This window comes from Bidens hawaiensis, unplaced genomic scaffold (genome assembly GCF_021521415.1).
Source record: "Bidens hawaiensis isolate Kalapana, Puna unplaced genomic scaffold, B.hawaiensis_p1.1 tig00004283_1, whole genome shotgun sequence".
Taxonomy (NCBI): Eukaryota; Viridiplantae; Streptophyta; class Magnoliopsida; order Asterales; family Asteraceae; genus Bidens; species Bidens hawaiensis.
The window spans coordinates 1,902,247-1,954,837 of NW_027491258.1; the positions used below are offsets into that span (position 1 = coordinate 1,902,247).

General features: G+C 33.0%; 3 protein-coding genes, 1 long non-coding RNA gene and 1 pseudogene across 6 annotated transcripts; 3 read left to right on the forward strand and 2 right to left on the reverse strand.

Annotated features, from left to right (window-relative positions):
- The first annotated feature begins 1,640 nt into the window (after window positions 1–1,640).
- On the forward strand, window positions 1,641–3,673 carry LOC143626158 (uncharacterized). Its single transcript, XM_077096318.1, has 4 exons — window positions 1,641–2,589; window positions 2,670–2,877; window positions 3,125–3,254; window positions 3,340–3,673. The coding sequence occupies exons 1-4, from the start codon at window positions 1,919–1,921 to the stop codon at window positions 3,588–3,590; spliced, it is 1,260 nt and encodes a 419-aa protein (XP_076952433.1). The 5' UTR covers window positions 1,641–1,918; the 3' UTR covers window positions 3,591–3,673.
- Window positions 3,674–4,762: 1,089 nt separating this feature from the next.
- LOC143626190 (putative prolyl 4-hydroxylase 4) lies at window positions 4,763–8,413 on the reverse strand. Its single transcript, XM_077096337.1, has 6 exons — window positions 8,225–8,413; window positions 7,977–8,081; window positions 7,036–7,093; window positions 6,792–6,967; window positions 6,650–6,716; window positions 4,763–5,242 (listed from the first exon to the last, which is right to left on the reverse strand). The coding sequence occupies exons 1-6, from the start codon at window positions 8,411–8,413 to the stop codon at window positions 4,947–4,949; spliced, it is 891 nt and encodes a 296-aa protein (XP_076952452.1). The 3' UTR covers window positions 4,763–4,946.
- An 11,399-nt stretch (window positions 8,414–19,812) lies between these two features.
- LOC143626159 (uncharacterized) lies at window positions 19,813–22,865 on the reverse strand. 2 transcript variants are annotated; one of them, XR_013152387.1, is made up of 4 exons: window positions 22,816–22,865; window positions 21,674–21,782; window positions 19,988–20,038; window positions 19,813–19,913 (listed from the first exon to the last, which is right to left on the reverse strand). It is a non-coding gene; the product is annotated as an uncharacterized LOC143626159 (long non-coding RNA). The 2 variants fall into 2 exon arrangements; XR_013152386.1 differs by lacking the exon at window positions 22,816–22,865 and having other exon boundaries at window positions 21,674–21,838.
- A 1,880-nt stretch (window positions 22,866–24,745) lies between these two features.
- LOC143626191 (uncharacterized) lies at window positions 24,746–36,163 on the forward strand. The gene is made up of 7 exons (XM_077096338.1): window positions 24,746–25,029; window positions 29,897–30,138; window positions 30,232–30,301; window positions 30,405–31,188; window positions 33,497–35,614; window positions 35,854–35,899; window positions 35,991–36,163. The coding sequence occupies exons 1-7, from the start codon at window positions 24,746–24,748 to the stop codon at window positions 36,161–36,163; spliced, it is 3,717 nt and encodes a 1,238-aa protein (XP_076952453.1).
- Window positions 36,164–42,520: 6,357 nt separating this feature from the next.
- Window positions 42,521–48,709, forward strand: LOC143626239 (sodium/hydrogen exchanger 1-like; annotated as a pseudogene). Its single transcript, XR_013152400.1, has 14 exons — window positions 42,521–42,580; window positions 43,499–43,767; window positions 44,374–44,492; window positions 45,435–45,533; window positions 45,941–46,000; window positions 46,092–46,138; window positions 46,227–46,421; window positions 46,498–46,544; window positions 46,662–46,728; window positions 46,845–46,945; window positions 47,040–47,141; window positions 47,240–47,378; window positions 47,722–47,784; window positions 48,013–48,709. The product of XR_013152400.1 is annotated as a sodium/hydrogen exchanger 1-like (transcript).
- Window positions 48,710–52,591: the final 3,882 nt, after the last annotated feature.

Here is a 52,591-nt window from a genome sequence, read left to right on the forward strand (position 1 = left end):
ATTATAGCTCGTAAGTCGCCTCGCGCGCAAGCTTAATTATTTTTATAACTCGTAAGTCGCCTCGCGCGCAAGCTTAATTATTTTTATAGCTCGTAAGTCGCCTCGCGCGCAAGCTTTATTATTTTTACAGCTCGTAAGCCGCAACTCGCGCATGCTTCATTATTTTACAGCTCGTAAGCCGCAACTCGCGCATGCTTCATTATTTTTGTAGCTTGTAAGCCGCAACTCGCGCATGCTTCATTATTTTTATAGCTCGTAAGTCACCTCGCGTGCATAGCTCGTAAGCTGCCTCGCGCGCAAGTTACATTACATTATTATCGAGATGCGCACTTTATCTTTTATCAGGCCCCGCGCCACTATTGTTATGATGCGTGCTATATCTTATTCATGCCAGTGCACCATCATTATCATAAGGATCACAACATGTCACCATCATGGAGAAAACCTCTCAAAACTCAAAGACAATAAAGACAAGGCCGAAGAAAAGGGAAAAAACCGCCTCATGTCCTAACACACCTTATAAAGTCCAACGCTCCACCTAAACGCTTGCACGCCTAGGAGCAACACTGGACTTGGGGGGCTTGTAGGGGTATGGTACTAAACCCGGTTTTACGACCCTAAATTTATTATGTTTGGCTTATTTTATTATATGGACTAATACAATGTTATTGGACTGAGGGGGTTTTGTGGAGGTAACCGTAACTGGGCTAGGCCCATTAGGGTATCATGATGGTGGCCATGAGGCTCCCTATATAAGGAGGTCTCCACCTCCTTATCAAGGGTGGGTTGTTCTCAATAAGAGCCACCACCATAACCATTTTTGTGTCTGTAAACAAAAGATCCTTGAGATTTCTTAGCAGTCACCTCCACATCCCCAAAAACCATTGCAGATCTTAAGCTACCGGAGAAGAAGATCGAGTCGTGGTTCGTTCATCTCGAAGACCGGGGAACATCGTCATGGATCAGGTCAGATTCATTTCATGTTTCTACACTAACATTACAATAAAACTAAACAACATTAAATTTACACCATAGTACCCAATTTTAAAGATTGCACATTTGAACGACTTTACACCCACAAGAAGCCCGTTGCTATTATGTCTTTTATCACTTTATGATTGGAGATTTCTTTGTTGTTGAGAATTTTCTTGTTCCGGCCCTTTTGAATGCACCAACATGTGACATTGATTTCAGTTTCAGTCGTATCTTATTTTCAAAATATCGTTTTATGATTCTTAAATCGTTATTACTATAATTAATATTTCATATATTCAAACCTTGTAACACATGTGTTTCTAAGTTAGTAAAAAAAAATTTGAAACCATTAAAATCGCCGAGCCATTTAGCAGCTAAACCGGTCGAACTAGCCGCTCCGACCGACCCACCAACCAATCGATTTAGTTTATCGTTCTTTGAAACTCTAATCAACTACTGGGTCCAAATTATTCATCAAATCTAACCTATCTAGAACCACCACACCCTACTAAAAATCCACCAAATGTGTAATATGACAACAATCCATGTGCTTTTACCAATAACCAAAAAAAAAATTCTAGTAAAAGGTACATTCTGTGTGTCGTGTAACCTGTGTTTGTGTTCTGTCTCTAACTAGGCCAGTCATAACATGTATCATCCACAGTACTAGATTGATGTCACTCTAGGTCTTATTATAGTGAACATACTTTGACTTTTACAAAAAGTCTAAATTAATGGGTGAAAGTTAGTTGTATTATGTTGTCATGATAACACAATTTCAACAATTTGTGACAATTTGTCAAATAACACATTCCAAATTCATGGAGCAGGTGGCCATTTCAACCACTCCTTCACTACTTCTCTTTATCTACCAAGATTTATATATATATAACTTGTTTTTATACTATACTATAGTTTCATAACCTCATTTTCCAAAGTCATAATGTTGCGGAAAATAGGAAGAAAAGTGCGTCGAATTTGGTCAAGGATAAGACTCCGAGTGCTCGCATGGAGAATCCGGGCACGTAAAGTTATGATCAAAAGATTCAAAAGGCAAAACTCGATCACGGCACGTGGTCAAAAGATTGTCCAAACTGCCCCGGCTCATATTCGGGTTGCCTCGTTTAATGTTGCAATGTTTTCTCTTGCGCCTGCGGTTGCTCCATCGAATGGAACATGGGTCGACGGGGTTCGTGAACATGACGAAGGTGGGCTAAAGAGTATATTAAAAAACTCTCCTTTGCATTCTAGCACAATTGTGAATGAGAATCTTGTTAAGAAAGTGTCAATAAATCTACCGGAAAACGAGATTTCCATGGCCCAAGACCGGGTCCTTAGAAGCCCGATTTGCTTCTCGTTGATCGGGTCGATGGAGTATGCTAGTAGAAGCATTCTTGATGTGCTTAAAGAAGTTGATGCTGATGTTTTGGCTTTGCAAGATGTGAAGGCTGAGGAAGAGAAAGCAATGAGACCATTGTCAGATTTGGCTTTTGGGCTTGGGATGAATTATGTGTTTGCTGAAAGTTGGGCTCCTGAATATGGGAATGCCATTTTGTCCAAATGGCCCATTAAGAAGTCCAAGGTTCAAAAAATATATGATGAACAAGATTTTAGGTAAGAATATTTAATTTTTAAATATTTTTTTCGTTAAATATGATTACAAAAACTATATTATTAAGCGTTGGTATGTATAGGAATGTGCTTAAGGCGACAATCGATGTCCCACTGACAGGCGAACTCAACTTTTATTGCACGCAACTTGATCACCTAGATGAGGATTGGAGGATGAAACAAGTAAACGCGATCATTAGATCAAGTGATCATCCACATGTCTTGGCCGGTGGCATCAATTCGTTATGTGGATCAGACTACTCGTTTGATAGATGGACGAATATCGTTAGGGTAATAAAACATCCAAAAATACTTTATGTTGCATATATACATCTCCGTTTTCAATAAAATTATTATCACAATGAAAAAAAAAGAACGTGTATTTAGAATTATATCTTAATAAAATTTGAGAAAAGGGAAAGAAAAATGGTGTTCTGAGGTCGGGCTTAAAATAATGTCGTTGGCATTTGAGGCCGGGCTTGAAGTTGAAACGATGTAGGATTTGCCTAACATGTTACAGTATAAATGTTGTTTGCAGTATTATGAAGAGATGGGAAAACCTACACCAAGAACACACGTGATGAGATTTCTACATGAAAACAAGTACACCGATGCAAAAAAATTTGCAGGCGACTGTGAGCCGGCGGTGATCATCAGTAAAGGCCAAAGTACGACTTACACGCTTTAATTTTGCCTAGTTAAGTTTAAGTTACACTACATTTTTTACTTATCTTGTGACTCATTTATAATCAGGTGTACAAGGAACATGCAAGTATGGTACGCGAGTGGATTACATCCTGTCGTCGAAGGGATTGCCATATCAATTTGTGCCCGGATCTTACTCGGTAGTATCCTCGAAAGGCACATCCGATCACCACATCGTTAAGGCCGATCTAGTGAAACTCAAGGAGGACGGTCCTCTTGATCAAGTGAGACAATCAAAGAAACTTAAACAAAATATTGTCAAATTAACATGCAAATGCGTTGAATGCATGTATCCATAAACATCTAACGTGTGATATTCGGTCCAAAACTGGTTATAAATTGTAACCGGATTTTAGAAATCTGTTTGTAGCTTGAAATTGGTTGATTATATAGTTTATGTATGTATTCATCTATGGTTATTGTTTCATGTTATGAACAAACTCTTAATCTATATAATTAAAAATATTTCACAAAACATGCATACATGATACAAAGCTACACACCACCTTTCACCAATCTATGGCACCCATAACCATCATTCACCTGAGCCGAAGCAAGCGACATAGATGCTCGGTGGCTTCACGATCCGCGACCATTGCCATTGAGTTTTGGTTATTGAAGAATGAAGGGAAAGGTAGAGAGTTTGGTGACGGGGAATGAAAGAAGGCCGATCCAGCATACGAATCCTCATCGCTTTCACAATTCATTTGTTGTGTGTTCGACTCAGGTTTTGTAACGATGGTCGGAGAAAGAATAATGAAGCAGTTTTGTGGGTGCAACACCTCCATACCCATCAGCTTCAGGAGGTGGTGGGTATTACAACCAAGAAATATTATTGAACCATAAGTTGATTGGTTATAGAAATTTAAAACATGAGAATGGAGTGGGTGGTGAAGAGAAATTGGTGGATTGGGTTACACCAACTTTGATTTTGAGTAGATGACATGACTTTTGGCCCATTTAGTAAAGGTGTTATAATGAGTCGGGTTTGACCCGTTTAGTAAAGGTGGGTCAGTTCTCGGGTTCTTGTCATGTATGAGTTAGTATAAAATTTTCGGGTTTATGTCAGGTTCAGCATGTCAATCTTTCAACACGGCTCGTTTAACGCCCATATCATGAATATTTGTTATTGAAGCTGAAAGGGTAGTTAAGATAAAAACTAAAAAAAAATTAAGAAAATAGTTATTGATTCAAATGTATAAATCGGTTATAACAATTTTTTATGGTATTTAACATATTAATGCGAGTTATTTATAAGTTAAGAAATTAAACAAAAAAAGGTTTAAAAACTTTTAATCGTATTTAACATATTGTTACTAGTTATTTATAACTTATAAGTTAAGAAATTAACCAAAAAAATGTTGCCCAGCTAGACCTAACCGTTTACTCGGAAATAACAAATTCGGTTTATCAAACTTTGATAAAATGACCGATATACCCTCTACAGTCATAAAATCATCATAATTTATAAAAGAGAGGGTTAAAACATAACAAACATACTGTAAAGTATAGCATCCAGATAGCATAAAATGTAGCTCAAAAAATCAAAACAACAAAAGTTAAAAGAGTACTAAATATAGTATATTATCAGTAAATCAAAATTAAAGAATAGATTAAAAGACTTACATATAGTGGTAAAAAAAACAAACTTAAACTTAACACAGCTTGCAGCTGTGGCGGCAATAACCCTGATATTCATTAGTTCCAACCATATACTCTTTGTTGTTGGTGCATTCTCCCAATGCCGCCCATCTCTCACAGTTTTCGTTCATGTCTCTGCAGTTTCCACCGTGATCAACAATCTTGTCAAACGAGTCCACGTGAATCCACTTGGTTGCTGACCATTTCTCCCCTTGGAGTACAGGGCAACCACCATGGAGGCTCATTACATCCGTGTTGGCGTTTGGGTACAGGCTGAAGAAGAGTAGCGCGTCTCCTTTTTTTGGTTTTACTGTTTTTGGTTTTTGCACAAGAGTATTAATGTATTAGATCAAAGTGGTGAATTCGACCCGTTTACTAACCAACGGGTAGATTTAGCCATTTAGGTTTTGCTTAATCTTTGGCGGACAAGCCTTGCTAAATTAAAAGGATCAGCCAAATAATACTAGTAAAACTGGTTAAAAGTTGACGAAAGTGTACTTTTAATGGATACAACTATACAAGTAAAACCTCTAAAATCGCTTTATTATTGGAATTATGCTTAATACTGTAACTTTTTTGTAATCGTATTTTTACACTAATTATTTAACATTTATTACCTCTTCTGTCCCAAAGAAGTTGTGCACAAAAGAAAATAATAATAATAAATAAAAAAATCTAAGATGCATATATTTAATGCAGCTTTGATTAACAAAATGTCAATTTAACCATCCATGCAATTAAAAAACAAATTGACTTTGAAATTTTGCAAGAAATAGTTATGAGGACAATTAAGGTAAAATAGGAAAAGTAGTAAACTGTAACAATTCATTTTTGTAAGTGCACAATTAATTTTGGACAAATGAAATAGAAATTTAGAAGGAAAAAAGATTAGGACAGGGTGAAAAATAATTAAGCGGATCTAAGGTCGCCTACTCATCTAACTTGTATTTTTAATGTATATAACCTCCTAAACTGTCTAATTCAAAAAATTAAATCGTTACTAAATTTATATAGTTAATTAAAGTTTAACATTAGTTACTTATTACAAAGGTAAAAAAAATATGAAAAATTTGTTTTTCAGTCAAACCAACCCAGTCTATTCAAAAAATATTAACCCTTTTTGACTTTTGACTTTTGACCCGAACCCATTTTGACTAGTAATCTATGCAGTCAATCTCGGTGGTATATCGGTGGTATCTCGGTTATCGGTCCTCATCTGAAATATCGGTCAGAATCTCGGTACAGATAAATATCGGCGATATTGATCGATATTTGGCCGATATTGACCGATATTTCACCGATATATCAGCGATATTCCCGAAATTAGTGTTTTAAGTCTTAATTTTCAACTTTTAGTGTTTTATGTTGGTGGTTTGAGTCTTAATCAGTTCCTACTTGCTACAATTGTAAGTGTTTTGCAACTTGCAAAAGGATAATTAGCAAATAGTAGGAGTGTATATTGAATTGTTAGTGTTAAAATGCTATATATATAAATTTTGCATAATGTTAAAATTACCGATATCCCACCGATATCTCACCGCGATAACCGATATCTCAAATATCGGTCCTTGACCGATATCCGATATTTTTCCGCATTAACTGCCTAGCTAGTAATCCGACCTAAGTGACATTTGGCCATGTCTAGTATTTTAATTATGTAAAGTAACTCAACAAACAATAATAAGGAAGCAAGTATTTTTATGTATCATTAGCGCACCTGCAATTCCTTTCTGTGCACATTCAGACAAATCATCCGGTTTTGGTGTTTTATGGCGGGAAGTCTCCTATAGACATTTTAAACTTCATCAGATAAAAACTTTATAGAATCTTCCACCATGAGAAGTGTATTTTCAACTAACCTCTGCTGATGGAAAAACCGTCTCGCCACCCTTTTCAACATCACTGAGATACATCAAAACAGTTGCTATACGATGTCCACCACGTGCAATATTAGCAGGGTCGCTGAAGTAATCAAAGTGCGGTTCATATTTTTGCCCATGCTCATATCTCAGTACTTGCATGTCCTCTCCATTTTCTTTTAAAAAAAGTAAAATAAATTAGTTTTTTTATTAAATTGCACCCATAATGATTAATGAAACATACCTTTTGGTAAGAAGGTCCAAGTTGAAATTTTCTCTTCTATGCCAGCAACAATTGGATCCTGTTGCAAGTGCAAATGTATATAAATGTGCAGAATACAATAAAAAGATAAAAACAGAGTTTGGCTTCAACTAGATATGATAATCTTCTATTAGTGAGTGACAAAAGATATAGTACTAGTTCCGGCTATAAACGAACCGAACATTCATGAAGCGTACGGCGGGAAGTTCGTTTACCTATGTCCGTTAATAAACAAACAAACATGAACAAGGAATTCCATTTAATTTCTTAAATGAACGGAAATGAACAAAGGTCGTGTTCGTTCATTTATGTTAGTGAACGTTCGGTAACGTGCTTGTTTATGTTCGATCATCTGCGTTCGTCAATGCTAGTTCTTTTACGTTCATTCATGCTCATGTGTTTACATTAGTTTATTTATTAAACGGGGTCTTATATTATATATTTTATAGATTATTATCCAAAAATTCAAACTTTTTAAACTTTTTAATTATTATTATTTTACTAATGTAGCTCGTTTTTAATGATATATCTTTTGGGTGGTTATTTGTAATGCTTGGGATGAACAATGTTCTTTTTTTATTTTCAAATTAATGCATTTTGATTGTGTTCGTTTATGTTCATTGTGCTTGTTTACGCTCGTTAATGTTTGTTTACATTCACTTAAGTCTCTTTGCGTTCGCCTAAAAAATTTAACGAAAAAAACATTAACAAACGAACACAAACACGAAACTTTGTTAGGTTATGTGTTCTTGAACCATCTGTTTGTTCGTCAAAAGCTTCACGAACGAACACTAAAAAAAAAAACCTCGTCTGGTTTTATTCGGTTCGTTTACAGCCCTAGTCCTAGTCCTACTCCTAGTGCCAGATCACCAACAATCACTCAATGGCTGGTGTATAAACATATAAAACAATAGCAGAATTACCTTATTCTTGGGGATAAACATCCCGGAACTCGTCCGAACCTCGCTAAGCTTACTCTCACCGGACACATTATCCGCAACGGCAGATCTTTTCAGCTCCGATTTCGCCTATTACATATCACCACCAAAAAAAAATCCCAATTCAAATCAAACACAACTAACATAAAAAAAATGATTTTTTTTTCCTAATTATCAATTTAAACACAAACCCAGTAATAATAATAATAATAATAATCAAAGCAATTACTTACAAGGGAAATGATGTGATCACATTCTTGTTCGGTGAGAAAGCCTTCGTAGACGAAAGCCCTTGGTTTCCATGAAATCTGTTTGACTTTAGATGGGTTGACGATCGATGAGCTGAAGGATGGTGACACGAAGAATATTAAGAGTGAGATCAGAAGAAGATGAAGATGAGGATGAAGATGAAGAGTGGGCATTGAGTTGGGTAGTAATGGATCTGTAATTGATTGAATGGTAATGAATTGGATCTGTAATTGTGAGTGATTCAGGAAGTCAAATGAACAATTGATGACATAATAATAGTAATAATAATAATGTGGAGAAAGATTCAACTCCTTGGAATTTAAAATTAGGGTTCGTTGGTTCTGATCGTGTAATGAAATTAGAAAAGAAACTAGAGTTGAGATGTGTTTGTGGAACCAAGCACATGTGATGTAAAAAAAACATGTAATATGGAATGTCGGGGTTAATGTTTTAAAAAACGCTAGTAGTTAGTCGAACACTTGGTTAGCGATTAATCAGGATTATTTTTGTCGAAATCTCGGCAGAAACTACTTATTTTGGCCAGAATCTCACGGAAACAGCCTATTAAATCCAATTAATCCTGATTTTGGACGGATTTGATCATTGACTGATTAATTTGCCGATTAGCCCAAAATTAATCAGTGAAGTGGGAATTAGCGATTAATCGAAACCCTAGTTGGGATTTTTGCAACACTTGTCGGGGCTGAAATAATTTGAGACTCAAAACACAGTGATACGAGGTTTGGGTTCCTTGACGGAGACTCAAGTTTGTTCTCCGTTTACATTATTTTTAGTGAATTATAGAAATAAAACTGTAGCTGCTGGAGGTTCAGAAACAGATTCAGAAGTAGGAATAATGGCACCCGAAATATTATTGTTTCCATAAAGTAGAGATTCAGAAACAGGTTCACAAATACCATGGAGGAGCAGCAGTGAAGACAATAACAAATACATAAGTTAGGGTCAATAAGATAGAGAACGTCAAAACACCAACTCATCCAATGTAAAGACGGTTTTCGGTGTTGGTTATCCAATTACAAAAGCGGCCCCATAAGCTTTCGCTTTCGCGTTTCTCTAAAACTGTAATCATGGTAAAATATTGGTTTGTTTAATTACCAGGGGCTTCCAAGCACACGAATTTTTCAAATGGAACTCACTGGCTTGTTATTCAACAGTACAACATGATTATATGCGTGTGTCAACTAATGGATATGTTTCATCTTTTTTATATAAAAAAGGTTCTCAAAAATTTCTATACACTGTACATATATTTGAATTAGGCATTGTGCAAGGTTGTCAGTTCGAATCATGAGCTCACTCTGGTTTTCGTCCCACGTATGTTACACCAGCGATTTCTGCTCTTATGGCAACACAACGACTGTCAAGTGTCAAGTGGCTGTCGGCGTATAGTTTCTCGGGAGAACGCCTAAGGCAAACTCTAAAGCCAACGTAAGCGTGGTTAAGACAATACATTATGGCCGTAGTGGGACAACAAGACTTTGAGGAGGAGTGCGGTAGCTTCAACACAAGAAAGTCATCGTTTTAAAAAAGTAAATTAATTGAGACTCGTCTATTGCACATATTGGGGAAAAAATGAGACTTGTGTAATATTTAGATATCATACAACATCGTATAACACCAATGCACACCGTGTTTCCGTTAATAGTTTAATTATTGTTTTTACTTTTTTCTTAGAGATTTCGTAGGATCTGTTAGAAATTACTAACGGATTTTATCACCCTTGTGTTATAGTAGTGTAAATTGTAATCATACCCCTTATTAAAAAAATGAAAAGAAAACTAAAACAGTGTTGGTAAATTAAATTTGGCAATTTGCTTGAAAGTGAATGTTTCTAGTAGGGTAAGTGGGTAACATGTAACATCAACTTGCATACAATAGTGTTGGTGAGTCAAGTTTAATAATTTGCATGAAAGTGAATGTTGATGTTTTAAAAATAGATGCATTAAAAGTCGAAATAGAAGGTTGGAAGCTTGTTGAACGAACAAGCCCCACAAAACAGATACTATAGAAGAAGATAGATATCAAAATTTGGATAAGGTTTAAATCTTTCACATAAAACTGACACCTGATGATTTGTATAATAAAAAATTTATCAAGCATGAAAAATGATGGAAGATGATTTGGCAGGATATATGCGAATTTTCATCCATCTATAGCTTGTTATTTTTTATTTCCGTGATTGTTATATATATATTAGAAATCGTATGCTGGTTAACTCACAAATTTATTATTCATGAAATAAGCCAATTAATTTATTACAAATCACTTTAAGATAGTTTTTTTGAAGTTTGATTTTTAATAATATATGTTACATTTTTCATATTCAATGCATTTGCAAAAATAGACTTTTATAATTAACACTTAACGTGTTTTATTTTTGAAAATATTATGGTTCTTAAAATTTTGTATACACAATTGTAACATGACTATTTATATTTACGTTTCAGTATAAGTTTCATTCTAAACCAATCTGGATCAAAGATAATATATTTTTAATTTTTTTCCGTGATTTTTTTTATTAAAAACAATATTTTATGGCGTGATTGGGCTTGCGACCATTCGGCCCAAAACTGAACAGTTGAAGATCGCATGATAAATGATGATTACTTAGGAGTTAGGAATAGAGATTAGAAGGCCATTAAACAAATTTTTGATATAATATTAAGTTGGATTATGATGTTTTGCTTTGTATGAACCAATTTGTTATGATTAACTGAAGTTCCTATATTTAGGGTGTGATTGGAATTCCTTATTTTACCTCTTTATAATTTTTTAATAAGTTAATAAGTTATAAAATTGTAACTTATTAAACTTTTTCTCTCACGGTATGAACAATCTCAAACACCTTATTACTTTTTTTTCAAAAAGTTAATAAGTCATAAGTTAATGAAAATAAGTAATTCTAAACACCCCTTAATACATTAAGTATGATTTTTATCTTAACACGCCTAGTGTTTTCGTTATCGGGCGGTGGGTGTGACAAGATAGAACTTGTAGAGTTTAAAGTTTGATAACCATGATGATGTTAGAGAGTTTTGAGTATACACTTAACCCACTTCAAAGATTATTTTTTTTATTTTATTATTTCCTTTTTAAATAATATTTTTTTAACTAAAATAGTTTTTTATAACTGAACAAAAAAGATCCAATTACAATAGGTGGGTAAGCGGGCAACAAGTTATGTCACCACTCTTTTTTGAATAACAAGCTCGATCCTACTAAAAACAAAATTATGGGTATTTGGTGTCGATAAGTTGTGCACGATTCGTTGAACTTTTTTCAGAAACGTAATAGCTTTGGGATTTTTTCAGAAACGTAATAACTTTGGGAGGAAGAGACCTAAATGTATAAAAAGCAAGATTAATTTTAAAATAATGGAGATACTTGGGCGGTAGGTTATGGGATTCATGATACTACATCAGGGCCGGCTTTGAGAAGACGAAAATTTTTTTGGGCCAAAGGCGAAATTTTTTTTGGACCTTAAGTAAAAGAAACAATTTGTTGAATTTAAACAATTTAATTTTAAGTGATCTTACTTGGTTATGATTTGAGTTGTGTAAAAAACTGTTGTATAAAAATAAACTTAAAAATGCCTCAAATAAGACTAGAACCCACAACCTCTTTGCCACTAGACCAAGCTAGTACTTATGTAAATGTGTTGAAACATTGATTATATATATATATATATTTTCATAAAAATACATATACTTTAAAATAAAAAATAAAATTCAGGCCTAGCAGGGTGCCAAGCCTGTGGCCGTCTACTATCCTGCCACACCCTTGAGCCGGCCCTGCACTACATTGCCCTCTAGTTTGGATACATATATTAGGTCCCTTGGAGGTCATGAAACATTTACAATTAGTTATGTTCATAAGTTTTAAAAAAAAAATTACTTGTAAGTTCATTGATCACTTCATTCTTTCGGCCAGTGAAATTTGCACGAGATGAAATAAAATAATTTGTTCCTATGAAAATGAATATTCTAGTTTAGCAGGTGTTTAAAGATCGGATTCCTACACAAATCAAATTGTGTTCTAAAGGTATTGACATTTGTACGGTTGTATGTCTGTTGTGCGCTAAGGAGGTCGTATTGGTATTCATGACTCTCTGATGGGAGAGTGTATTATTGCTGCAAGACTTGGAATGCAATTGGCATGTGGTTGGATTTGAGTTTGCCGGTTTCAGAATCATCAAATCATCTTGCTTCAACTATTAACTCAAACATTGACATATGCTAAAAAAGTGTTTGGTCGAGGCTATTGTAATGGCGTCTTAATGAGTGTTGTGGCGTTTCAGAAATGATTTGTGTCTTCAAGTCTTTAACATTTTAAAGGATACAAATTTTTATTCTATTGTTATTATACGTTTTGTGGTTTAGTAATAGGAACAATAAGTCTAACTTTAGTTAAACAGAGTTTTCCAAACCCTCTATTGTTCTTAGTGGTGTTCATCGAATCGAATAACGAAATTTCAAGTTAATCGAATCGAATAATTCGAATACTTATTTTTTTGCTGGTATTCGTATTCAATTCGTATTCGTTTAAAAGTTGGATTATTCGATTCTTATTTGTATTCGTATTATCTCCCATATTTGAAATTCTATTCTATTCGTATATGAAACTCGAATTCGAATCAAATTCGAATAAAGTCGAACTGATTCAAGTTCTTCTATGTCAAAAAAAATTCAAAAACCATAATCATCAATGTATAACACATAAATATAAGTTTAAAGTAGCTACAATACCACATGATAATAAGTTCAAAATAAAGTATTGGCAAAATTAAAAAATATCAGTATGGGTTATTGGGATTAATTATTATGTTTTCGACATTTATTATTTACGGGTTGGACCAAAATTAATAAACAAAATATATATTAATATATTATATAATTTGAATTCGAATTTCGAATCGAATCGAATAAAAAATCATGAATTCGATTCGTATTCGATTACTATACTCGAATACGAATCGAATCGGATTCAAATATTTTGAAATCGAATTCAAATCGAGTCAAATTTCAAATGTTTCGAATTCGAAACAAATTTTGAACACCCCTAATTGTTCTTATAGTTTCCTGCTACCTTCTTGCTATACATTGTTTTTATATATTCATCATATTGTAATACAATCCATTTTTTTTTTAAATATAACACTATCATGCTAAAGTAAAAAAAAAAAACATTTATTTTATGTTATATGTGCTTTCTAAAGTTAGAAATAAAACATATAAAGTTGTCAACTGTTAGAAATAAAAAAAAAGCATTTATTTTATGTTATGTGTTTTTTAAAGTTAGAAATAAAATATATAAAGGTGTCTCACTTTTAAAGTATTAAATCAGAGGATCATAATCAATCTTCACCAGCTTTTAGTGATATTCTATTTTGGGATGAAATAAAATATATGAAAATTAATTATTCATTAATGGAAAGATTGAAGTTTAGCACAAGTCACAAGTCACAAGTCTAGAAGTCGTTTTCTTGTTTTGTACTTTTGTTGGGAAGGAGCTGTCATATTGGACACCCACCAACTTCTGAAAGGTGGCCCAAAACCGTGATAACCGATCATGGTGGCACTCCATCACTCGATTATCTGTCATCTTATTTGCTTTATATTTTTATTATGTTGCATTTATGTAATTAATTATTAAATATGTTAGTGATTTACCTTTAGGCTGTTCGCTAGAATGTTACGTCATCGTCACGTGAGTACTGAAGACTTTAAACTTTATAAAAAAAATATATAACAAAAACTTTTAAAAGTTACAGTTATTTTAATCGTCGTCACTATTTTGCTTGTTTCTTCAAAGATGTTCTCATGTCCAATCAAATCCGCCGAAGACTATAATTTGTATCCCTTTTTCATGTGCTCAACAAAACATCTAGTTTTTTATCATTGTTTAGTGTTGATGGATATATAAAGGAAAAAAGATTAATTATTTTTAATATAAACGGTCATATGACCATTAGAATTGAATAGACCCCGCCATTCACACCCTTTATCGCCAGCCGTTCCAACACCACCACCACCCCTTGTCGCCCGCCGTTTACCGTCCCCCAGCTGTGTTTCCCCAACACCACCCCTTTACCATCTATAACAAACATCCTTATAGAATTGGAAGAATTTCATTTCTATTTTCAAACTTATTAGATATTATATAATCTAAAATGATATTCGAACATCGTAGGATTTTCATAACGCATATATTCATTTTAATATGTTATCATTGTTTTTCATAATTATATAATTTTCATATTCATTCACATATTATAGTGTGTTTTTATAAAGATTACTACGCTTTTCAACAGAAGAAATTACTGTTCTTTCAATTAACATTTCACTATGATTTCAATAACTTACAATAGTACTGTTTCTGATATTTTTTAAAGCTTTTTTAAAGGTTAAACAAGCAAGTAGTATAAAGTTATGTAGGAAAATAATCTAATGACTTTTTTGTTAATAAACAAGTAATTTCATCGTGAAATAAGCAAATTAAATGAACGTTTTATTCGATCGAACATTTCGAAATACATATTTACCTTTATAAGTCAATAAATTAAACAAATGAATTATATAAATAATAAAACAAAACTTAAACACCACATAAAAGCTAAATGTTCCATTAACTTTGAAAGGTATAAAATTATAAACAATTATACTAATCATGCTAATGAAGACTTTCTTTAAATTATAAAAAGTAATCTTCTACTTTTATTTCCTTTTTAAGTTTTATTTATTGTGTCATTGTTAATTAGCACATAATTATTTTCATAGGTTGCGTACGAAAAATAAAACTAAGCATTTAAAAATAAAAAATAGATAATCATGCATGATATTTTTAAGAAAACTAAAAGTAAAATGGTTATTATAAACTGTTTCAAAATATGTTAAAATGGATACATCTGATATTTTATTTATTATATAAGAAGTTTTTTGGAGATATATGTGATATTTATACATCAATTTTGATATACACGTCACTATATATGTGGCCTGGAATATGCCTTGTCTGATGAATGTTGGGTCGACAATAGCCATGGTGTCCTACAATTGTATCATGAGTTATATTCAATAACCAAGCCTACTTATGATGTTTTTGTCTGGTAGTTTCGTTATATGCATTCAATATGGTGATTGAAATTCAAAAGGCATATGTTTTGAAAAAGTATATATACATACAATACTAGTTTGGTTAGTGTAGAGAATGCATTAATTCCTTTTTAGATAAAGATACTGAGTTTATTTTAAAAAAAAGGATTTTCTAACATGTGCCCTTAGCCCTAAGGGCACATGTAAGAAACATTAATTAAGGAAATATTTATATCTATACTATATATAAAGCACCAGTCAAGGACCTCTTAAATTTTATTTAAGAGGTACCTGACTTGGTGCTACAAGTACAACTCTCATTGCATGAAATTTTGATATATTTACAATAAATACCCTTTATCTTTGTTCTTTTTTTGTATATTCAACATATATTTACGTTTCAAGCCCATCATTTTTATCCACAAATTCCTCAAACCCATTTTTTTTACTATTTTGTTTAAATAGTATATTAAGTTTTCTAAAAACTTCAAACATATCATTGCAATGTTCTTATATTTATCTACGTTTTGATATAAATTTTATTCAAAACCGAGGTGCGGATAATAAAGTACAAGTTATAGTTGCATCTATTTACAAGTCTCTAAAGCATAAAAATTGAAACTTTTCATATATAATTTTACCATTACCAATTTTTTCTCTTAAATTCAACTACCTTCAATCCGCTTCATTTATAATAAGTTTTAGATAAATAGAATAAATTAAACATGTAAATCATTTGTTACATATTTATTCTATTTATATATAATATTTACAATAAATACCCTTTATTTTTGTTTCTTTTTTGTAAATTTAACATATATTTACATTTCAATCCCATCTCTTTATCCACAAATTCCTCAAACCTATTTATCATACTATTTTGTTTATATCTTCCAAGTATATTATTTTTTCTAAAAACTTCAAACATATCATTGCAATATTCTTATTTTTATCTACGTTTTGATATAAATTTTATCCAAAACCGAGGTGCGGATTATAAAGTACAAGTTATAGTTGCATCTATTTACAACTCTCTAAAGCATAAAAGTTGAAACTTTTCATATATAATTTTACCATTACCAATTTTTTCTCTTAAATTCAACTACCTTAATCATTTCCATTTATAAAAAGTTTTAGATAAATAGAATAAATTAAATATGTAAATCATTTGTTACATATTTACTCTATTTATCTAAATTAAACATTACACACCACAATAAGAATTAAATAAACTTACAATCACTTTTATTCATTTGTCCACCTGATGATTTATCCACCTTGATAGCAGCCTTTATGCACTTTTGGAAAGCTGCACAATAAAATAAATCAAAATGTTATGGTCTCGAAGAACTACATGCATAGCCGTCTAGCTGTGGTCAACATGACTAATCCAGTCACACTCGCATCTAGACAAACTTACCAAGCCATCAACGCCAAAATAATTATAACAATTAAAATAATGTTTTAGCTCACCTTTCTTGACTTAGCTTCTGTTTTACCATTTTGATTCTCCCCATTCTGCACCCCACGAGTTCTTAACTAACCAGTAGTCTTTTCCGTTTTCAGTACCGTATCCGGCTGCTAGAACACCGTGGTCTAAAGCGGTTCCACATGAACCGGTGAAGATACCTTGTGCAAAATGAAAATAAGTTAAAATTTTACAAAGATTCTCAGAATGTTTTACAAGAGTTAAAGTTGTGTAAAGATTTTATTATTACTGAAGTGTAGAACTGGAAATCCCGGCCACCAGCTTCAATAGCGACTGCCACGGGTTGGTTTGCTACGGCCTTTTGGAGCGATTTCACGTCGTTGACCGGAACATCTTCGTAATTATCAATAGTAACAACCTTCGTGTTTTTCTGCATATAATGAATAAATGTCATAAAAAGATTCAAAGAACTTAAAAAAATTAGTTGATAATTTTAATTATAATAATCAAACGTTAATGGTAATCCTAATATTGAGTGAAATAAATCAAGGCTTTGATGGTCCCTTTTCTTAGGTCCACAAATCCTAAAAAAATTGTAGACTAAATTGTGCAAAACCAACACTATTTAGTTATACAATTTGTTTTCAACCTTCAAATAATATATTATAAAAAACACAATCTCAAGAAAAGTAACAAATTATTAACCGTTGCAAATTACAATCACATTTTGCATGTGTGACAATAGAGTATTATTATCACAATGTGTATCATTTACCTAAATTAAAGGAGCCCATATTATTTATAAAGTTTGAAAATTTTGATTCCCACTTAACAAATTTGGCGCAAATTAACCGTTCAATCATGTTTCAAATATTAATAAGTGGGTTAGTGGGCTGCCACATGGCATTATTGTATTTGTTAGGCAAGTGCAAATTAAAACTATTTAAAGAAGTAATCGTTTGTTAGAAAAACATTCCTGCAAGGCTGCAATATCTCAACCTGCTTCTACAATAATGAAGATAACCATCATCATAACACACAAAGATCACAAGGTAATATTTAATACAAATTATTTATGCTTACATAAGTTATATACGTTTGCACATGTTGCTAACTATTAATTTTTGTTTATCTTATATGTTAGGGAAAAACAAATCACATGGAGACAAAGCATGATGCAAAGGAAAAAATTCAAAGAACAAACACCAAAGGAAAAGCTAAATCATTCACCTTCCGTAAGTATAAAGTCTTTTCTTTTTTAATGTTTTTTTGGCTAATATAACTTTTGTATGTCCATTTTTTTGCAGCCTACTTCTGATGGTGTTGAGATCATTTTATGTGATCTTAATTTGGACCCCTACAAATCTCCTATGAAGCGTGGAATGAGTGAAATGGTAGCTATATTTTCTTTATTTTTAATTTTTCTCATTTGCTGATTTAAAAAAATGTTGTCTACGTAGGCTCAAGGGTTTGAAAAGAATGCCAAAAGACTTAAAAACCTTTCAGAATGGTGTTGGAGTGAAGTTATTAATGTTGATGACCCTGACGACAATCAAGATGATGATGGCCTAGCTGATAAAACTGACTCGGGTTTTAATCCTAAGATGATAATCAAAAAACCACGTGTCTCTGTCCAGAAGCGTAATCGAGTTACTGTTGTTAATTCTTAGATAATCTAAGTTTAGTTTTGTTTAGTTTTAAATTATGTTTTGTCATGTCTGTTTGTTTTTATTTACTTAGGTATGTTATCTTTATCTTTGTTTTAATGAATGTTGAGTTCGATTAATCCCATGTTTTTAGTTACATGAATGATCTATGCCAAACAAAAAATAACTATTTATTTCTTTTAAAAAACTCGACAAAAAATTAAATTAAAAAATTGGTTATATATCTCCTATTTTCAAGCAAAATGCTAGGAAGTTATGAGATCATGGGTTCGTTTGAATGTATAATTACTTTATCCAGACAATTTCAAAAAAATAAGTTTCATTTATGTTTTATTTAAAACTTATGTTTGTCACCACACATAATCAATTAAGGCTGTAAATATGTATCACATTACTAAATTGATCTAACATTAATTAATGTTTTAAAATACTTTGGAAATAATATAATTAAAAAAAAATACAAATACTCGAAATAAATAAATAAATAGATTATTTTAACATAACGTATACATTTAGTTAAAGAACACTTGGAGATTTATTAAAAATCTTTTAATATATAACATGTGTTTGTTACTTGAAATTTAATAATAAGAATTATTACATGTTACATATATTTTTACATATAAGTTAATAACTCAATACATTTATGAAATTCCGTAAATATAAATAACTTGTATTTCATAGTTGAAGTTTTAATAATATAAATAAACAGTTACATGTTAACAAAAACAGTTACTTGAAACGTGGTTTCCTTTTTTTTTTGTGGGTGTGGTGCTTCAATATAAGGAAGGTAACTCTAACCTCCCTTTTTGATCTGCTTCAACTATCAGAATTTGGATCATCACTCTAAATTCACAGTTTTCAACAAGTTCTTACATTGATAGGTATGCAATGTATTTACTATTTTACTAATCAGCTATAAAATTTTCTTATATGTTTTTTATTGTGATTGCATTCTTTGGTTTAATCCCCTACAAATCATTTTAAACTACATACATGTCTTACATTCTCAGATTACTTCAAATTCTCTCCGTGAAAGCTTGAAGAATTTTGCATCTACTCTCAAAAGTACTTTCAAAGGTATGTACTTTATTTGTTTTATAATTGCTCCTACTTTATACAAATTTTATGAAATAACCTACATTATTGTGTTTTATATGTTTTAGTTTGATATGTGTTAATATGTTTAATATTTAGCTATATCAGTTTATGTGTTTCATTTGTTTGATAGATTGTTTTGTATTAAATGTTTTTATTATAGCGTAGTTATTTGATAACAGAACATTTTTGCAAAATAAATGTAATTTAACAATATAAATAGACACACATATACAACAAAAGTAGTTTCTTTTAAACAAACTTACCAGCATTGTTTTCAATATTTGACGCCCCTGCTGCTCTTATAATGTGCTTGTCCTCTGGTCAAGTTGAAATGGATAGAAAGCGCGTGTAGTTCTCATAAATTCTGCCCATAAAAGTAACTATATATTAATATTCGTGTAAACTGCACAATAGAAATGATTAGTTAAGAAACCGTACCTTAGATTCCAGCTAATACAGAGAGTGAAAGAAATTTATAATACCCAGCAACTGAAACACAAGGGGAAAAAACACAGTGAGCTCATATCATGTAGATTAAATAGCCTTGAAACAATGAAGCACTTGAAACAAATATTAATGGCTAAAACACAACACATATACTATAATCCCAATTTTAAAGTCAATGTATAAGCAAAATGGCATCCTCAAACCATATCCACATCATTCCGAGAATCAAAATCACTGACTTTTTTTATATTCTTGACAATTCACATTCACTTTAAATGTGATGGTAACTACATCAGCAAAATCACATCCAACATCATTATCAAAGTACGAAGCAATGATGATGAACATCATACCCTAACAAACCAAAACAAACGAAAGAGAAAAAAAAATAAAAAAATAAAAAAATAATAAAACATTTCCAACACACAACGCATAATCTCAAAACCCCACTAAATCAAATCATTAAAACTTAATAGCAACTGATCTTAACAACATATTTCTTAAGAACCCCAAACCTAAAACACATCACCAAACCAAACAATCCTTCACTCATGCTTTATATGTAGTATATATAGATAGAATGTTAATTTTATTTAAATTGTACCTCACCAACAATCCTTCTAAATACTGCAAAAAAACACCATTCAAACCCCTGGAAAAGAAATAAAAACTAAATATCTTGAAGAACCAAAAAATGATAATTTTGCGAGTTCACCAAAAATGGTAATTTGGACCCGTTAACTCAAAAATGATACTTTTCACCCATTTACTAAACAATATAATTTTTGGCACGTTAACTAAAATTGACAACTTTGGCCCGTTTACTGAAAATGCTATTTTTGACCGTTTACTAAAAATGACGAGTCATCTAAACTATTAAAGTATTAGCCATTGAAGAGGATTTGGAAGTTTCGATTCGTTTATGATGGAACGGGTCGAGTTTGTGTTATGAGTCATCTCTAACGATCAGAAAAAAAAAAGAACTTGGCTATGTTCAACACAAACAAATCTTAGCAGTCAAGTGCTAAACTTGACTTTTGTTCATGCAATCATACTTGTCATATTTACTAAAAAGCTTAAAAATGCATAAAATCATCTTGATAACAAGTGCTAAAACATGTTGCAAAATATAAAGTTTGTAACTTTTAACAGAACATATTATTTATTATAGTTATTATTTTTTGATTATTTTTAAGTTTATCTTTTTGTTCTTATTCCATCTCTTATCTCCTTTGAATACTAGATAGTTATAAACGTTTTATCACCATCACTGATTAGTTAACTTTACTATGATCATATTCCTTGAAATATCTCTGTATAAAGAGAGATGTTTTTTTTTGTTATTCAATACACGGAAAATATTATTCCCCAATAACAATCAATATAGTTTTTTTTGGTTTCTAATTTTAACTAGCGTATGAAAACGATGAACACGGTTAATGAAGAAAAGCAAAATATACTGCGAAGCCAAATCTTCCATAACAAAGTTAACTAGCAGTCGAATTGTTGTACATACGAATACTACAAAACAACGAATACTATCAAAGCCTAATTATTGAATCTAATCACACTTATTTATTCATAGGCAGAAGATACAATCTAACCCAGTTATCATAAAACCAACAGAAGCCGATTTGTACAATCAAAACAATCTGGACAATTAAAAATAAACCATACCTATAAAAGAATCAAACTGGGGATTTCATCATGGCTGAAGGTGTTTGAGCGGCGGCAATTGAATGGTGGCCAAGACGTCGGGCGGCGTCTAATTTATTTGGAACGTGTTCTGATAACTGGGTGGCGGATATTTGTCAAGGGTTTTTAGTTAGAGGAGTTTGTCTTACGTCTAAGACCATCCGCAACGGCAACGTTGCCACTACGTTATGTGACGAAAACGCGGGGTACCCCCGCGTTATGTGAAGCTTGTTTTTGGCTGCGTTGTATACAAAGCGCGGGGTTGGCACAAAAATAAAAAAAACAGCCGTTGGAGCCGTTGGGAATTTAAAAAAATAAATAAATTATATTAATTATATTTATACTATATAAACAAACCAAACTCATTTTTTTAACAAACTCCTTCCACTTCTATACCAATTTATATCTTTTACACTAATATTTCTACCATCATGTTTCCAAACAACAACCAAAATATTCTCGGTTTCGGCCAATATGCCCGTCAAGGCAACCAAAATCCACAACCGGTTCGTCGTTGGCAACGGGTTCGAATCCCGAATTGGAAAGCCAATTCCAATTAATGAACTCTCGACTCCAAGATTTACACCAACTTGGAACTCAACGACTTCAAGTAAATTTGGACGCCGTTGACCTACTTCGAAGGAATGAGATGGACAAAGACATCAAGATTTTATCAAACGAGCTATCCGAAGACGACCCGATAGTCCAATCTCTAAAAGCCAATCGACGAGCGAAAATTTTAGAAAAATATAAATGAGTTTTAGTTTTATTAGTATTATTTATTTTAATTTGATGTATTTTTTTAATTTAGTTTAATGTATATTTTATTTGGAAGTTTAATGTAATTTTTAATTTTATGTTAATTTATTTAAATGATTTAGTATTTTAAAAAACAAATAAAACTAATGATTACTGGGCGCCACGTGGCACATAACCCCTGGTAGTAGAGAGTTATGACTACAGCATGCTTTTATACAAAACCATAACTTTGACTGGGCGCCACGTGACGCATAACCCCCGGTAGTGGAGCTTTATGACTACACATGGTCTAAATCTACGGAGAGAATTAAAGTGGGTTGGGGAAAGGAAAAGGAAAAGTGTTACGTATGACACTTGATTTTAACCTTTATAATAAAATAACTAATTTATCTTTTTTGTTTGATTTGAATTTCATAAAGCCTAGAAGTTAAACATATATATTAGTGTTAATTAACTAAATAAAATAGATAATTTATATTTCTTATTATTGAGATTAATCAAACTTATAACATATTTTTACTTAATGGTAAATATCTTTTATTAAATAAAATTTATAAATTAAAGCAATATAGTATAACTTAGACAATATATAAGAATATTAATTTAGATACAATTTTTAAAATTAAACTAATAATAATTATAATTGTTAATTAAAAACTAATGACGGATGTTACTAGCTTTACTTTAGTATGAATCATTGTGAAAAATAAGATTTCACAAAAATACAAAACATGTGTTTGTCTAGAAAATAGTAAAAGAAAATAAGTAAATATGAAGAATTAAAATAACCTTCAAATATTCTTTGATCTCCTTCCGTTTCTTCTTCCTTCCTCATATACACTATTTCTAATCAAAATTAAAATAATATTAATCGTTGCTATATAATTAAAATATTTACCTCTTTTCTGCATTTAGTTATATATTATTTTTTTGAAATGAACACGGTTAATCAACTAGACCAATAAATATAGAATTGTATTTGGATTTTGTATCATGGTATGTATTTTCTTCTAAGTTACATGAATATATCCATTACCACTTGTTTGTTAGCTTTGTAGGTGTTATGTTTTCCTAAACACTTATATTTTTATTTGTTTTTTTGTATAAAGTAGTTGCGGGTTTTTGAAAGACCTTTCCTAAGTAGAATTATATCCGGCAACCGGAGGGTGGGCACTTTGACTTAAACAATAAGATCGGGCTATTAACTACACTAAAAACATAGGTTGGACGGGCGTTTGCCCACCCTCATTTACCCTTGGATCCGCCCATGTACTGATAATCTAAAACTACAACAATTTGATGACAACCATTTAATATACCTTTGTGTTTTTTTTAAACATGCAACTCTTTTATTGATTTTTTTTTCTTTAGTGGAATTTTGATTAAATAGTTATTTTGTCAAAAGTAGCTACAAACTTGACGGGTTTTGGTCGGGTATACCCGATGGGTATTTTAAACGTCCATTTTTATATCTTTTATATACTCAAGAAAACTCTATTTAGTTTTTATAATTACTAAATATATTTTGTTATAATTCTATGTAGTAAATTATACATGCTAAACTAAACATGATTTGTCTTTTTTCCAAACTACATTGTTTAGATCAAAATGACTATATCGTCCCTTCCGATTATGGTATTAATGTTGGAGATTATTGCAAAACTCCCTCCAAATGCTATAGCCCAATGCAAGGCCATTTGTAAGGAATTGTTAGCCTTCATATCAACGCCGATGTTTCTAAAGGCTCACTGTGATTACATGCGGGCATCAGCGTATTAGAAAATTCTTGAGGCAGGTCCACGATCATGCAAGGTTCGCTCGTTGAATTATAAAGCCCCGAACTATTTCTTGGCCACCAACATTAGCATCCCGTTTAATGCTAGGCCAAAAAAATTGTTATTTTTATCAAGTTTAGATGGCATGCTATGTGTTTGCCTAATAAACACAAGGGAGTTGTTTGTTTGGAATCCATTGACAACTTTCTTCAAAAAGTTGTCAAACTCGAACAAACAAGGGTTCTACAAATATAACAAAGATGCAATCGGCTTTTGTGTTAACTCTTCATACGATTACAACATCGTACACGTAAAACGTAGACGGGGTACTTTGGCCATTTATGTATATTCAATGCAATTAAGCTCATGGAGGACTGTACGCTTCCTGAAAAAACGCCCGTACCATAATGAAACCTTTAATTGGTCGTCGGGAACTTTATGTGGTGATGGTTTATACTTCGCGGTTGCCCAACACTGGGATTTTGGTCAAAAAATTATACTTCGGTTTGACGTAAACACGATGGAATTTTCAGAATTAAGCTTGCCGGATGTCCATGGTTTTGGAAATATGGGTGTTTTAGCCGATATAAGTTCCGAGCTCCATATGCTTGTTGGTCCCGGATCTATAGCGTATGGTACTGTAAGTTTGTGGAAGTTAAATAACGGTGTATGGATAAAGTTGTTATCTTATAGTCATAGAGTGTCTATAAGATTTCCGTTGACTACCTCTATCACGTATTACAATTTAAGTGGCTCGTGTCCTGTGATCACGGAGTGGGGACAAGTGCTTGAAGTTGATTTGAGGTTCGATGAGCTCGCTTATAAAATTCCTTCCTTTCGTAGTGAATTCAACCATGGTGCAATCTATACCGAGACTATAGTTTCTCCCGGATTTTAGTTTCGTGTGCTTCTATCATGCATTTGTTATAGTGTTTGACATGATGTTTATTCTAGTCTAATTTAAGTTTTCATTCTAGGGAACTCTAATTTGTGTTTTATGTACTTTTATTTGAATGGCATGCATGTTTTACTCAAAGTCATTTCTATGTAGTATAGATTATTATTATTGTTGTTGTTGTTGTTGTTGTTGTTGTTGTTGTTGTTGTTGTTACTACTATTTGTGTTTGGTTACAAACTTCTTTTTTATTTTGTGATGGTATTACATTCAAATCAAGGCGCATCATGTAGGCGGTAATATTATGTGTTGCTACTAATTATATTTTTGACATAGTTGTAACAATTGGAAAAACTAATATCATATTCCACTTAAAGATTGGTTTCGTCTAAAGTTATATTTTGAAAAATAAACCTATCAAATAACATTCCATCCATATGTATGCGGTCAACCATTGGAAGGGATGTTTATTTTATTGATGCTTTAAATTAAATCGTAATAAAATATATTGTTATACCAAGTCATGAGACAATAATCCATAAGTTAAATCAGTATATAATGGAATATTGTAAATACATATATGAATGTTCAAATATTAAAATTTTCAAATTTCGTTATGGAATATATAACGAAAACTTAATATATAATGACCGTAAAAACTCATTTCTTTTACATTCAAACTTTGATACAATCAGAGTTATAATTGATGTGCAAGAATCGTTATTAAAATATATACAAATTGTCATTAAAATTGTAATATGATTTTATTGTAAATATATCACCACGGACTCAATTGTCACGTGGTAAGAACCAATAAATAAGAAAACTCAATTATTAAAATTCATAAAGGTTTTTATATTTAATCTTGCATTTCTTATTTGTGTCTATGTATGTATTATTGTGAAATATGCGATAAATCTTCCTATTTGGTGTTTCTACTCTTTTGTAAATCATTATTTTTTTAATATCAAAGTATTACACCTTTTTTTGAAGGTTTAATTGATAATGGATGTGCATTCTATTGTTGACTCTTTTTCATCACTCACACAATACGGAGTTTGGTATACCGTGGCTTTTGTTTGGGTCGAGTTCGTTTTGCCTATAGCTCGTGAAAACAAATTCTTGGTTGTTTTTCTCGACCAAGCCGTAAGATATTTTTTTGGATTTTGCACACACTGTAGAACTCTATTTCATATACTAAATATAATTTTCTTTTTTAGAGACGACATATAGTCGCATTCGTCCCGGCAGATTTAATGCGCTTTTACAATCACATAAATTTAGTGGGCAGCGTGTTCGTACTATATCGTTTCCGGATAGAGAGTTTCGAATACATAGAGTGGCCAAAACATGAAAACCATCTCTTGTTTGGCGGTGATTTCAAGATTGTATTTAGCGAACACACTAAACTTATTCGATTTACAAGCCATGTTCCACGAGGGTTCTGTTTGTACCCATTAGTGCCTTCTATAAACTCTTACGCACGACAGGAGATATGAAAAAATAATTACCGGTACGTATAATAACGGTCCTTACATAGATCCTTCTATCATACGCTAATTTTATTATATGCATATTTTAAAGAACTTGTATATTGGTTTTAGCTGTCGTTGGAAAAATTATCATGGGCTCGCGATCGTATGGCACTTATGGTTTAAGTGTGTTTCTTCAAGATGTAACGTAAGTCAATATACATATGATAAATTTTCTATGGTTTATAATTACAATTTTTGAGGTTTCTAATCTATATTATATGTGGCAGCGGTCACATAATACAACTATTTAGACGACACGACGCAAATCAGTATTATAAAAACTTTTCAAGCAATGTTAAAAAAATCTATTGTGTACGCATCCCGGGTCAAGCTCATTCGTTTGCGAGATAGTAAGTTATACATTTTAATGGGATTTTTCATTACTAACACTAATTGTGCCATGATTATTATAAACGTATACATGTTTTATTGCTTATAGGGAATATTTTAAGGTCAACGCATTTAACTACGATCCATTATGAACTAGACATGCCTGAAGCACGTGATATTAAGATCATGGGTTGTTCTTTTAGTCCGTGTTCATGTTGAATAACATTTGTCCTCTTTAGCTTACTTCCCATTTTGTTTTAAGACAATGTTATCTTTGCGTTGATTTTGTTTACCTCTCTTACTTTACTTCACAAATTACTTTAATATATCTTCGCATATGTGTTTTGGTTTTCTTTACCTAAGTATTTATTTTGAATATTGGTTATCTTTTTATTAATAGAGAGCGATAGTTGGTTAGAATCAATAAACAAAGATTATATACACTTCAATTGGTTATTCAAATATTCAAACAAACCATGTATATTGGAATCTTAGATCATCGGGGCCGAACTCGGTAGATTGGTGACGCTAACGAACTTGTAGGTATATTTTCCTTTGTAAAGAACACATGTAAATATAACACGTCCATATCATTCTAAGCGATGTACTCACTTAAGATATTCATTAAAAAAAGATTTTTTTTCAAATGTTCGTAGGCCATAATTTAAGCACGATATATACAAGTGGAGGCATACTGGCCGTTTAAGATTTTTACAGTAAATTCAGATCTTCAAATAAATACAATAAAAAATGTCTTTTAATTTTAATTGTTTTAAAATTAAGAAATCAAATGCCGAAAAGTTATGACCAATATCCTTAATTTGAAATTTCTCATACATACTATAGTACTGTATGTATAGTATAGATAGATGACATAATAAATGTTGTTATTAATAAAACAAACTTAACTAATTTAAGATAGTACATTTTTACTAACAATGAATTATATGTTAGTATGCTTTCTTTTAAAATAGATAAGCTTGAATAATAACGTAACTAAGGTGTCATTGGCTACATTTTACATACACACTTTATTAATAATCCATATAGTCATAATAGTTTTTAATATATATTATAAAATTAAAAAGTTTAAATACATAGTGAAATACATTATAACCGTAATAAGGGAGAAACCAACCATAATTGTGTTTAATATTATTTAAAAACATAATGCAAGATATTATTCAGTTATATAGTTATTTATTTAAACTATTTCAATAATAAATGTGTTATGCAATTACTATATTATTTGTCTTGTACAAAATATTCATGAATCTGATTTGTGTGTTGATATTTGTATATTGATTTGTTAACTTCTCAGATTGTGAAACTTTGCGTTATTGACTTATACATGTGACCAATTAGAAGGATTCTTTAAATTTCCTAAAAAGGTATGTTATATGTTGTTTTTGACATACATATGTGACCAATTAGTAGTTATAGCCTACATTTTACCTACATACTTTTATTAATAATTCATATAGTTATTTGTTTAAATTATTTCAATGATAAATGTACTCCATATTTATCATAGTAATTTCTTTTGTCGAAAATATTCATCAATCTAATTTGTGTTTTCACATTTGCGGGTTGATTTTTATTATCATTTTAGGTGGGGCACTTTGTGTTATTGACTTGTATCTTTGACCACTCGAGAGAATTCTTCAAATTTCCTAAACAGGTATGATATATTAATGTATTTATTTGAAATATTTGTTTAATTTATAAATTATTATTTATACTTGCTAATTTCAAAAAATAGAGCGTGAACCTTATTATTTGATTTACAAGGTACACGTCAACTTGCAATGACTAACGAAGACCCAAAAGATCGTAATGATGTATCTTCCTCATCTGCGTCTGCGTCAGCTCAAAAACGAAAAGAGTATAATGGAAGATATTATGCTTCACACAAAGAGAATAATAAAGCGTCTAAAGTATGTAACGGATATACCTCTCAAAGTTATTTGTTATTATCTTCGATGGCTAATAGATCGGTAGGGAGGAAACCGTTACAACCTTTACAAACTAATAGTAGTCAAATGACACATATGACAAAAGAGAATGTGTCATGTACTTCGGCTGAAAAACGAAAAGAGCAAAATAGACGATATTATGCTAAATGCAAAGAGAATCGAATTCGTAATTCAAGTGATACTCAAAATACGCAAACTTCTGCCGATGATCAACCATCGATCCGAGATGAGAACATAGAATATGACCCATATAATTTTTTTTTATAATGGTGTTCCAAGAGACCATCTCATCTTAAAAGCACAGAGTCCATGTCCTCATTGTGGAGCGAAATGATTTAAATTTGAATTCCCTACCTTTTGTTGTATGGGTGGGAAAACAAAATTAGCAGACTGTGAAATTCCCGTTGAATTGTACCGACTTTTCACCTCGCAAGATGAAACTGGAGAAGTTTTTCGGAAAAACATACGTGCTTATAACACCAACTTTTCATTTGCCTCAATAGGCGTGACGTTGGATGGTACATTGGCTAATTTGACAGACGGTGTATATACTTTTCGTGCACATAAAGGAATATATCACAACATCGACCAGTTGGTTTCGAGAGATGGAACACCTCGGTACTTACAATTGTATTTTTATGATCCTGATACCGAACTAGATCTTAGACTCCAATGGCGAAATCTTGATCGAGATATTACGAAGATCTTGACACGTGTTCTTTCAGCAAACCCTTATGTTAAGACATTTCGAAGTCTTGCTGAACTTGGACCTCTTGACGACTATAAAGTTACTTTGAATGCTTCAGTGGAACTTGACCAAAGGGTGTACAACCGACCAACCACATCCGAGGTTTAAATAGCATTATATTATTTCAGTGATTTAAAAGAAACTTATAATTACTTTTTTTACTTATTTACAATACAACATTATATAGGTTTCCGGCATTTGGGTTGAAGGGAATGACAATATCACTTCATACAAAAGAAGCATTGTTGTGTACGGTAGGTCTGAATATAGTCAAAATATTCAGCCGTACTTTGGTTGTTATGATCCATTGTGTTATCCTCTATTTTTCCCCCAATGGGGAGTCTGGTTGGCATCCTAACATACCACGTCAAGGAGTATCAATCAGTGAAGTCCACAATGATCCCGACATCATCGACGAACCAACAGAAGGTACCAATAATCTAACTACGTTTTCTAAGTGAAGATTATAAAAAGTACCCCTAAGCTTAATGTAATAATTATTACCTTTTTTAATCTATTTAGATTCTAACATAGAAGGTTGTAGAAAAACCATAGCTATGCGAGAGTACTACTGTTACAAGTTCCAAATTCGGTCTGCTGAGAATGCGCTTCTAATTTGGTGGTAGATTGCTACAACAATTTGGTGTGGACGTCTATATAAAACTTGAGACGTCACGTTTACATTTTTTTCAAAGAAACCAGGATAAGATAAGAGCGGATTTATACCAAGGTATCGTGGATTGCGTACATGCTGGTGAGGTTCATCAAAACAGAATCGGACAACGAATAGTTTTGCCTGCAAGTTTCATTGGAGGGCCTCGTGACATGCGACGCAAGTTTCTAGATGCTATGACTTTAGTTCAAGATGACGGCAAGCCTGATATATTCATTACGATGACTTGTAATCCTCACTGGTCTGAGATATGTGATAATTTAAAACCTGGTCAAACCGCACAAGATCGTCCAGAGCTTGTTTCAAGAGTATTTCGTGCTAAACTAGAGGATCTTAAAGAACAACTTTTAAAGAAACATCTTCTTGGAGAAGTTAAGGCATACATTTATGTTATCGAGTTTCAAAAGCGTGGTTTGCCACATGCGCATATCCTTCTTATCATGTACCCGCAATACAAAATAAACAATCCAGACCATTATGATAAGGTTGTGTGTGCTGAAATTCCCGATAAGCGAAGGCACCCTAAATTGCACGAGCTTGTTGTCAAGCACATGATGCATGGTCCTTGCGGAAACTTACAACCCAAAAGCCCGTGTATGCAGGGAGATCCTGATCAATCATGTCGTTTTCATTATCCTAGACAATTTAATGATCTGACAACACAAGGAGAAGATTCATATCCATTATATCGAAGAAGAGACAGCGGAATAAGGGTGGACGTACGAGGAAGTGATCTTGATAATAGGTGGGTTGTCCCGTATAACCCAGTGCTTTTGATGATGTTCAACTGCCACATGAATGTCGAGGTTTGCTCAAGTATAAAATACGTGAAGTATGTATTCAAATATGTTTACAAAGGACATGACAAACAGGTCATTCAAATAGATCCGGACGAGCAAGGGGTTGTTATTAATGTGATAAAGAGATTTCAAGATGCACGCTATGTATCACCCCCGGAGACTATGTGGCATATTTGTAAGGCCCCGTTACCGGTAGCCCTACTTTCGTGTTGGATTTACTCATAAACACAGTTCTAAATATCAGAGTTAATTAAAACATTTACGTGGAATATAAAACTTTCATAAAACTTTACATAATTCATAACTTGTCTAAAAACATCCTTTGTCTTTCAACATTAAAGCATTAAATTAAAACATCATAAGTCTTCAGATGCCAGATTCTTGTTCAGTGCCATGTGTCTCCTCAAGCGAGCTGCCTCATCCTACTCACCTGCGTGCATACTAAAAGTCAGCTACGCTGAGTGAGTTCTAGTTAATCACATAATCATACAATACATTCTTACGCTTCATACTTAATCTCTTAACTTTCTTTCATATACACCTAAGTGCTTTTACTTTCATTTTTACTTTCATACTTTCTTTACATTCATAATCATACGTTCACTTTTACCTTCATGCTTTCCTTACATACATAATCATACTTTTTAAAGAGCCTTTCGCCCTATAACCTCACAGATATTATAAGGGTCTGGTCCCTAGTTTTCGAATATTAGAAGGGTTCGATTCCCTAACATCACAGATATTATAAGAGTCTGGTCCCTATCATCACAGATATTATAAGAGTCTGGTCCCTATCATCACAGATATTATAAGAGTCTAGTCCCTAGTTTTCGAATATTAGAAGGGTTCGATTCCCTCTTCGTTACCATACAACCATACATCATACCTCGAGTATTAGTAGGGCTCGGTACCCTTTTCGTAACCATACATTATCATTTCTTTCTTCTATTATCTCTATCATGTTCATACACATAAACATACATAACATTCTTACCTTATACATAGCGTTACAACCTGACAGTACGTGCAATATCCGAAGATCGTTCACGTACTATCAAGCAATCATTCATACATTTCACATTATCCACATAAGGCATACACTTATCTCTTAGGATAAGTGTATTAACAAACATATTGAGTATGCACACAGCCCCGAAAACGTAACACATAAATGGGGCTAGAAACTCACCTGAACACGGTTACGTTCTCCGTTGATCGTAATCCCTTTCTTCAGTTGTGCACGGCTGACTGTATAACAAGTGTACATATCAATTTAACTATCACTACTTATAACATCTTTCTAGTCTTAATTACTACCCACAACGAACGGGGGTCCGGGGGCAGCGCCCCTGGCAGCAGGGTCTAGGGGCGGCAGCCCCTAGCAGGGTCCAAGGGGCAGAGCCCCTGGCTGGGGTCGAGCTGACTTTAGGCGAAGTTAACCTTTGGCGAACTTAGCTTTAGGCGAAGTTACCAGCTAGGCGAACTTAGCTTTACAGCGAAGTTGCCATCAGGCGAACTTGGCTTCAGGCGAACTTGGCTTCAGGCGAAGTTGTCATCAGGCGAACTTGACCTCAGGCGAAGTTACCAGTTAAGCGAACTTAACTTTACAGCGAAGTTGCCATCAGGCGAACTTGGCTTCAGGCGAAGTTGTCATCAGGCGAACTTGGCCTCAAGCGAAGTTACCAGCTAGGCGAACTTAGCTTGTAGGCGAAGTTCGTCACTTTGAATGCGAAGTTGCCCAGATGAAGGCGAAGTTGCCCAGGCAGCCGCTGTTTTAGTTTCTGATCGGCATTTCGAGCGATTTTAACACCCTTGCTATGGTTCAATATCACCCACTACGCTACCCGACCATTTTTGGTCGTTTATACACTAAAAAGCTTGGATCTTTAAACTTCAAAGATCAAGAATCATACCTTTTTGGGCTTGTTTGGATCTCGTTTACTTGCTTATCACCACTAATCGCTCTCTCTCTCTCACTCGGGTCTGCCGGATCTGCCCGGATCTGCCTTCGGTCCGGCGGCGAAGTTAGTGCGGTATGTGTGTTTTTGGAGTGTTAGGGAGTTTGGTGAAAAATGAAGATATTTTGGGATTTTGGGGGTATTTATATCCCTGAGATCCCATTCTCATTTAACCCCTCTCAATTAATCCAAGTCCAAGACCCGCTCCCTACCCGATATTAATTAATTACGCGAAATCACTAAACATAACTTCCTTTATTCATCATTAAAATTTTTAGGATGTTACAATATTTTTTCTTTCCCCCTTTCTCAAATCTCCTACTGTATTGAAGTTGCAACTTCATCTCCATAATCAGCACATGGTCAGGTTTAGAGATGATGATAATATGTCTGAAATTGTTGATAGGGAAAGAGATAAGAAAACCATGTTAACTGCATTTTTTGAGACAAACAGAGTGGATGAAACGGCAAGGCAGTATTTGTATAAAGATTTTCCAAAACACTTCACCTGGAATGGAGGCTCACGTCGTTGGAATCGTCGTAAACAAAGGCCACAAAGAGGTCTTATTGTTTGGGCTAATCCAGCTGAAGGAGAAAGGTACTACTTACGCCTACTTTTGTCAAATATCAAAGGTCCTACTTCTTTTGAAGATATTCGCACACTTAATGGTGTAACGTACCCGACATTTCGAAGAGCGGCCCTTGAGATAGGCTTAATAGAGAGCGATGATAGTTTATCGCGATGTCTTACAGAAGCCTCTCTATTTCAGTTTTCAAAGGCTCTTAGAGGATTATTCGCAACAATATTGGTTTTTTGTAAACCTGGAGATTTTCGCAAGTTATGGAATGATCACTTTGACTCAATGTCTGAAGATTATAGGTTTCATTGCCAAAATATCCATCGAGTTCAAGATATGGTTGTTACTGAGATCAGGGGATATCTACAATCTATGGGTAAAAATATAAAAGAATTTGATCTCCCAAAAATTACATATGATGTTAACTTGCAATATGCGTTGCATCGTGAGGTACTAGAGGAATACCGGATAGTTGTGGAACCTGAACACTTATCTGCTAGAGATTCACTTAATTGCGACCATAGAATTGTGTATGATGAGATCATGATGCATGTGGACAATGATCGTCCGGGTTTGTTCTTTATAGATGGTCGAGGTGGAACGGGTAAAACATTTGTGTACAAAGCGTTGCTTGCTCAAGTTTATTCACATGGTCTTATTGCTCTTGCAACAGCTTCATCAGGTGCCGCAGCTAATAATATGCCAGGAGGGAGAACAACTCACTCCAGGTTCAAGATTCCCATTAATCTCAATAATAATTCGATGTGCAAGATCAAACATCAAAGTGGGACCGCCGAATTAATTAGGTCAACCAAACTAATAATATGGGATGAAGCATCGATGGCAAAACGACAGGCGATAGAGGCAGTCGATCGCACATTGCAAGACATCATTGGTGTTAGACTTCCATTTGGTGGAAAGATAATGGTTATAGGAGGTGATTTCAGAAAGGTGTTGCCAGTTATTAAACGTGGCACTCGAGCAGAGACTGTAGACTCAAGTTTCCGAATGTCGCCTCTATGGCGCGTCACTAAAAAGATGCGGTTGACCATAAATATGAGAGCATTAAATGATTCGTGGTTTTCTGATTTTCTTTTAAGAGTCGGTGATGGAAATGAAGAATCGATCAATGACAATTTTATCCGCATTCTCAATGACATGACAATTCCTTTCACTAGCAAAGAAAATTCTATAAATGAGTTGTTCAACGCAATCTTTCCATCAATCGAAAACAGTGTATGTACTTCGGATTATATAGCATCAAGAGCAATATTATCGACAAGAAATGAGAGTGTTGACGAGATTAACGATCAAATGATCGACAATTTTCAAGTCGAGGAAATGGTTTATTACAGTTTTGACGAAGTTGAGGACGATAAAAACAACTTTTATCCGACTGAGTTCCTAAACTCACTAAATGTTAGTGGTTTGCCTCCTCATAAACTTCGATTGAAAATTGGATGTCCGATGATATTGATACGGAAAATTGATCCATCACGTGGTCTATGTAATGGTACAAGATTGATATGCAAAGGTTTTCACCGTAACTCTATTGATGCCGAAATAGCTGCCGGGCAACATAGCGGAGAAATAGTATTTTTGATAAGAATTCCCTTGAGTCTTTCTGAAGATGATATGTTCCCGTTCGACCTGAAAAGAAAACAATTTCCCGTTCGACTTTGCTTTTCCATGACCATTAATAAAGCTCAAGGTCAAACAATTCCTCACGTTGGTGTTTATCTACCAGATCCTGTATTTTCACATGGGCAACTTTATGTGGAATTGTCTAGAGGGATATCACGGGAAAATACAAAAGTGTTAGTACATCCCGCCAAAGATTTCGGACGAGACGGAGTATACACCTCAAATGTTGTCTATCGGGAAGTGCTACGTGATGTATGATCTGCACGTTCCTATCAAAATATAAGCATATTTCTATATATACGTTTTGTGCCTTCGGTTTTTATATTTTTAATTTGAATCATTTTTGCTGTTAAACAATTAATTTGATGTAAGTTTTGAGTTATAACATCATTATAATCATGAATAAATTGTCACGGTGTTTGATTTTACCTGTTTTTTTCTTAATGTTTTTCCATCATAAGTTAATCATATTTGTATTATACATAAATTAGGAAACTGTAATGGACGAATCGCAACAACAATTTGAAGCTTTGTTAGGTATGTATATTGAATACATATAGCATTGTTACTTTGATAAAACATATACAAGAGTTAAACATTAGTTTTTCATTATCAACACCTGTTATAGGAGATGTAGCAATGCAAGAGGCCAACACAAAAGAAACTGAACCTACACCAAATGTATCAACGGAACTTGAACAACAACCTCCTTGTGAATCTTTTGATAACATGTTCGCCGGTGATGAATGGTGGCTGAAAAATCAAGATGAGATAATTAGGATATGCGAGAAGTATGACTAAAATTTATTATTCTTGTTTTAGTTTATTGCAATGTCATAATGGCTTACTGATGTAAACATTAATTTTAATGTTAATTTTGTTATTTATTTCACATATTTAACGCTTGTGTAAAAGATATATACCGTATTGATGCTACTAACTAGATCTGTAATAACAATAAAATCAATTATATAATAAAGTTTTGTAAAATATTATATGAATAACAAAACTAACTAACTAACTAAAATACTATTATACAATATATCATGATTTGACTTATGAACCAACACAAACGACTACCGCATTGCAAATTGCCGTCGCCGCATCGCGCGGGTACCCTACTAGTTTTATATTAACTACATTTATCTTTTAGTAACTACCATATTTAAAATTATATTTTTCCTTTTAAATCTTACCTCCATTAATGTCCATTAAATAAAATATTTCAAATTCTCTCTAAAATTATTATTTCATCTCTCATCATTTTTATATTCATTTATATGTAAAGACTATTTAAATATGAAGGTGAATGTTTTTGGTACACTCAAACTAACATTAACTTTTTAAATTATAATATAAATGTTTAAAAACCAAAATAATAAATAATTTCATTATTATATGATAACAAAAGAAGATGCATTTTTAACATTTATATGAAAACTTAATATGTACGGTGAAGTAGATTGCAACCCCATATTTCATTATAAATGTTGAAAACACATCTTCTTTTGTTATCATATGATAATGAAATTGCTTCTTCGTTTGGTTTTTATTCATTTATATTTTAATATTAAAAAGTCAATGTTAGTTTGAGTGTATAAAAAAATCAATTTCATATTTGAATATTCTTTACATATACATGAATATAAAAATTGTGGGAAATGAAATAGTAATTTTAGAGGGAATTAGTCAATTAGAAAACTTTTATTTAGTAGTCATCAATGGTGGGAAGATTTAGAAAGAAAAAAATATAATGTTAAATATGATACTTATTAAAAGATGAATGTAATTAATATAAAATTATAGTTTCAATTAAATATTTCATTAATTAATGTTTCTTACATGTATCCTAAGGGCACACGTTAGAAAATCCCTAAAAAAAAATTGATCATTACTTGATATTAATATTCTTGGTTCACTTTAATGATCTCGGCTAAGTTTCATTTTTTGTAAGAAGTATTTTAGGAAAGCATTTATATATGTTTATGTTTAACAATAACAACAAAATTTTCTTTTAAAGTTGTTTATCAATGGTTCATTGTAAAAAATTGTATTTCTTACATAATTACGTATGTTATATACATAAAAGATCATTAAACTAATTAATTTTTAAGATTTTTTAAAATATATTTTGAACTGTTTGTCTACTACACATCATGCATGTGTTAAGTTCTATAGTTTTTCTTACCCTTATGAATATAAGCCATAAGTCACATACATGTATATAAAATGATATTATTACAATTTATGAGCGCAAAAACAATTATATAAACCATTTAACTTTTTACCGATAATTATTCTACTCAAAATGATGTGTTTGTTACTTATATATGTATAGATGCATAGGTTATATGTATTAAAAGAAAACCATTAAATTAATTTGTTTGTGTTTTTATAATAACATGTGTATGCTATGTATATAGATGAAAAATCAAGTTAACTTATTCATATAGTTTTCGATTTCAACAATAAGAAAAAAATATTTTTTTTGTGTGCATATGGATTATGGAACATTGATTTTTTATGAATGTGGCTATTTCAATTGAAATCGCTAACCCCATCTAACTTTTAACGTTAAATCAAGGGTAAAAATACCCTCTTTTTTATTTCTTTAATATTTTAATTTTAAACAGTCCATAGTGTGTTTGTTTATCCGTATGACATGCTTTCCCTTTTGACACTCCTAACTCCTAAGCAAGTAATAACATTTGTTTAAGATAACCACACAACATGTGAACATACTCAATACCACTTAGTTACTCGAAATGGTTTTGAAAATAATATGATTGTTAATGAAGAACGTGCACTCTAATGTGTAGCGTTTACGAATTATTAATCAACGAAAGTTGACATTTAAAGATTATTGTTATTAACAAAGATCTCACATAGTGTCATATGCCAACGAATTAAAATGATTGATTTGAAAAAGATATTGTAATATATTTAGCTCTAAGAATTCCCTAGAGGAGTTCTAAAAAATAAATACCAAAAAAAAAAAAAACATTTTTCTTTGAACTATTTCAAATATTTAAACTTAACTTAATATATTATCTATTATTACTAAATATTGAAATGCCAATTGCCAAGTCTTATATAAACCTGTAAATGCATAGATTATTTAGTTATCAAGTATTTAATTATATCAGGGTATGCATTTTAAAAAACAAAGTAGTCATGTAATGTACGCATCTAACTCTTTGTTTTTTTACCAAGGCTTAATCCGATATATTATTTAATATCAATCAACCAGTACGCTATATGATTCGACCTCATCAATTTAATGAGGGGAAAACTCCTTACCACTGAATGTGTTCATAGGAACTTAAAGTTTTTTATTGAGAAAATAGATTATTGCTTTAGACTTTATAGTTGCATGGTTAAAAAATTGTGAATATTGGTTTTAATACTCATAGTTTACTCGTTGGATGATAGCACTCTCAATTTTTACTTCGGTATTCAACACTATCAACTTTGTCCTTTTTTGTTATTGGCACTCCCGAACTTAACGAACCCTAAATCCGTTAGTTTTTTTGCTATCATGGCACTTTTTAACACACGTGGCATGCTTATGTAGAAATTAAATATCTCTTAAAAGAAACTAATTACATATAAATATAATATACCACCACCCACCTCCACCACCTATGGACGACCACCATCTACCTCCATCACCACCTCCACCAACCACCGCCGGCCTCCGCAATCACTATTCAAATGTAATTCCTTCCACTCAATTTCCAATATTCAAATGTAATTCCTATTCTTAAATTTCATGGCATCTTTCATTCAATTTCCAATATTCAAATGTAAGTCATCTTCTTAATTTCATGGCATCTTTCTCTTACTTAACACCTCACCATCAAGTTTCTTTAACACGCCCCATCATCAACCACCACCAATTGCAATTCTACCTGCAATTATGAAATTTGTGTTCCCGCATATCTGAAATTTGTGTACTTGCAGGCAGGGCCGGCTCCGAGAAGAAGAAATTATTTTTGAGCCAAAGGCGAAATTTTTTTGGGGCTTTAAATAAAAGGAATATTTTGTTGGATTTAAACAATTTAATTTTAAGTGAGCTTACTTGGTTATGAAATTGAGTTATGTAAAAAACTTTTGTATAAAAATAAACTTAAAAATGTCTCAAACAATATTAGAATCCACAACCTCTTGGTTATTTGCCATACCTCTTTGCCACTAGACCAAACTATTGTTTATGTAATTGTGTTAAAACATTGATTATACATATTTTGTTTCGTAAAAATACATATAATTTAAAAAAAAAATCGGGCCTAGCAGGGTGTCGGGCCTATGGTCGTCGACTACCTTGCCACACCTTTGGGTCGGGCCTGCTTACAGGCGGAGTAAAAGGCCGGCTGTGGTGGAGGCTGTCAGTGGTGGAATCCGGCGATGGCGGAGCCTGTCAATGGTCGAGGTTGGTGTTGATGATGGAACTGGTGGTGAAATTAGGGCTTCCAATTAAGTGGTATATAAAAGTAGGGATTGAACTTAGGTGTTACTGTGGTGGTGGATGTCAGTGGTGGTTGGCGGAGGTAGGTGCTGATTTATATATGGAGTTAGTTGGTATTTAATTTCCATATAAGCATGCCATGTGTGTTATAATTTCCACGTCAGCAAGAAAACTAACGGAGTTAGGGTCCGTTAAGTTCAGGAGTGCCAGAAACAAATAAGGTCAGAGTTGGGAGTGGTGGGTTTTAAAGTGTAAGTTGAGAGTGTTATCATCAAACAGTAAACTTGGGAGTATTAAAAGCCAATAATTAAAAAAAATAAAAAATAAAGTAGTCGACTCCTCATGTTACCCACTTACCCCTCTTATGCAATACATACATCATTTGATAACATGCCTAATTTATGTTAAACTTTGCACATGCTGCCAGGTACAAACTCGTTTATAAATATGTCGAATGTTAAACGACACAGTGACACGCACACACCAAAATTGTAGCATACGTATAAACCTGAACCCCACATGTTACGTAGTTACGTACACATCTCGATTACCTAATATAGTTCTCTTTTTGTATATTCATACTTTAAAGCTACACTTTACAACCAAAAATAAATGTATACATAAAATAGTTATGTATAAACCAGATCTGTTTAATTATAACAGTATTTATTATTAAAGTTTACAAAAACATACAGTTAAACACATCAACTACTAAGCTTGTTATGTTGACTTGAACACGATCATTTAGAAATCAATTTCTTATTTTCAATGTAGTTACCTCGATCATCTTTTAACTGGTTGTCTCACTTGTGGCCTAATGGTAGGAGGCGTGGGTTCTCTAGTGAATACCCAAGTTTGATTCCCGCTTGTGTCACTTTTGTTATATTATGGCAATGAGGGATTGAGCTAAGCGTTGCGAGCTTTTCAGTTCGAATGTTGAGCCCACCCGGGTTTTTGTCTTATCGTGTGTTACGCCAAAGAGTTATATATGCTCTTTTGGTTAGGCCTTTAAACAAATCAAACGTTCGGTGAACTGTTCGATTGGACGTTCATTTATTTAATAAACGAACAAACATGAACAGAAAAATTGTGTTTGTTTAATTAGATGAACGACCATGAACACATGTTTCGTTCATTCATTTATGTTATATGTTTGTTTACTATTAATATAAAACAATTAAATATAATCTTGAAGAGTCATCCGGTTTTATATATGTTCATTCGTGTTTATTTATGTTTGTTTGTGTTCATTTACATCTTATTATCTTACTAAACTAATAAACAAAAATAATGATGCTTAATTGTGCTAACCACATTTAATTCTAGCATAAATTTTCTCTTAATCTTCTAACATCTCTTATCCTTAATTCATGATATTCATGAGTCATGGGTGAAAATGGTTTGACCCATTAGTTACAACATTTTCAATATATTTTAAGATATTATGCACACATTTATGATAATTTACAACAATTTAATACCTAAAATTATGCTCAATGTGTACCTTACTTTCATTAAAAAAAATAACATTTTTTTTAACAATAAGGGCTCGTGAATTCAACAATTTTAGAATCCTGCAATTCTTGTTTTTTTTGAAAAATTATAATCCAAGTTGTTTGTTTTTTGGAAACCATCAATTCCGGATTTTTTTTATTTCATAAATATTTATCACATACTCAATTTCAACAAAAGAAATAGGATCATATACAAAGATTATTTTTCATGGCAGTTACTTTCATATGACATGTACAAAATTATTCTATGCACTTATAAATTTTTGGTTTTATTATTGTTGTGAAGCCATTTGATTTGTTTTTACTACTTTGAACTCATAATAGTATTGAACTCATAGCAATATTTAATCACTCTCTATGTTTTTTATATGAATGTAAATTTGAGATTATATACTTATTATTATTATTGTTATTATTTGCATTATATGTTTAATTTCTTTTTTACCTTTTATTTTCAGTCTTTATTTCAAATAATTAACTTTATTAGTTTTTTTTATTTGGCAAATACCATGTATTACACGGGTTCTATTAGAGAATATTATAAAATATATTATCAGAGTTTTAGTATTATAATGTTACCATAAATAGAAGATTGTATTTGATTATATTTCCTTGTATTTATCTCCCACTCCTATATATACAGTTAATAAATAATACATTACACCTTACAAGTTTTCATTGTTTTACATGTTCAAAAGCTCGTTTGTTCATATATGTCATTTATATTTGTTCATTTTTTAAATAAACGAACACGAACACAAAATATGTGTTCGATTAGGTGTTCGTTCGGTTCGTTTACAAACTTATTTGTAGTGACACAATGATTGTCAAGTGACAATCAACGGTACGGTTTCTGGTGAGAACAAACAAACTAAACTTTGAAGTTTAAAATGAGAGTTGGCCTAACACGTAACGTTAAAAACAGAAAAATTAAAATAAACTTTTTAACTGTTTTGCCAGCCATCTGTCGAAATAAGTTGAAAATATCCCGTCGTCCTCTCTATCACAGTCACGATCTAGAATATCATATATATATATATATATATATATAACGACCAAAATACAGTTGAACACTACGCGTGCAACGTGCTTTCCAGTACCTTTCAATTCAATTCAACTCCGCGCAACTTCTTCTACTCGTGTTCAATCTCGAACTGTCTCGAAGCAAATCAACTCACGATTCGAATCTCAACTTCAGTTCTGAAATCGCACAGACAGATCACGCCTCAATTTCCGGTAATTTTAGCTCTATTATTAGATGCTTCATGTGTTGCGTTAAATGTGCTGATGCAGTTATTATTATTATTATTATTATTATTATTATTATTATTATTAGATGCTTCATGTGTTGCGTTAAATGTGCTGATGCAGTTATTATTATTATTATTATTATTATTATTATTATTATTATTGAAGTTGTTGTTTAATATTCTATTAGGTTTACTGAATTAGTGATCTGAGATTCAAAGTTTTGAGCACTTTGACCTAATTACGCCACACAGTTTCCGGTAATTTTAGCTTTAATAGGTTTACTGAATAGTTACTGAATACTGAATTGTTGATTTGGTGATCTGAGATTCAAAATTCTGAGATTATGTTTTCTGCTCGTAAGCTCAATTTGACCTAATCGCACTACAGTTACCGGTGATTTTAGCTATATTAGATGCTTCATGTGTTGCGTGTAATGTGCTGATGTAATAATAATAATATTATTATTATTATTGAAGTTGTTGTTTGATTTTATGTTAGGTTTATTGAATACTGGATTGTTGATTTGGTGATCTGAGGTTCAAAATTTTGAGATCACCATTGACCTAATTACGCTACAGTTTCCGGTAATTTTAGCTTTATAGATGCTTCATGTGTTGCGTGTAATGTGCTGATGCAGTTATTATTATTATTATTATTGAAGTTGTTGATATTTTATTAGGTTTACTGAATACTGAATGTTGATTTGGTGATTTGAGATTCCGGTTTAACTGCTGCAGAAGTTTGTTTTTAACCGGCCAAATTATCGTTATAGTTGGTTATTTATATTCTATTAGGTTTACTGAGTTGTTGATTTGGTAATCTGAGATTCCGTGTTAATACTGAGGTTTGTTGTTCGACCAGCCAAATTATTATTATTAAAGTTGTTTTTTGATATTCTATTAGGTTTACTGAATTGTTGATTTGGTGATTTGAGATTCCGCTTTAACTGCTGCTGAAGTTTGTTGTTCGACGGGCCAAATTAATTGGCCAAGATGGTGTTTGATTTGGGATCATTGATTTCGAAGATGGGGAGCAATGCATTGGCTACCTCTGAGTACTCTTCGGTTGTGTCCATGAACTTGTTCGTTGCGCTTTTGTGTGCTTGTATCGTGATCGGCCATCTTCTTGAGGAGAATCGATGGATGAATGAATCTATTACTGCACTTGTCATTGTAAGTATTTGGGTGTTTGCTGATCTATTGGTTTTAATTAGTGGTCCTGACTCCTGAATCTGCAGTTCTAGTGGATTATGATTGATTAGGGGTGTGCGCGGTTCGGTTTGGGTTGGTTTTGGGCTAAAACCGAACCAAAAGCCGAAACTTTGGTATTTGAATTTTAAAACGGTTCGGTTTCAGTTCAGGTTTTGTTTTTACGGTTTTGCCATTTTAGCTTGAAAATTTTGGGTTGAAAAATTAAGTCCCAAAATAATGAATTTGGGTCCAAATCATTTTGTTAATAACTCTTTGATTATTATGCATTAAGCTAAAATATTCGAGTTACGTATTTATTAAATTTTTAAAAATTACTTCACATAAAAAATTGGAAATCCATAATTTCGGCTCGGTTTGGTTCGGATTTTTTGTTATTTATTACATGCAAAACCAAAACCGAAGAGTAAGTTTGGTTTTACAAAAACATAAAACCAAACCGTTAATTCCTTGCTTCAGTTTGTTTTTTTCGGTTTCATGCACACCCCTAAATTTGAAAATGATTTATTGATGAAGATGGTAAGGGTTTTAAAATGATTTGTTTTATGTTTTTGATTAATTGGATGGCAGGGTCTCTGCACAGGAGTTGTTATTTTGTTAATAAGTGGAGGAACAAGTTCACATCTTCTGGTCTTCAGTGAAGATCTTTTCTTCATTTATCTTCTTCCACCAATCATCTTCAATGCTGGGTATGTTTTAGGCTTTTAGTTTCCTTTTATATGGAAAATAATTATGTTGTTCTATAGGTTGTTTGTGATTTCAAAGCTGAAAGAATCTATGGTTGACTTGATTTCCTTAACAGTTAACAGTTTCTATCGCTATAAATTGTCCTGTCTCTTGTACTTTGCTTAATTTATAGTGACATACTGACATGTCAAGATTTGGACCAGTCTTTTTAAGAAGCAACACACTTTTTAGTTCATGCCATTAATGGGAAGTTGAGAGCAACAGTCATTGTCTTGTTATATACTTTATATTTTAAAAAGTGCCTTATCTTGTTAGCATGCATTTATTAATTAACTTGATTTAGGCTGATCCAGATCATTAGATTCTTGCCTTGTGTTAGATTTCACTAAGTACCATTTAATAAAATCTTGCTGTATTTTCATTGTTATCATATAGATTGGTTTATTTAGCCATAACTGCTATTGCGAAACCCACATGAAGTGTAATTTTTATGCTTTGAAGCCAAAAAAAAAGTAGAAGTTCAGACTGCTTCCCATATATCTCCAGAAGTGTGAAATGGCCGTTGAATTTAGTTTTACAATATTGTTGTAACACCCAGGGAGAATAAATGGCCATGTATTAATTGCATAATCATATAAATATCATTTATGTTAATCGATTTCATATGGTATTCCAAAAGAAGAATGTGTTAACACTTCTGGAGATATATGGGAAGCAGTCTGAATACTTTTCTCTCTCAACAACCAAAAGTTTAGATGTCTATGTGCAATTAATAGCTCTGTTGTTGTAAGTTTTAAGATCAAATAAAACGTAACTACTCGTTAATAACGTGGTCATTAAAAATTCAGTACACAAGCTTAGTATTGTAGTTATTTGAACTTTTGCATGGTTATTAGCTGTTACCTTATGTTGTCTTTCCTTCTGTTTTCCATAAAAACAAACAGGTTCCAGGTTAAGAAGAAACAATTTTTTTCGCAATTTCATGACCATTGTTTTATTTGGTGCTGTTGGTACCGTGATATCATTCACCATCATATCATTTGGTAAGCACGTCCATCATTCTTGGTTAAAGCATATATATATATATTTGTAAATATGTTCCGCGTTGTTGATAATCTGTTTATTAATTGCGTAGTATATTGAGATATTTATTTGCAAAATGACAAAACTGCTTTGCTTTTGTCTTTATCATTTACTAAGTTAATAAATTTACCATAGTATATAGGAAACATAGTCACATCGCGTTAATGTTTCCTTTTATGTAGCACTATAGATAATTGTAGAATAATAATGACAAAATCGTTATAAGATGTCTCATATTGAAAACTGAAACTGAAATCTGATTTTCCTATATTTTTATTCTCAGTTGAAAGTATTTGTTGGTTTATGATCATAATAAAAACATTGCATGACTATTCAATCTAAAGAAGTTGTACTTATTTGTTGATAGCTTCTACAAAAATTTTCAAAAAGATGAATATCGGGAATCTTGAGCTTGGAGACTATCTTGGTATCACTTGATCTTTAATTCTCCTTCAAAATTTTCTTTTGCAATTTGTTTAATATCTTCTTGTTTGCTTAACTTTCAATTTTCTTTCCAGCAATTGGTGCAATCTTTTCTGCAACCGATTCTGTTTGCACCTTGCAGGTACTTAGAGCACCATATATTTGTTTTAACAAGAATCATTAACATTTTTAGATGCTAATGTATCTAATGTTTTACTCTAGCATTTTAGGTGCTCAACCAAGATCAGACCCCCTTATTGTACAGTCTGGTGTTCGGGGAAGGCGTTGTGAATGATGCCACATCAGTTGTCATATTCAATGCAGTTCAAAACTTTGATTTATCTCAGCTCACAACAACTGTTGTTCTCCAGTTGATTGGGAATTTCTTCTATTTATTTATCACAAGCACACTTCTAGGAGCAGGAGTGAGTCTTTGACCCCCACCCCGGTTATCTTCATATTTTTGTATGGCCATGTAATGTTTTATTTTGACTCTTACAGGCTGGGCTACTAAGTGCATATATTATAAAGAAGCTATATTTTGGAAGGTATGCGGTTTTTTTGTCTCCTATAGGCTGGGATACTAATGGGCCTAACTGTACTAATGCTTACACTAATATACATTATTAATGGCAATAATACTTTTTTGTTCTGCTGGATTATAGGCATTCAACTGATCGAGAAGTTGCTATCATGATACTTATGGCTTATCTGTCTTACATGCTAGCTGAGGTAGATCTTCCTCTTTGCTTATTTGCAATTCAACCTGTTTACTTATAAATGGGTTAATTCGGGTTGTGGTTTATTAAAAAAGATTGCTAAAACTTAAAGGTCGTTGACTGTTGCAGCTATTCTATTTGAGTGGCATTCTCACGGTGTTCTTCTGTGGAATTGTGATGTCCCATTACACTTGGCATAATGTCACAGAGAAATCCAGAGTAACAACCAAGTATGTTTATTCTTTTAGTTAATACTGTTATTATATTAATCTATTGTTACAAAACTTAATAAGTTCATTTGTATCTACTTGCCAATATTTGCAGGCACGCCTTTGCAACCTTGTCATTTATTGCTGAGTTATTTATCTTTCTTTATGTTGGTATGGATGCTTTGGATATTGAAAAATGGAGCTTTGTGAAAGACAGGTACAATCTATTTTTTTGTTTATAAATTGAAGCTTATTTACTAATCAAGCTTAAATAATGCAAGTTTAACATGTTGGTGTTTGTTTATGGTTTGTCAGCCCGGGGACATCGGTTGAAGTGAGTGCAATTTTATTGGGATTGGTTTTGGTTGGAAGAGCAGCCTTTGTCTTTCCTTTATCATTTTTATCCAATTTAACCAAAAAGGCCCACCACGAGAAAATCGATTTCAGGCAGCAAGTAAGTTCTTACTTTATTGTAGAGGTGGAAAATTCGTCAGATTCACTTATATATGGGTCGATTCGAGTCATGTTTTATGTCAAACGGATCAATTAAAAATTTAGCTAAAAAGAATATTGTTAAATGGGCCCAAATGTTGTTCAGACATATTAATTATATATAGTTTTTTTGACGAATGTACAAAAAGTGTTTTAAGTCTACCTAACCCATACTAAAAAACATTACCCGACATGCCCATTTTGCCACATCTTCACTATTCTGGTTTTATGACTCTGATTCGACTGACATATCACACAAATCCTTAACTTCTTTGATTGTCTATTTCTTTGTTGTGTTTCTTAAGGTTTTAATATGGTGGGCTGGTCTTATGAGAGGTGCTGTGTCTATGGCTCTTGCTTATAACCAGGTTGGTAACTTCTTTCTTTAGGTATTCTTATTTTTTGCAATTGTTTCACTTGTTACTGTTTGCCATATTAACTGATTATAATCGGGATGTAATCATGTAAATAGTAATATAGTATCCCCATAGGTAATGGCAGATGTAAGGTTTTCTACCTCGGCTGTTTATTCCCATTATATTTTATTTTTTATTTACACACTACAGAAATTGTAAATTATGTCTACCATCATGCAGTTTACGAGGGAAGGTCATACAACATTGCCTGGGAACGCAATCATGATTACAAGCACCATCACGGTTGTCCTTTTCAGTACCATGGTATCGGTCTAATCACGCAGCCTCTCGTGAGACTGTTGCTACCCGCACCCAAAAACCTAAGCCGGATGATATCTTCTGAACCAACGACTCCTAAATCATTCATCGTACCACTTCTAAACGGTCAGGATTCAGAAATCGACGTCCCCCGACCTTCCAGTCTACGAATGCTCCTTTCAACACCAACTCACACCGTCCATTATTACTGGAGAAAATTCGATAACGCGTTTATGCGTCCCGTATTTGGTGGTCGGGGTTTCGTGCCCTTCATCCCTGGTTCACCGACGGAACAAAGTCTTCATCAAAGCTCACATAATCTTGTTGAAGAAGAAGAAACCGGTTAAGCCGAAGAATAGATCTAAGTCAGAATTTTTTGTTAATAGGTTGGATGAGGAAGCTGTGTCTTTGAAGTTTGAAATGATGGTATTTGTATGTGTGATTGTAGGATAGATCAAGTTTGTTGCTTTGTGATGAGTTTTGGTTTTAAGGTGGTGAGTTTATGACTTGAAAGAATGTAGATTATGCCTTTGTGTATAATTTGTGTATGTTATATGGTTTTTGATAACTTTTTTCAAAGTTATTATATGTTTTCTCTTCAAAACTATGAGTTTGCATTATTTTTTTTTAATTTGATAACATGACACATAAATATTATACATGGGTAATCGCTTTGTAGGACCGGGTTACATGGTTAGTATCGACATACAAATGGTCGAACAAACCATCAAACCCGAATCTCAAACCTTAAACCAAAGCCAAATCGTATGATCTCGATATGGCTTATTCGTTTCGGTTTCAATGATTATGAACTCACGAATGCTATCAAACTAGATGCGATTGCTCTTTACATACTGGACAGAAAGATCGATATTTGATTCTTGACGTTAAGATTTATCTTATTACAAATAACATTGAAAAAATAATAGTAAAATAAATAAATCCACCAGGATTATGCTTAATTTAATGATATTTCTTGGTTATCGTCTTGTTTGTTACAATACTTAATACTTAGGGTAATGAATGTCAACTGTTAATACTGTAATACTGAAAGGGCTTATTGTGTAAATTTGTATAAACAACTTAACTTAAGTAACAATTTGTATCGTCACTAAAAAGTTAAAATGTTTGGTATTGTGTGAATTATGAGATGATAAGTTAATAAGTTATAAAGTTATAACTTAAAATAACTATGAGCTAAAATAAGAGATCTCAAACACCCCTTAAGTTGTAGTGATGGAGATAGTGAATGAAAGTAAACAACTATGATTGAAGTTTTGAACACCAAACTATCTTTTGTATTCATTTGTTTTGGTCCTAACAACGTAAGTACGGTCTTAAAGAAAACTAGGTAACAAAACATGTTGCGTTGCGACAACACAATGACACGAATTTAGTTAATATCAGTTACGTTTGTTACGGCACCGACACTAAATAAAAAATAAAAAATCTCTAAACACTTGTTAGGGCCCAAATTTTATAGTCGGATCTATGCTCAGGATCCCGAATATGTTCAGGATTCTCGAATAAGTTTAGTATCCTGAGTATTAATGCTAATAAATAGATATTTCTCTCTTGGTGTTGATTTATAATTGCATATATTAATTGTTGATTTAATCCATGCGAAATACACGGTTGGTGGTTACATAAAACGTGTGGAATGAGTTATAACCGCTGGCATTAAAGGCCAAGTAATGGTTAATGGTCAAATATTGACTATTATGCTGAAATCTCGCACTTATAGTTAATATTAGCATGTGTGGGACCACGTTTGATGAGTAACTCCCAAAAGAATCGGTCAAAGACGTGGGATGAACATTGAAGAACGTGGATAGACTCAAAAGAAGAGTTCCCCAACGGCTATATTGGAAGACTCTTTCAGTTCCGGGATACTCGGAGAGTTAGTTAGGGATTTCAGCCTATCCTGCCGACACAAGTGTTCTGAGGATTATACTTCGGGATATCCAACTGTCCTTTATTGTTCTATTTGTTTTGCAGATAAGACCACGTGTTTAATATGCTAATATGAACGTGGGTTTACAACGGCTAGTGCTTTAGACTTCGTCAAATTAAACGTGGGCAGCAAGGGATAAGTGGAAGACTTAGTCTAAGGTTTCCGGATTTCTCGGAATATCTGTTGTAACCTTTTCTTATTTAAACGAGCTGATAGATACGTTTAGAACACACACTCTCACGACTTAGCTTACTAGCAAACACTGTAACACATAGCTTACGATCACTTATCAGCTCCACCACTTGTAATCACCATTTTTTACTATTAATAATACTGACGGTGATAGTTTTCACCGTCCGGGGGTTTTTGTGTCGGAGATTATTATAATCAAGTACCAATTCGACCAAAGATTACATTGTCAATCTTTGACCGGAGCAATTCGACCAAAGATTACGTTGATAATTTTTGACCGAGACAAGATTATCATAATCAAGGGGTTTTTTCCCTCGTGATCATATCTCTGTGTTCATTCATTTTACCATCAAGCACTCCACCTCACGCACTAATTTGATCAAAAGTTAGTTCGTTAATTTTTGACTGAAACAACACCCCAAACAGTATCGCCATACCTACATCTTATGGTTTAAGCAACACGCGGTATGGATTAAATTAGTTACGGAACTGTCACTAAACCCAAAATATACATTAGTATACGCCAAGAATAGTAATGACACTTTTATAGCTTATAAAAATAAAAAACGAGCTTAACATGAAGTTTTTTCCAATCTGTAAAACTTGTGCATTGTTGAAGAAACACGAATCCGATCCCCGAGTATGGGTCCTGGATCCAATGAGTCCACAGGGTAAAATACAGATAACTACTAACATAGTATGAGTATAACTTCCCAAAGTCTAGTGACCGGAACCTGCAAAACAGACACCGTGAGTCTCGTTACATGAAGGACAATAGGAGGGGTCTTCCTGTAACCACCCTCCGGCGTGAGAATCAGTAACGTTCGTAAAGGAGAAAGTACTGAAGCAAACAGACTAAGTATAGTCAGAATGATTGTGAGTGAATGAATGTGTACCTCATATGGTTTAAAGAGGTATTTATAGCCGAAGGATGTAGAAAGATGATTGGGCCAACTGTTCTCTTCTAGAAGATCTCAATAACCGCCTGGACGCGTGTTCTCTTGTGATAGGTTAAGCTATACGTCCCATGTGCATGGGTATAACAACCTGGACACGCGTCGCCCAATGATAGGACGGATTGCACCCTGGCCATGTGCACGGTTATGACAACCTGGCCAGGTGTCCTTTGCTTATTGGCTGGTAGGTCACGTATTCTTCAAGTAACAATCGTGGTCATTCTTCTAGAAGATAGCTGATTGGTGACAACTGTCCCATTGGCATTGCCTTCTGGTCATTCTGGCGGGCAAATGTCATGTCCTGCGGATGACTTCTGAGGGTGCCAGGATGCTTCCGCGTGTGGTACGAGGACGTTCTTCCTCTACCGTGATATGCGGGTGATCCATATGTCCCGCGGGTGTTATGTGAGGAGCCCCTCTATAACCCGCGGGTGGTACTTAAGGGTATTTGGGTCTTTTTGGTACCCTACCTCTATAAGTCCCCCAGTCCAGTGTTTCTTCCGTGTGAAGTCTTTATGCGGGTGAAATTCTGGACTTAATGTATGTTGGGGGTTTTTGAATTTTTGAAGTTAGGTAGAAAATATCTTCTGTTGGTATAGATTATCATGAAAAAAGGACAAGTTGGCCACTCGCTGGCACGTGAACAGGTGATGGAACGTTTATGACGGCTGTCACTGTACCCGACTGTGCAAATTTTTCTCTTTTTCGAATTTCCCGCGTGACGTGGCGATTGACGATTAGGAGATGACTTTCTCTCTCTACTGTTCATATCCCATCGCATTAATTGCGATGGGTATAAATAGGGAGAGAAATTTTCTAGTTGAAGTTTTATCGCCTTTATTTGCTGATTATCTTCTTTGCTTTCTTTCTGATAAAGCACTGAACTTTCTTATTTATCCTTTCATCAAAACCTTCTGCAATGTCGAACGTTCAAACTGAAGTTAACGAGATAGAAATTTCGTGGGACTATTCAGATTATGAGAAGTTATTAGAGACGTATGGCATTCCACCGGAGTGGGAGCCGGAATTTCCTTCCCCAGGTTCTATAGCCAGTCTACCACCTCCTGGTAAGATGGCTGTCTATTCAGATTACTTCGTTTATGGGAATTTTCGTTTTCCCATAACGAAATTTTTTATGAAGGTGCTAACTGCTTACAGGATCCATTTATCCCAATTGCACCCACGTGCTGTAATGCGGATTCGACATTATGAATTTGTATGTATAGCACGTGACATGGTACCACATGTTGACCGATTTCCGGTTTTTTACCGTCTTGCCAATCGTGACGGTTGGTTTACGTGTCAAGGATTCTCCGATAGGAGTCTTGGCTATGAAGTCGAGAAGGGGTCCGCCAACTGGCGCAATAAGTTTTTCTGGATCTCTGAGGACGTGGTACCT

Excerpts from the sequence above, each read along its gene's own strand:
- LOC143626190 (XM_077096337.1), bottom strand. The coding sequence starts at position 8,413 with ATGCCCACTCTTCATCTTCATCCTCATCTTCATCTTCTTCTGATCTCA. Across the intron at positions 7,094-7,976 it reads TGTTTATCCCCAAGAATAAG|GATCCAATTGTTGCTGGCAT; the intron begins GTAATTCTGCTA and ends CACTTGCAACAG. Across the intron at positions 5,243-6,649 it reads TGCACAGAAAGGAATTGCAG|TAAAACCAAAAAAAGGAGAC; the intron begins GTGCGCTAATGA and ends AACCAAAAACAG.
- LOC143626158 (XM_077096318.1), top strand. The coding sequence starts at position 1,919 with ATGTTGCGGAAAATAGGAAGAAAAGTGCGTCGAATTTGGTCAAGGATA. Across the intron at positions 2,590-2,669 it reads TATGATGAACAAGATTTTAG|GAATGTGCTTAAGGCGACAA; the intron begins GTAAGAATATTT and ends TGGTATGTATAG. Across the intron at positions 3,255-3,339 it reads GATCATCAGTAAAGGCCAAA|GTGTACAAGGAACATGCAAG; the intron begins GTACGACTTACA and ends ATTTATAATCAG.
- LOC143626191 (XM_077096338.1), top strand. The coding sequence starts at position 24,746 with ATGGAATTTTCAGAATTAAGCTTGCCGGATGTCCATGGTTTTGGAAAT. Across the intron at positions 30,302-30,404 it reads TGTTACAAGTTCCAAATTCG|AAACCAGGATAAGATAAGAG; the intron begins GTCTGCTGAGAA and ends TTTTTTTCAAAG. Across the intron at positions 35,900-35,990 it reads ACAATTTGAAGCTTTGTTAG|GAGATGTAGCAATGCAAGAG; the intron begins GTATGTATATTG and ends CACCTGTTATAG.